Source organism: Crocodylus siamensis, chromosome 1, assembly GCF_052110815.1.
Source record: "Crocodylus siamensis isolate JL-2025a chromosome 1, ASM5211081v1, whole genome shotgun sequence".
Taxonomy (NCBI): Eukaryota; Metazoa; Chordata; order Crocodylia; family Crocodylidae; genus Crocodylus; species Crocodylus siamensis.
The window spans coordinates 224603496-224675584 of record NC_143395.1 but is presented as its reverse complement, the minus strand read 5'-3'; the positions used below and the strand labels follow the sequence as shown (position 1 = coordinate 224675584).

Here is a 72089-nt window from a genome sequence, read left to right as displayed (position 1 = left end):
TGAATGAGTGGAACTTCTATTTTCCTCAGCATTTCTGAAAATCTGTGTTAAAAACTCCCACCTGCTGTGATGGATTTCAGAGTCCATCAGCAGGGAGGCCGAAATGCCATTTGCCATCCACTATATGCTACCTGCGGCAGCCCGTTCTGCGTATAAGGAATGCTACTGCATCCAGTTCTGGGCTCCACAATTTAAAAAGGATGTGGAAAAGCTTGAGAGAGTCCAGAGGAGAGCCACGCATATGATCGGAGGGCAGGAGAACAGGCCTTATGATGAGAGGCTGAGAGGCAGGGGACTCTTTAGCCTGGAAAAGCGCAGGCTCAGGCGCCACCTGGTGGCTGCCAGTAAGTATATCGGGGTGTACATCAGGATCTGGGGGAATGCCTGTTTAACAGGGCACCTCAAGGGATGACAAGATCAAACTATCACAAACTCCTTCAAGACCGGTTTAGGCTGGACATAAGGAAAAACTTCTTTAATGTCTGAGCCCGCAAGGCCTGGACTAGACTGCCTCCAGAGGTAGTGCAAGCACCTACTCTGGACTCTTTTAAGAAACATTTGAACATCTATCTTGCTGGGATCCTTTGAACCCAGCTGACTTCCTGCCCTTTGGGCAGGGGGCTGGGCTCAATGATCTTCTGAGATCCCTTCCAGCCCTGATGTCTATGAAATCTATGAAATGTAGAATATCCCAAATTTTGCAAGTAAGTAGACATGGCGTTCTTCAACAGTATATTCACTAACTTCATCTTCTTGGCAACAATGAAAGCTATTCCAATGGCTGCTACTAGCTACAAACCAGCCTACTTGGCAATGACAGCAAGTTGTTTTTCACAGTTTACTCAGCAATCGTTAGTTAACAGTTTTCAGTCACCGCCAGTGAGACTGGAGTTGAACCATTGATGTCAGGGGTGTAATTTTTATCGGAAGTCATGCATCAGAAAAAAGGGTTTACACTAAAAGGTTTCCCCAGTCATCTCTAGGGTATCACTAACATGTCTCCAATAGCACTTGCATAACAAGTTCTCAGCAGTGGCTCAGGTTTACAGTCCTGCCTCACCACCAAAAACAGATCTGAAAGAAATACATTTGAATTGTTAACTCTGTGCCTCAGATAAGCAACTCTCTGTCACAGGTAGGTGTTGTTCATGTGCCTTTGTGGACATTTTTCCCGTCTCTCTTTACACTGCATTTTCCCCTGTCCCTTCTGTCATGGTTCCCCTCTTTTCCTCTTTTGAAACATTACTTCTGACATGGTCAGGAACCTGCATGTAGAGTTTGGTTTGGTACTTCCAGGATGAACTAGCATGTCCAAATCCACCTTGCCCTGACACCTGGAAAAGCAAATGTTCCTTGAATGTGACCGTAAACCATGAATTAAACAATTCCATTTGTAGCTAAGCGGCTTTCACAAGAAAGTTCACCTTTGCTTTTATATTTCTGATTTCAGAGAACATCAGTTTCAGTTCAAACCATAAAACCCAAATGAGTTTTTAAATAGACAACAAAAAAGACACTCAGCTCTGTAACTTGAAAACTATATTTTTTATGTGTACCTGATTAAATCCTGAAGCTTGTTGGCTCTGGGTATTTGTTGTGTGCTGAACACTTCCCTTGAGCTAGGAATAATTTTACTTGCCTATTAAAAAATAAAAAGAGGTTCATATCATGCTGATTTTTCATGGTGAAGTTATTTAACAAAATGTCTTGCTTTAGCTTAAAAGCAGGGTGAAAGTTTTGTCCAAGATTGGTCATAAAATGAAATGCTGCCCAGATCATTAGAGATATGGTAAGGTTGGTTTTTGATAAAAGACAATGAGCTCCTGTTGCTTAGCAGACTTCAAAGATCTGCAACCAGGTCAAAATGTCAACTTTGAACTAAAAGCTTAAATATCAACATTTAAAAGAAAGAAACTCACAAAAATGACTGTCATGAAGAAACTGAAAAGAACTATTATCCACTAAGTGGATAATCATCATTCACTAAGATGATGATTAAGATGATTTTTGCACCACTGAATTAAATATAAAAGAAGTGAAAGGGAAACTTTCAAGGTAATCCAATGACCAGATTTTGTCTCTTGTGTTATATAGATTCTGCTTTGCAGTTGTCAACCTGCCATCTTGTGGAAGGATCTGGAGGCACAGCATCCTGCATCCTAGCACAGACCCACGCTCTTCAGTGAGATTCCAAACTGACAGGAAGTCCCTCCTAGGAGAATTATTTTGCGGAGTTAGGACGCCAATTAGAAAATAATAGACACTTACCTGAGTGCTGTGGTTTTATCTTAAATTTTGCAATATGTAATGTTTTCTTTAGATCTGTAGTTCCTATAGTTCTCTTAGGTGTAGAGGGTCATTTTTTTTAATTGACTTTCGAGCCCACAGGGTTGCAGAAAAAACTTTGAAAATTTCCTATACACTGAAAAGCCAGGAGGCAAATTTAAAAAAAAAGGAACAAACAGAAAACCAAAATCGCACCCCATCCCCCTGGCTTTTTCAAGCTACCTCACAATTTTTAAGCTAGCTTAGTTCAAGGGACACAGGCAAGAGACTGATAGATATTCAGCCATAAGTCAGATCAAGTTCTTTTCCACATTTATGCAGCTTTTTACGTTTTATTCCGTTGACTTAAAAAAAAAGGACTGTGTTAAAAGGTGAGAAACAGATGTGCTGATAAGACTGATCTCACTTTCCTAATCTGATCACATGGAACTAGTTCGAGTCACAAAATGCTGCCCCGTTATGTGTCAGTCAGTGGGTGTGTCTACATGTGCAATTAGTGCTATATGGGTTTACTCTGCAGTAATTTACTGTGGAGTAAAGCTGTCCTGGGCAGGCATCTACACATGTGGCCATTTGGGAGCAGATTTTGCTCCTCATGGCACTAGCTTGCTCCTGGCCTCCTTGGCCCTGCACCACCCCCCTACAACAGACAGGGGAAGTTGGAGGCTCTGATCATGGCTGTCTACAGCTCTTTAAAGGTACCCTGCCACCGCAATGCTGCTGCCCAGCCCCTGTGCTGTCACCTGGACTGTGCCAGAGGTGTCAATGACATGTACGTGGATGCCACCACTGGTGCCATCTATGAGCTCCTGGGGCTGCAGCCCCGCTACCTGTGGGCCCACTGGACCAGCCAGGACTGCAGATAATCCAGAGCATGTAGGACAACGAGCAGTGGCTGAAGCCATTCTGCATGACCTGGGCCACCTTTGAGGAGCTCCTTGATCAGCTCTGCCTGCACCTGGAATGAGGCCACCACCATATGGCTGCCCCTCCCTGTGGTCACCCAGCTGGCCATTGCCCTGCCTCAAGATGGCCCCACCTGCCAGTCTGTGCTACATCAGGCCACCACTTTGGTGTGGGCAAGGCAACTGCTGGGGAGGCCATCCCAGAGGTGTGCAGCACCCCCCAAGACATGCTGGGGCACACCGTGCTCTGGGTCCATGACCCCTTACAAGTGGTGGTGGGGTCTTGCACCCCTGGTCTTCCCCCAGTGCATCGGGGCACTGGATGGGATCCACATCCCCATCACCTGCCCACCCCATAGCAACTGCCCCTACTACAGCTGGTGGGGCTTTCACTCTGTTGTGCCACAGGCCATCATCACCCATAGGCAGCGCCCACAATGCCTGTGTCTTCTACCACTCCACCCTGCCAGCTGTGGTGGAGAACAGGTGCTTCGTGTCAGGACTGCCAGGCCTCCAGCTGGATGAGGTGATGGTCCTGCTCCTCCTCATCAGAGACCCTTCCTACCTGCTCCTCCCCTGTCCATGCAGCCCTACACTGGCCAGCTGGACCCCTGCCATATTTCAACAGGTGCCTGGGTCAGACCCGCATGCTTGTGAAATATGCCTTCAGCTGCCTGAAGGGATGCTGACACACCCTTCTCACCTCAAGGTCACGGAGACCAACATCACCCAGGTCATTGTCATAGCCTGTGTGCTGCATAACATCTGTGAGGCCTGGGAGGAGCTCTTCCGTGAGGCCTGGATGGAGGATCACAGTAGGCAGAGGACACCTGGCACTAGCAGTGGCAGCTGTGGCAGCAGCATCTGCAAAGGGGCTCCCCCCCACACCGAGGCCCGAGGCGAGTGATACACCTAGTAGTGGAGGCCAGGACATTCAGTATGAGAGGTGCTGGTAGACGACCTCTTCCTGAACTCTACACTGTAGGCCACCTGAACAGATGGCCTCAGACCCCAGCCCCACTGTGCACCCCCAGCACCACGCTCATTGTGGACAGTTTTCTGAAAAGCACCTTATTCCTTTCCACAATCACAGATCCCTGTCCCCCCTCCCACCCTACAACAGCCCCTGCCCCCCTTCCTCCCCAACAACAGACACCTCCCTCTTCCCTCTACCCACCCACCACCAGTAAGGCACCCTCTTCTCCTTGAAGACTTTGTACAGGGCTCTTTGTACTCCTGGGGTGGGAGGCAGTAGGGTGGGAACACCTGAGGGGGCAGAGCCCAGGGACAGGCACCCAGCACCCCAGCCTTTGGCCACACCACTGCAAGTTGAGTTAACTGGAGTAGGCACCACCCCACTCACACATGCCTAGCCCAGGTCCTCCTGAGCAGCAGCAGGGGGCAAGCTGGGCTGGACATCTCCTCATGCCTGGGGTAGGGATCAGCTGTGGAGGGTTGGGGGGAAAACGCTGCTGCAAGCACAGGCTGCTTGTGTGTGTGTGTGTGCGCGCGCGCACACGTATGTGCACGTGTACGTGTTTGGCGCTTCCCTGACCATGGTGCCCTGGGTGGTTGGCCATGTCGCCCACCCCTAAGGCTAACTCTCCTTACAATTGTATATGCCGAAGCAGACTGTTGTGTTCCTGTATGGTTCAGAAGTTGTTATACTAAGGAGCTTGACACTGTACTTAACAGTGCGCAGAGACTCATAACAGGCTGCACAGTTTATACAGATATATTCCCTGCCCTCTTGGGTATTAGAACAAGTGCTATAAGAAGACTGACCCTACCATCATTACTGACAATAGAGGCAAGAGTCAGCTGCTCTATCAACTGTTAACTGAAGACCCAAATAGAGGGAGGCTTAAGAGGCTTAAAAGCTGTAAATCATTTATACATGAAACCCAGAAGCTCCTGGAAGAGAATGCATGTGCAAAACCAAACCTTTGGGCAGCAATGAAGTGGGCCAATCACTGGGAAAGGTCAGATCTATTCCTGCATTGTTTTATATGAACACCAAATGAGTCCCACATTGGCATGCCCTTGACAGAGAAGCATGTGTGAAGCTGAACAGACAGAAATCTGGATATGGATCCTTCAAACCAATACTTAACAAGATGACCATCTTGGACGGCTCCCTGTGTGAATGCAGTGTTCAGCAAACAGCAGAGCACTTAATAAAAAGCTACAATATTTACAAATGCTCAGATGTGGCATATGGAGTCCACATATTGAGTGATACTACCAGACAGTGGGCATGTCTATACAGTTTATTGCTACAGTGCCATAGCATTGTCAGACACAAACTGTGACAGTGACACTACTGCACAGTAGGGGTGTGCAAAACAGCACCGTTTCACTTGGACTTCTGTTTTGATGGAACAGTTTTTCATTTCGAGTTTAGTTTCATTTCGAAAGCACTGCTCCATTTTGTTTAATCAAAAAACTGTTTCGAAGCTGTTTTGAGTTTTGCCCACACCCTTGGAGGAGTCCGGCAGAGCCCTCTTGGTGTGGGTGCAGGGAAATCAAATGCAACTCCTGCACCAGCAGATTCTACTACTTGTCTTACTAAAGCAGGGGAAAAATAATGCAGAGGTATCAGAGGTGAGTCCATGACTGGCTTATTCATTGGGGCAGCAGTCCCTACTAGGGTTGTGCAAAGCTTCGGCTCATGATTCAGATTCAGAGATGATTTGGAGGCCAAATCTATTAATCTGAATTGAATCGTGGGAAGCTTTAGGCTTTCTGAATTGATTCTGAGTTTCTGAATCAATTCGGAAAAGATTTGGAGATTCGGCCATAGGTATAATGGGGAATAAATTAAATATCTATAACTTTGTTGTCGTTTGGCTGATTCAGCTGACATTTGCAGGGATGGTAGCCTCTGCTGAGAGCATGATGTGTGCCAAGTTTCAAGGAGATAGGACCATGGGTTTGGGGGACACTGCACCCCAAATTCTTGAAAGCAAAACTCATGTGTATTTGTTAAGCCACAGTGGGGTCAAAACTGGAGGGATGCTAGGGTTCTGGGCTCTGGGGCCCTGCACTTCTGGCTGCTGACAGGCAAAACTCATGTCATGGGTGCTTGTGCAACTGTGTCTGTCTTGGGGCACATGGGGGGGTGCAGTTTCCCCCAAACCCCTGCACCTGTCGCCTTGAAACTTGGCAGGCTTCATGCTCTCAGCAGAGGATATCACCCTTGCAAGTGTCATCTGAATTGGACAAAATAACAAAGTTATAGATAGTTCATTGATTTCCCCATTATACCCCATGGCCGAATCTCCAAATCGAACTGGGAAACCAATTCGGAGCTCCAAATCAAATTGCTGGCATCTGAATCAGCTGAATCCGAAACCAAATTGAATAGTTCCCTATTTGCACAGGCCTAGTCCCTACGTTCCTCAGCTGGGAGAGAAGCAGACACTCCCCTCCCCAGGTCGGGATAGGGGTAATGGTTCAGAGACATGGGACAACTCAGGAGCATGGGGAGGAGGAAGTGGAAATTGATGTGACTAATACAGCTCGGGGACTTGGGGAGCTCATATGGAGAAAAGTGACAAAACTGATGGAAACCTCAGCTGCTTTGCCTCCCCCTGGAAAAAGAGACCCTGTGACACCTTTCCCTCTCCTCTAATACATCTTGAATGGGATCAGTGTGAGGATTATGCCAACTCCTGCCAACTCATGGCTTTCCTTAAAGTCCTACAACATCTGATGTTTTCAGCAGCTGCCAGAAATGGTTGTCAGAATCTCAGCTTCCTATTTATAACAGTTTTAACCTTCCTAATTGCAGAGGAAAGCTGAAAAGCATGATCCAAATGCACTCTAAAGACTAAGACATTGGGCAGAGAGCACCTTATTTTTTTTAAATCTTACAGATTTTAAACCACCCGATTTACTTTGTTGTTTTGAATTTGTCAGTACAGGGCACCTGCAGCTCTGAATAATTCACAGAAAAAAGCAAGAGGAGTTCCTGGATAAAAGAAATGGGCTGGGATAGACAGAATTATCCTTGGGTTCTGACCGTATGGCTGAAATCACATACAGGCATACCTCGTTTTATTGCGCTTCGCTTTATTGCGCTTCGCAGATACTGCGTTTTTTACAAATTGAAGGTTTGTGGCAACCCTGCATCGAGCAAGTCTGTTGGCGCCATTTTTCCAACAGCATTTGCTCACTTCACATTTTTTATCAATAAAGTATTTTTTAATTAAGGTATGTACATTGTTTTTTTTAGACATAATGCTATTGCACACTTAATAGACTACAGTATAGTGAAAACATAACTTTTATATGCACTGGGAAACCAAAAAATTAATGTGACTTGCTTTATTGCGATATTCGCTTTATTGCGGTGGTCTGGAACCGAACCCGCAATATCTCCGAGGTATGCCTGTAGTCCAGTGGTTTCCAAACTTCCTAAGTTAACCCTTTAAAGTTTGGAACCCTTCTTTATTAAACCCTTTAATATAATGTCTTCTGTTGCAGATCCCATACTCCTGGTTCCACAGGCCATGTGAGCTGATGCAGAGCCAGACAACTCAGCCCACCAATGGTGGTGCACTGCCTCCTAGCCTGCTCTGTCCTTACTCCCATTCTCTTTGTGGAAGTCCTCAAGACCTACCATGGAACTCCAGAGTTCTGCAGAACACAGAACTAGTCCAATGCTGGAAATTAATATTTCTCCTTTTATCTCAAGACTGACTGTGGCAGTGAGAAGTGAGCAATTGCCGGCATACCAGCAGTGCCGGCAGAGCCCCAATCCTGGGATGAACTGGCAGGCCCACCAGCTGATTAGCTGGGGGAAACCCCAAAACAGCTGCTGCCATGCTTTATTAGCACATGCCGGCTCAGGCTACAGGGGTGGGCACCAAGGGATACTGTAAAGACATGCCCAACACCAGCGAGAGAGGAAATTGGAAGAGGAAGCTGAGAAGGGGGAAAGCTGGCTTTCAGAATGATGTGCTCTGGCAAGGGCAAGTGGAAGGAACTGGCTACAGTTCCTTCATGGGAAGACTCAGAGGAGTCTTCAAGCCTACCTGTGGAGCAACGGCAAGGGGTCCTGAAGCTGTTGATGAATCAGAGGAGCAGTAGAGAGCACTTGCCAATCTGTAGAAGAAAAGAAGATGTCTAACTGTGAGTAGACTGGAGGAGTGAAGAGAAGTTTCTCCCTCCTCAGTCTAAAAATTCCTGTAGGAGTAGGATGGTTATTTATGGATGGTCTAGGGAAACCCCAACCTGGGAAATAGGACTGGGCACAGAGACTGCCAGATTGCCTCTGGATTGAGATTAATTGAGGCTTCTGGCTTCCACATAGTACACACCTAATATTATAGATTTCATAGACATTAGGGCCAGAAGGGGCCTCAGAAGATCACTGAATCCAGCCCCCTGCCCAAGAGGCAGGAAGTCAGTTGGGGTCATAGGATCCCAGCTGACTTACATCCGAATTTCTCTTGAAGGCATTCAGTGTAGGTGCATGAACCACCTCCAGTGGCAGGGTATTCCAGACTTTGGGGGCTCGAACAGTAAAAAAATTCTTCCTTATGTCCAGCCTGAAACGGTCTTGTAGGGGTTTATAACCGTTCAACCTTGTCATCCCTTGGGGCACTCTGGTGAACATTTGTTCCCCCAGATCTTGGTGAATACCCCTAATAAACTTATAGGTGGCCATCAGGTCACCCCTGAGCCTGCGCTTTTCCAGGCTAAAGAACTCCATGACTCTCAGCCTGTCATCGTAAGGTCTGTTTTCCTGAACTCTGATCATGCGCGTGGCTCTTCTATGGACTCTCTCAAGCTTCTCCACATCCTTTCTGAATTGTGGAGCCCAAAACTGGACGCAGTACTCCAGCTGCGGCCTCACCAAGGCCAAGTATAACAGGAGAATGCCATCCTGGGATTTGTTTGAGAAGCATCTATGGATGCACGCCAGCATTTTGCTTGTTTTACTAGCTGCAGCATCACATTGAAGGCTCATGTTCATCTTGCGGTCAATCCTGACCCGCAAGTCCCTTTCATCCATAGTGCTAGCCAGCGTAGCACTGCTAAGCCTTATAAGGATGCTGCAGGTTTTTCCTCTCAAGATTGGGGAAACTTGCATTTTTCCGTGTTAAACACCATCAGGTTCTCATCTGCCTATTTGCTGAGCCTGTCCAGGTCAGCCTAGATTGCCCTCCTGTCCTCAGGTGTGGATGCTTTGACCCAGAGTTTGGTGCCGTCAGCGAACTTGGCCAGTCCGCTTCTGACACCAATGTGCATATCATTAATGAAGATATTGAACAATATGGGTCCAAGGACAGAGCCTTGGGGGACCCCACTAGTCACAGGGCACCATGATGATTGACTTCCGTCAATTACCACCTCCTCGGTCTGATCACAGAGCCAATTTCCCAGCCAGCGGATCGTGGTGGACCCAAGGCCACAATTGGCCAGTTTCACCAAGAGGTGATCATGGGATACCAGATGGAAGGCTTTCTTGAAGTCAAGATATATGACATCAATCATATATCACCCTTGTTCAGGTGATAGGTCACCTGGCAATAAAAGGAAATAAGATTTGTCAAGCAAGACCTACCCGCAACAAACCCGTGCTGGCTATCCCTCAGGATGTTGGCATTGGCCAGTCCATTAAGGATGGCCTCTTTAATAAACTTTTCTAAGATCTTCCCTGAGATAGAAGTCAGGCTGATGGACCTATAGTTAGCCGGATCCACTTTCCTCCCTTTCTTGAAGATAGGTACCACATTGGCCTTCTTCCAGTCTTCAGGCACTACACCAGAGCGCCAGGAATTCTCGAAGATCCGTACCAGGGACTAAGCTATGATGCTCGCCAGCTCCTTGAGTACCCTGGGGTGTAAGCTGTCAGGGCCAGCTGACTTGAAGGTGTCCAGCCTTTCAAGGTGTTCCTTCATGAGGTCAGCATTGATGGAGGACAGGGAATCTCCCTCACCTGGGCCTCTCTGTCCCGTAATGGGCTGGGGCATCCCATCAGACTGATGAAAGACCAACACAAAGTACCCATTTAATAGGTTGGCTTTTTCCTGGGTGTCAGTTGTCAGTTGTCCCATCTGGTTTAGCAGGGGTCCAATATTGCCCTTGCTTTTCCTTTGGCTCCCCACATACCTAAAAAAGGACATTTTATTGTCCTTGATACGCGAAGTTAGTTGGAGTTCTGTCACAGCCTTGGCTTTTCTGGTTTGCCCCCTGCAGGACTGAACCAGTGTGGAATATTCCTCCTTGGAGGTGGATCCCATCCTCCATCCTTTGTAGGTCTTTCTTTTTAGCCACAGGAAGTCCGCTAGGTCCCTGGAGAGCCAAGGGGGCTGCTGTGCCCTTTTTCTGTCTTTCCTCAAAGATGTAATAGCTTTAGCTTGTGCACTGATGATCGCTCCCTTGAAGAGCAGCCACTCTTCCTGAACTCCCCTCCCCTTGGGGTTGTGGTCCCTTAGGGCCTCACTGACAAGCCACCTGAGCTTGTCAAAGTCAGCTTTCCTGAAGTCAAGGACTTCTGTATTACTGACTGACTTGCCAGCTTTACGGCGGATGGTGAAGGTGATCAGCTCATGGTTGCTGTCACCCAGCTTCCCATCGATCATTGGGTCACTGATTAGGTTGTCCCCGGTTGCCAGTACCAGGTCGAGCAGCGCTTTACCTCTCGTTGGCCTGTAGACTTCTTGTGTCAGATAGAGGTCATTCACACATGAGAGGAAGCTTTGTGACTGCTCGGATTTAGCCAAACACTCTTTCCATGAGATGTCTCATGTGTTGAAGTCTCCCATGATGACCATGGACCTGGAGCATGTGGCCTCAGCCAATTCCCTGGTGAACTCCTGGTCCAGCTCCTGACTATGGGTGGGAGATTTGTAGTAGACTCCCACCATTGTGTCCCCTGTGCCATGTTCCCCATGCATTTTAACCCAGAGGGTCTCCAGCCATCCACTCTGGTCACCAATGTCAGCTTGCAGGGTAGCGTAGCTCTCTTTGATAGAGAGCTACGCCCTCGCCCCTTTCGTCTACTTGATCTCTCCTGTACAGGGTATAGCTCTTTACACTCGTGGTCCAGTCATGGGTGGAGTCCCACAAGGTCTCCGTTATCCCTATGACATCATAATTATTTGTGTTAAGCAGGAGGACAAGTTCTCCCTGTTTATTCCCCAAGCTCCTGGCAATTTGGCCCACTGGGCACCCTTTGTTCTCGCCAGCCACATCTTGAAGGATTTATAGTATTGGGAGGCTGCCTTTAAGTCCTCTTGGACATGGTTTGATGGACTCTCTGAACTCTGTGGGTCCTGCTTCAAAGTAGATGTCACAGGACACCCCAGCCTTATGGGCTATATGTGTGGCTCCAACCACCCCTTTACCATGCCCCAAGCCTCACAGATGGCATTGACATTGTCCAGTCTGGGCCTTGCTATGAATTGGCCCCCTGGTTATCTCTGGGCTCTCTGCAGCCCTATCTCTGTGCCTTACTTGTGCCTGGTTCTGTGCACCCCAAATTCCGCACCTTCTCTGGCGCTGAGGTCAGTCCACCCAAATGCCACACCCTCTCTGGCACTGGGGTTCCCACACTGCAGTGGGCCCCCAATGAGGCCTTCTCCTTCCCCAAATAGCCTCACCCAAACCACCGGTATTATAAACAGAAATCAACATGCAATCCCCAAGGCTATAACATAACTCAAGCCACCTGGCTATAACATAATTCGGGCCATTCAGGGCGTGCTCTGTCCCTCAATAGTACTGTAAGCTACACTTGCAGTTAGGCCTCTCCCCTTTGATTCCTCTGGGAGAGCTCCTTCCCCCTTGGCTACTGGGAAAGAACTGCCTTCCTGGCCTCAGCCCTGAGGTTTATATATGAGCCAGGCCCAGCTCCCTCCGGTCAGCTGACCACAGGTAGGTGTGGGGCAACTAACTCATTCTGGCTTTCCTGGTAACCACCAGCTGGGGCTCCCAACTCACTGCTAGGGCTCTCTCCCTAGCAATTTCAGCCCTTTAAAGGAGCAGGGCACCTAAGTGCTCTGCGATAAGCTGCCAGTGATGGAGTCCAGGCTGCTCCCAGCAGGGCTTGCAGTGTCCCAGCTGCCTGCTGGGAGCAGCCCAGGCTCTGTGGCTTGCAGCAGCTCCCCAGAGCTGGGGCCAGATGCAGCTGGGAGGCTCCAAACACCTGCACCGGGCTCTGGAGCCCAGGCATGAGCTCTGTACCGGCACATGCACCCATGCCTTGGAGCAGGCAGTGGAGGAGAGGCCTGAGACAGCACAACCCTGGTCTTTCCCCCCTGCTCCCAGCACAGAGCTGGTGACTAGGCTCTGGAACCCAGTGCAGCTGTTTGTAGCCAGCCTGGGCCCTGGGCAGCTAAAAACAGCTGCGCTGGGCTCCACAGCTCCGGCATCAGCTCTGGCATCAGCTCTATGCTGGAGGCAATTGTGTGTGCACCCTGGGGTGGGCTGTGCTGTCCTGCTGTCTGCCCTGAGGTGTGCAGGCACTTGCTGCCAGCATGGAGCTGATGCCAGGGCTGTGGAGCCCAGCACAGCTGTGTGGCTCCTCCCGGCTGAAGCCAGGCCCAGCTCTGGGTAGCTGTTGCCAGCCACAGAGCCCAGACTGGGGGCACAGAACAGCAGGGCTGGGGGGCACAGGGCAGCAGGGCTGACGGGCATAGGGCAGCAGGGCTGGGGGTGGGGAGCACAGGGCAGCAGGGCTGGGGAGCAAGGGGCACATGCAGGGCATCCTGCCATGTACCCCCTGCCATCATTTTTTTTTTTCTGGCATGCTGGCACGCCGACACCTTTCAAGGTAGGCATTGTGGGGGTTTTCAGCACTCTGATCAAAAAATGTTGCCTACCCCGGTCTAGTCATACAGGTAAGCACACAGAATACTCCACCTCAAGATGTAAATGTCCAGCTAAGTCAACACATGGACGTTTACACTGACTCTACATTTAGAACTTTTTATGATAACAACAGGATGATTTAAAACACATTTTCAGAACATAAAACTTACTAGAAAGGCATGAAAAAGCCCCACACGCAATAGATAACTTTTAGTGAGTAAAACAAAATGCTGCAGGGGTAAACACGTATCAGCTATAACAAATCCAAAGTTGGCCACAATTGCAAGTGAAGTGCCTTCTAAGAATGCAGTATAATATTTAAATCACCATAATTAATTAAATATATGACCATCTTATATGGTTCTTTAATTTCCTTATTCCTCTTTATGTCCTTGCACTACTTCCTTTTTTATCACTTAAAAACCAGTTGAAAATGGTGAAGGGCCAGTATCCAAGCATGGAAAATTAAAAATGCCATTCACTTGATGAATGTCTCTATTCTGAAGTCAAAGACACTTCACAATATAGAAAAGGACCCACATCACCTTGAAGCTTTTATGTTTTGTATGAGAGTCAAAATCGGTTCAACTTCTTAGTACAGTCTCTAGGTGGCACTGTGACTCTGCTGCAGGAGCTAATGTAGAGGGAGCAACACAGTTAAAAATTAGGATTTGCACAGCCAAGTGAATAGGAATTCACAGCTGCCAAGTTATACGCTTCCAGTTCTTTACATATTAGGCAAGTGTAATAATAGTTTATTTATAGTGGCTAATTAGTTCTTGGGTCACAATGCTCCACAAGTCATTTCTCTGAGGTCTCTCTGAGACAGAAGCATAGCTAATATATAAGCACAGCAAAGTGTACAGTTACTTCCTGTGCAAAGTGATTTGACAGACCTTAATGCAATTAATTAGGAGCCCAACACTTAATTGACATTCCACTGCTGTGTCCACAGGATGAAATGATTCCTTTTTTATAGCTGTTTTTTGTAACTTGTGTAACACTAATTGAAGGGTTAATCAGCCGTTTGGTGTGATCGAGGTAGTACTTGTTTTTTAACACTGGTTGAAAGCATTGCCATGCATTATCTTGCTGAAGCAGGAGAGGTGTCCTGAAACAGTACAAATATTTTGTCTCCTTTGCAAATTCTCAAATTCACTTTCTAATTTGCTTCCATAATCCTAATTACTATTTGTGCAAACACTGATGTGAAGGCAGTATTATTAGGAGGTTATGCACAAGGAGATGGAAAATAATAAGAAGGGTCAAGATGATAAGGTCTTGCCAAATTCGACCCCACCCAAAATATTACACTGATCACTAGGCTTCAGACACTAACTGACAGGGGTTGCCAAAAATGACAACAATTTTATTCTTTACTGGGAAATAGAGGGACAGTTTTAGTTCAGATGAAGGACTAGACTTGGTAGACAGCAGGCTACCTGCTTGACTGTGCAAGTAACAACTAGAAATCAGATGTAAAAATAATGACATTAAGATGAAGGAACTCTAGCTTTCTGTAAAAAGGCTGTCTTGTGATACATAACTCTTACAGAGGGCAGTTATGGCAAGCTAGATCATCTTTGGGTTAATGCCATTGTGCTGAACAGATAAAAAATCTGTAGACATTACTCAGAAAAGAGTGCTATGTAAAAATACATGGCTGTGAACCTGTTTACCACTGTGCAATATTCCGAAAACAGCTATGGCTAGGATTTTCAAGAGCACATGCATTGTCTGACTGCTTCTATTTAAATGAATGGAAGCATTTAAGAGTTCAAGCATGGTTCTACAACTTGGGTCTCCTAAATGTTATTCTTGTTTCCACAGTGAATTGCTAGGCCGGATTGTACATTGACGTGTAAATCAAAAGTAACAGCTCAGGAAGACTGCTGAAGATGGTTGTCAAAAAGACTGTTATTCCCACTGTATCCTAATAGTTCAGGGCTGAAAGGGCTAGCATTATTTAGTCTGGAGAAGAAAATACTGAGGGGAGGATTTGAAAGCAGTCTTTAAGGACCTGAAGGGTGATTATAATATAAAAAGGATGGAGATGGACTTTTCTCTGTGGCTGTAGGGGACAGAACTAGGAGCAACGGACCCACAGCTGAAGCAGAGTAAATTTTGGTTGGAGATTAAGAAGAGCTCGCTATGACGACAGTCAAGCACTGAAACAGGCTACCTAGAGACATTGTGGAATCTTCATCCCTGGACATTTTCAAGGGCAGGCTGGACAAGCACTTGGTTGTGATGATTTACTTGAGGATTATCCTGCCTTGAGTAGGGGACTGGACTAGATGACCCCATATTTAGGTCCCTTTCACTCCTACTTTCTTATGATCCTAAAACAAACTGATTCCACTGCTATAAAACTGCTGAGAAAAATGAAGATCAGATCCACTGTGCTACCTTAGGCAAACAACACAACACACTGATTCTCACTTTCCCATCTGCTCATTGAGGCTCAATGTATGCGATTTTATAGTGGCTTTATCCATGGACCCAAGTACTAAGTTGGGTGCAGAAGTATTGATATTTGTGCCAGAATGCTTGTGGCATCAGCAGAGAACTCTTACCTTCTTAAGAGACTTAAAATTTCCTGGCTGCTGCTCCTGCTACCTGGTCAGAAAGAGAGGTACTGTCGCACCGCTGTATCCCTTTGGATCAGCCAGTAAAACAGAGGAAAAAGGAAGTGGATCTTATATATGTGTGCTAGAGGCTACTGTTCTCCTCCTTTTTCATTGTTTTCTCTGCACAACAGCTGCTACAGCTGCTCCTTTACCAGCATGGGCTGGGCTGCTGCCACTGAGGGACAGGCAGTGGTACAGGCTCCCCAGAGGCTGCTCCTGGTGCCCTGTTCTTCCCTGCCTCTGAGGGCAGGGCTGAGCCACTGATAGTAAAGCTCCCCAGAGAGAAGGGACATAATTCCTTCTCCATTCACAGTAGATATACTGCTGGGCATAGTATCTGGCTCCCTATGGCTAGGTTGTGTAGGGCTATGGAAAGACTTTTGGTGGGAAGGGGCCATATTGACATCCCCTAACTATGTCAACACCTGGTGCTGGTGCTTTGATTGCTCAGCCCTAGTTATGCTACTGGCATTCCCTCTCTAACTCCAATTTAGAAAGAACATTTTCAGCCATGAGAGAGATTTCTGGCCAACAAGCAGGTCACAACCTTGACACCACCTTTCTATAAAGAAAAAATATTAAGGAATACCAGGAATTTGGAAAAGACTTTTGGAGAAAAACCTTATTTCCACTATTTCTTCTATAGAAATAAGTGTGAAAAGACTATTCTGAAAACTCAGGAAGCACTTTCAGGAGCACTTTACAACTTGCAGCACTTGAGATTTTCTGTGTATTTTTGGATCGGAAAACTTGGCTCTTTCGTTCTTGATGGCCTTGATTGTGGAATAGGGAGATTACTATTACTACTTTCTGTTATATATAACTCTTGCTAAAAAGTTAATTTCTTCAAATTGTTTCTGCATGTCAGTCATACTACTTGACATTAAGTAATCCTAAGAAAAAGGATGAAAATAGACAAATCTACAGAGGAGGTAATAAGTGAAGCCAGTTAGCATTTGCGAATCCTGAAGGCAGGTTTGTATTAGCTCTGGGAAGAGTTAAAGCAGTTGAAGGGCTGCTCTAACTCAGGCAACTGATGTAAGGTTTCTGGCAGATCTCTTGTGTTAAAAATCAGGTGTAGGTAGAGCTCACCTTCCTCCCTCAATGTGCCTCCTACAGAAGGGGTGGTGAAGCAGCTTTATACAGTGTGTGTTTCCTTGTATCCATGGATTCCCAGTTAGCTCTTTTATCCCGATTTATACTTGTGTGTGCTGTCCAACAGATAGGTTGGATTTCCTGGCTTTGCATGGACCTGGAAGACCTGGCTTTGTACAGACAGATTTCAAAGTGGAAGTATTTTATTTTTTCTACTCATTATAATCATTAGTGCGGCATCTGGTGAGGAGAGATTGTATGGATTACAGCATTACTTGAGTCGTGACTCACCTAATAAAAGACAAAGTCAGATCCCAACTTCTAAGAAACTGCCTACAATAGTTATTTCAAGTACTTTGAAGTGTAACATATCTGAGAATGTTACATCTCCTGCATTAATTAAAATGGAAAAAAATATGCTGATACTTGAAATGATCAGAATAACCCTAAATAAACTCCGTGATTATACAGGAAAAAATATATGACACTTCTAGGAAAAGTTCCAGCACTTGCTTTAGCAGCAGTAGCAAGAGAGCAGCTCAAAATATTACCTTAACAGATTCAGGGACACAGATTTATGCTTTATGTTGTAGTTGCATTCTCCCAAAGGGGCGAGATCCTTGTACGTAATATAAAAGTCACACAAATGACAGGATTCCATTGCAAATAAGAATATTTAATACAAACCTAAGTATACTGCAGGAATGTAACTTACATTCAGTGAGAATCGTGCTAACTTCTTGATCTAAGTTGGTAGAAGATGCCAGTCTAGACACTGGAAAATAAAACTGATGAAACAGACATACACCAGACATGTGCATTTGGACAAGTTTAAAGCAACTAATGTCAGGTCTGTATCGCATTCAAAAACATGGTAGAAAGGTCTGTCCTGAGACATTTCCATGAAACTTAGTTTAGGCTGGGGTCAGTTAGATTTTGGATAGAATAAGAGACACTGGCTGCCAAGAGAAAGGACTTGACTTCTCAAAATGCATTAATTATTTATTCCCTTTACTTCAGTAACCCTACCTGTTAAAATAGTTTGATGGGCACAAGCAAGCATTGTTTGTGCAAGCAAGATTTTACCACAGAAAGATAGATAGGGGTTAAATTTAATTTTAAAACATGGTTTCTAGAAACAGTTTATTTACTTACGGTTGTCACAATGCCAAGCATACCCAACCTGCATTATCCTTGTTGTGCTACTGGAAGACTCTCCAGGACTCCCCAGCAGGCATTTCACTCCAAGCTGAGATGCTGCGCTCTGCTTGAGCCAAAACTCTTTAAATTAAATGGATGATTCTCTGTGACTTTGGTGGGATTTGGCTGGGGACCGTTGTGATCTAAATGACATTGGCTTGGGGTGGGGGGTGCTGGAGGCAGGGGTAGTGCTGGAATGGGAACAGAGGAGGGGAAGGCACATGCCTCTGAGCACAGATGTGAAGGGGGCAAATGCTTAACTTTAGGACTCCCTCAGCTGCTGGCTCTCCCTGCTGTCACTCCAGAGCAGGAGAATTGTGAGTCCACATGGGGGGACATGGGAGTGATGACTCCTGGGATGCTGGAGGGCCACTCCCAATTTGCATTGGCCCATTGGAGCACTCTAATGTGACTACAACATGAGCTTCCCAAGACAAGCTAGAGATCATCCTTGCCAGTAAAGCATTATCTATGAGACTTTCAGAGGGAAATTAGCTTGTCTTTTCCTGGCTTAATATGCAGACACTCCCATCTTAAGAGCCATTAACACATGGGAAAGGTAACATGTAAATACACTCTAAGTCAGAGGTGGGTAACTGTTTCAGCTGGAGGGCCGCTTAATGAGGTTTTGGTGAACTTTCAAGGCCTGCATGGGTAGTCCCTCTCCTTTACAGTTGCCCTGCCCCTGGTTGCCATCTTGGGACTGGAAGTCCCACCCCTAACCACTGAACTTTACCACAGGAAGTCCCTCCCTTTGCCTTTCCCTAGAAACACTCCTTTGGGGGGGGGGGGGGCGGGCTTGCCATCTTAGACCCAGAAAAAAACCAAATCACATACTAAAAGTCAAATGCCTACTATAACGTATTTTATTACAAAAAATATTTTTGTCATGATTTGGGTTTCCATAGTGTATATAGGGGTGATTGCATAATGGCTCTGTGGGGATGTGTGCATGTGGGGTGGTGTGTGTGTGTGTGTGTATGTGTGTGTGTGTGTGTGTGTGTGGTGGGGTGGGGGAACTGTGAGGAGGTGTGGCTGTGTGCGTGTGGGGGCAATAGGGTTACGTTGGGAGGTGTATATGTGGGAGGGCTGTGGGGGCAGGGTGTGGGTGTGTGGTATTTGTGGGGTGTGAGGAAGGGTGGTTTTTGTGGGGACCCCCTCCAGACTCTTCCCATGATGCACAGCCCCTGCAGGTGGCAGCAGCAGCAGGTGAAGGCGCTCAGGGTGCTTGTGCCTGGCACAGGTGCTGCCACCTGGCAGTGCACAGCTCCAGCCAGTGCTTCACATTGCAGTGCGGAGTGCAGCTCAGCTGGATCACCTCTATCACCAGGGCTCTCCACCGTGCATGTGCAGCTCCTGCACTTGCACACCACTGGAGGGAAGCTCCATGCACCAGAGCCGGCTGCCTTCCCTGCCCCCTGCCATGCAGGTCCAGGGACTCTGCTGGAAGTGGAGGGGAGCCCTGGCCCTTCCTTCCTTGCGCAGCAGGGAGTGGGGAAGGTAGTCAGCTCCAGCACATGGAGCTTCCCTCCAGTGTTGTGTGAGTGCTGGCGGCTGCATGTGAATGGCGGAGAACCCTGGCAATAGAAGCGGCTTTGCCAGGCTGCACTCCTCACCTCCATGTGGAGTGCTGGCCAGAACCAGGCACCACTGGGCACCAGCACCTGTACCAGGCATAGGCACCCTGAGCACCCCTGCCTGCTACTGCCATAGCCTGAGTAAGCCTGGCCCACACCTCCCCACCCTCCATCACATGCACACTCTACCCACCCAAGCTCCATGCTGCTGCTGCCACTGCCCCCTTGGGCATGAGATCAATGCTGTTGCCAGCTCCATGCTCCCACCCAGCTGCAGCTCCTCACCACCCCTGCCCCTGCCCCCACCACTTCCCTACCAGCTGCCTGGAGCCAGCGGGATGCCAGGGAGGCTGACCAAGCCCCCCAGTGGCTGCAGCAATCACAGTAGCAGCTCTGCCCAGAAATTGTGTGCTGGCTAGGCCAGGCCCTTCTGCCTACAAGAGTAGGAGCAAGGGGCAATAGGGTATGTTGGGGGGGAGGTGCGCATACGCAGAGTGCATTGCTCCCATCCTTGTGGGTGGAAGGGCTGGGCAGGTCACAATTTGTTGGTGGGTGCCTCTGGCCAGATCAAAGTACCTGGTGGGCCAGATTCGGCCTGCAGGTTGTATTTTACCTGCTCCTGATCTAAGTAGATTCTTTAGTGAGACTGCCCTGTTCATAAAACAGAAAGGAAAGACACCATTACCCACTCACTAAGAGAGACTGCTGGTTCACAGTCTGATGCAGCCTGAAAGCCACTACCATCTGATAACCTGTGTACCATCTGTGAGCCTCGGACACGAGACAGCTGCTAAGCTTCCATATCACAAAAGGCAGCATTATTTCTATTGCATTGTCTCATTTTTGGCAACCTCTGAACAGAATAAAACAAAACCAGATCACAAACCCTACATTTTCTCCTCATGCCTGAGGGCATTACTTGCCATGAACTAGGGTTACAGTGGTTGACGCAGCAGGGAAATAAGTGGTATTGGCATCTGTGGAGAGAGAATGTTTGCCTCAAATGTGAACTCCAGCTCATATTTATCTTTAGGTGAAAGAAAGCCTTTCAAACATCCAGAATATTTCTTGCCAGAACTGATGTAGAGGCTATGTGCATTTTTAAGACAAAATTTAGAACAAAAATACTCAATAGCTCATAGACTGTTTTGCCAAGTGACAGACCTTCTTTCAAAGTCTACCTTGAAATAAAGTTTTGAACTGCCTTTGAGGGTCATGACTGCTTTGTCAGGACTAAATTTAGTTCTATGCTTTATAGTGACTTCCAGCTGCTCAGTGGATATTTCTGTTCTATATCTATAATACTTTTGGACTCCCTCAATGCTTTATTTTAAAAAAGATAACCCTGTCTTTTTAAAATTACTTAGTGCTGATTTAAATTATACTAACACCTGCATAAAACATGACTTATTCAGTTTTGATGTTTGTAAATCACTAATACATGGTTTGAGGCACGAGAGAAAAGCTGTAAACAATTAACCACAGAAGCTAAAGCTGATGCAAACCCACAAGACTGATTATTCAGTGCAACTCACATCAACTCTGCAAGCTCAGAGACCCACTCTTATAATACACAGCACAAGAAAAAAATATAATGCGTCTCCTGGAAAGTTTGTATACATTCTTTGTATACAATTTGCTGCTGTGTTTTGTGTGTGTCAGGGGAAGTGGGGGGATTTGGTAACCAGGATATATAGCATGACTTTCTCAAAAGATCCTGTTTTATTAGCTCTGGTTAGAGCTATATTCTCCACTTGAGGTTATGACCCTTTTCGCAGATGCCAACAAGGACAGCTAAACCAGGCTATAATTAAGTACTTACAAGTTGAAGAGTTAGGAAAATGCAGGACTAAGGCAACTCTCTAGGCTCCAACATGCAACAGTATTACGTATTTATGCCACACAACAGGGTTTGAACAGAAAATGGAAGACAGAGCTCCCTCCTGAAGAGCTTACAGTCGAAGTCAGATGAAGTGAAGCATAAACAACCTGGAAGAAAAGGATACAGAAGAACAAGGTTTTAAACGATGTGGTATTAAAGTATCATGCCATCCTTGGTTCCTTTGTGTATTTTAGTTACTGAAGGCAAATTTATTTCTATTGCAGCTAGTGACTTCAAATCACATTGCTGCTTCTTTTGTTCTGGTCAGTTTAGATTTAGCACATGGAGGCTCTGAAAGGTCTGCTTAATGGGTGTGTTTTTAAGGAAAAAGACCTAAATCAAGACTTTTTTTGTCAATATTTTCTATTTTCAGGGGCTGGAGTGGTCTTCAGTATCACATGGGGCACATCTACATGTGACGCTCTACTGCACAGCAGACTAGAATCATAGAATCAAAGGACCGGAAGGGGCCTGTAAGATCATCAAGTCCAGCCCCCTGCTATGGGCAGGAGTTTATTGGGCTCAAACGAGCTCAACGTGGTGCTTGTCTGGCTTCCTCAAAATCAAAATAACTCAGACTCCCCATCTCCTGATTCAGTCCTCAGATCTCTGGATTGTCCCAGCTAGTAAATGGAAGAAAAGTGGTGGGGGGGGTGGGGGCGAGAAAAGGGGTGGGGGAGAGGGGACAATTGAGGCCCCTGTGGTGAGGGAGGGAGTGGGGCCCCGGGAGTTCAGCCACATGAGGCCATTGCTACCCACTGGGTGGGCAGGGGACACAAGGCATGCAGCTGAGCTCCTGGGGCAAGGCAGCAGGGCACAGATCCCCAGTCTACAGTGGGCAGCCGGCCCCTGCCCCATGCAGGGCACATGCCCCCATGCTTCCCTTGGGGATGTGTGCTGCTGCAGGGAGCCACATCCCTGCCCCTGCATCTCCAGACAACCCATCCCAGCCCCAGGGCCCCATTCAGTTCAACCCCTGCTTCTGCCCCACTCCCTCCCTCACTGTAGGAGTCTCCATCTCCCCCCCTCCCATCTCTTCCCTTTCTTCTCAGCGCATTTCTCTCCACTTACCAGCTGGGTCCTGTCTGTGCATCTGTCAGTGTCTCTGTGTAGCTGTCTCTCTCTGTCTGCTCCTCACTCCCAAGCCATGGCTCACCCAGCCCTTCTCACTCCTGACCCACAATACCCTGCATCCTACCAGGGTCTGTGGGGACCCCCCTCCTCAGGCTCCAAACCCCACATATACCCACAGCCCCCCACACCTTCACAAATAGTGCCCCCCCCCACACTTCAAAAATAGCATCTCATGATTTATGTGTCAAACTCTCGATTTTTAAAGAGTTTGTCTTAAGTTTTTTGGCACAGTGGGGATGGCAATACTGAGGCATTGATGTCCGAATTAGTCTGCTTCAGGATTACTTTAACCATGAGGTTTTGTGCTCCCCAACAACTGCTGATCTTTGATGAATTTCACTGTGAGGAGTGGTTCAAAATGTGTTTATATCACTGTCTCTGTATCTTCCTTGAAATACAGCTACTAAGTAAGCAACTTCATGTACCACTTTGAGACAGATCAATGGCTATTAATGAGAACTCTTTGAGTTTGAAATATTCAGATACTCTCATTCACTCCTTCAGTCCTTAGCTCAACACCAACTAAGTGGCATGACAACTATACAACTTTCACTAGCTCATGAGACAGACAATTCTCAAAAATCTGTCAAAAGATGCTATTAATATAGTGCTCATTAATCCAGAATAGGGGTTCAGGGATTAAATACCCTCAGAGCCAATAACACACTGGACAGGTCTTCCCCAGATCATGATTTAAGACCAAACTCAGCAACAAAATGTTTGCCATCACCCTGACTCAATCTGAATGTGACATTCAAATAATAATAATAATGATAATAATAATAATAGTCTTGAAAAGTTAGGTTCAGGTTATGTACTTTGTTCCTCATTTTGTTTTCAGTTTCTTAGACATGTTTTCCCCATTTTAAACAATATTTTTTAATGTTAAGCCTGCTAATGCAGTTCCAATTGCCTACATTTTAATGAGGGAATTGCTTGAAAAAAATAAAGCAGGTACCTAAAATGAACTTTGGTCATTTAAATCCTGACTATAAAACCATCCTCATCGTAATTCAAGTTAGTTCATCAATGTTATTTTTTGGGACATCCTGTTGTCTTTATTGCAGTCATTTAAACAGCTCCATTAAGTAAATTTTCTAGGCTGTGTCTTAAAAGAAAAAGAAAAAAAGGACTGGACTTGATGAAGCTGAATTTGGACAAAACAGAGTACTTGGAAATATACTTTACAGCACAATCTTGGTTTGACACGACAGATGGACAAATTTACCCATTAGTCTTTACCAGCTCTGAAGAATTCATGAATCAAATGAAAACTACCAAACTGAAGCTGCCATGCCATGTTGGTTTCAGACGCCTTTCATTCACATCTTTATTTACCAGTTAGCTGTTCCATTAAGCGTTACTGACAGCCTAGCATTTTTAAAGACACATTTTGAACATTGATTCTCAGTGCCCACCATCAATTATGAATTAAAATTCAATAAATTACACTATTTGGAGGCCTGATTTGCCTGTGCAGTAAGTTAGATCAGTCACAAAGCTGCAAACTACTTTTACAGCTTCTATATCATTGTAACAATCAATCTAGGATTGCTTTCTCATGAATATTTTTGTAGGCTTTTATTACATACCTTTTCTTCAACAAGAGAAAAGTCTTGTATGACATTTCCTGGTTTGTGGTTAACAACTGCAGAGACCAATGATTACAGATCTTAAGTTTTTACCTACTGTATTTCTAGCAGAATCAGAAAAAACGAATCACAGACACCCCATTTTACAACGGAGTCTTTCATTTGTTTAAATTGTGAGATTGGAAACTACAGGAAAAAAACCCATGCATTCTCGTGTCCTGCTTGTCTTTCTTTTAAGCAGGGTTTGGAAGTGCTTAAACCTGCAGCATGAAGGTATGGTCACAGTGCGTATGTTTGCTTTGACTCCTGGTTCTGTTCTCTTTTTAAAATTTCATTTGATCATTACTAGATTTATTTTATATCCAAGGGTGAAATACTGGATCATTTCAGTAAGCACCTCAGGTGTTTTTCTCCCATAGAAAAGCATCACCATAAAGCTAAAGCAGTTTTTTCAGGGTCTTTAGTCTTTGTAATTTTCTACACAAAAACATCATTCTGTTGGAATTGTTACAGTAGCTTGAATATGCCTGTGAGAAGAAACAAAGTTAAATATTACTATTATATTGTGCCTTGCTATTATAGATGCAAGCTACACTTCTGGATTATAGACTTCACCTGAATGTCAAAATAAGGTGTGGGATAAACATCATTATTTAGAAGTGAGCACAGCATATATTTACTTATGATGTTTAAAGTTAATTACTTTGTAATGAAGGCGCTTGAGGAACATGTACAAAGTTGGCATCATGCCTCTTTTTCATGGGCTGGGGAAACCTCTGAGCAGATGGCGAACAATTTGTTCAAAAATTGCATATCAAGTCAGTAGCAGAGGATGAAATAAAATCCTGATCTCCTGATTCACAGACTTCTGTTTTAGCCTCAGGCTCATTCTTCTTTTTACTAAGGAGACCTAAAGAAAAAGTTTATTTTGCAATAAGTCTCCACAGATGAAGTGAGTAGAGCAGATTTAATGTTGGTGAGTTCACAGTAGCATAGCCACCAGGAGTATTGGGGAGATCTTCAATTAACCTTTTTCAAGAGAATGGCAATTGAAATATTTGAAATTGTCCTAGCATGAGCCTTATTTAGAATGTTTCTTCCATGTTTTGCCACTTAAAACCAATTAAGCCTACAATAGTAGGTAGGCTTTGAAGAAATGTGTCTCTTTAGGCTACAATCTATCTTTTTTATGGTAACATCTAAGGCACTAAAACCTAACTTAAGTTGGCATTGTTTTAATCTGTACATATACCTTTTTGTTCCATTAAAATTAAAAGATGTATGCAAGGTTACTATGAATGGCAGTGCTTGGTATGGCTTGATAAATTGATATATATAGCTTCTATATAACATGTCGAAAAGTAATAGGCATGCCATCTTCCAAGTATTTTTTGAGTAGTGCAAGAGTGCTTAGTTTGTAAATACTCATAGTCAGCTGAATGCTGAAAGGTATTGAGTGCTCTGACTTCTGCCAAGCAAAGCACTTCTTAAACTTTAAGCATGGGTTGTCTTGTTGAGTGCTACTTGTGTGTTGTAAGCAAAATGCATATGCTTAAGTTCTTTGTTGGATCAGGGCCAGACTGCTTGGCACCTTGCATGACTGAGTCAGTCTTTTCTATTAATTAATACAGGGTCTCATTCTCTAGCTCTTAGTTATTTTTACATGTCATTTCCATAAACATCGCTGTTCAGAGCATTACAATCATAACTCTGTGGGATACCACAGTTCTCTTAGTGGACTACAGTTAAAACAATTAGGAATAATATGTTCTAAAAGTAGTTGCTTACACCTAAGTTTAGAGGAGTTTCTTAATATTATAATTATTTACAGAATTTTAGGACAAGAATCCCAAACAGAAAATAGTTCTCACCATTAGCTGAAATAGTTCTTTTCATTTTTATTTTTACATGTTCTGCTGATACTTGAAGAGCTAGCATAGTCCTGTACTGGACAGATTAACTGAACAATAACAATTTTGTTTGAGAAGAGCACGCATGTGGCAGATGAAGGTTATAAAACACACTTACTAAGCCTCCATTGCTCCAGCTTTTGGGTGCCATTTATATGGTTTAAAGTGGGACATAATCAATCCAAAGAAAAAAAATACACCATCCTACCCTGTAGCTTGATGACTGAGAAGGCCCTGGCTGGACAGCTACTGCCCTGCTTTTACAATATTTCAGTGCCACTAAAAGCCCAAGGTTTCAGACTTCAATCATTTGAAAAAGCTTGAGGCAAAAGCTAGACCACAATACTCTAGATGTGCCCAGGCTTGTCCGTCAATGTTTCTTCAGCAGAAGCAAATCCCAGAGCCATGGGGCCACTACCAATGGAGGATACTTCATTTCCAGTCCCTCCTATGCATAGTGAGTTCTAGGGCTTCATTCAAGGGCACCCAGTTTTGGTCTAGGATGAGCCTGTCTTTGTGTCCCACAGTCCAAGTTTTTGCACCAGCCAAAAGGCATAAGTATTCCCTTCTCTCATAAATGTGTTCTAAAGTGCAATGACTAACTTGGCAGCTTCCCTCTGACTTCATTGCCACATTATACCATGGGAAATGGGCTTGGCACAGGACTGGATAAGCATATGTCTTTCCTGTCTCTGGCTTCTGTATTACTGTGACTCAGTCCTGTAGCTTCTGTCTAACAGTGAACACTAGCCAGACATTTCATAGGCAGGTACAAGTCAATAAGGTAGATAGTAAGAAGGCAATAAGCCAGTTCTTGAGCATCCTCAGTTTTACTTCAGGAGAGTGCCACTGACTGGATTCACCACATACAGAATTGGGCCCACCATCTCCAGATGTTAGGAACCTATGGGCATTTATGCACTTGCTCCAGAAGGCATGGGAGGGCACTTTAATTAGCGCAGCTCTGAGAGCCATGCTAATTAAAAGCACCCAGGGCATTGCATGCATCAGTGTCCCCATAGTGAAAAATGGCTGTGGGGTGCTTTGAACTAAAGCTTGTCAAATGAGGGGGATGCTGATACATGTGATGCTGGAGGCTGCTGGAGCACATTCATTTCCACCCTCCAGCAGACTTGATTAATTGAGTCTACTCCAATGCACTGGAATTGCAGCATGTCACAGCAGGCTTCCTGCACATGTATAGGAGCCTGTTACTTAGTCTCATTTTGCACACAGCTATGTACATGAAAGACTTGAATGTATGATACATGTGAACCAAAAATTATCCATGCATAAATAACCGCAGAATTAGGCCCACTGCAAACTCCATGGAGGCTGGTATGATGCCTTCCACATTCCAACAGGACCCAGCATGCTGGTGGCTACAATATTAAAGGAAGTAGCAAGGAATTCCTTTAATATTGCATTCTGCTTTTACTATAGCTGCATTTCCCCCTACATGCAATATCTCGAGTAAGTGATTTTCTATTTAATTCAGGAACCGGTAGATAGCACAAACCCTTCCTTTTCTCTTGTCCCTTCCCCACCCGTCTCTCCCCTTTGCACCACACACTACTGCAGAGATTACCCTGGAAAAATACATCCTGAGCTACCTCTCTTTCCATTACTTCCAATAGCAGTAGTTATCTAACTGAGCTGCATTGTTAGCCAGCCCCATGGAAGTCATGTGAGCAGTACAGAAAAAACAAAGTTGCTGTGCCAATTGGTCAGGCCTTCCACACAGATGTGAACTGATCCTTTTCCATTCAAATCTCACCCTTCCACAGGTTAGCATGAGACAAAACCCAATGAGCTTTGCCAGAGGAACCTATACTGGACTTTTTTCTGTGTGTGACTTCATTTTTTGTTATTCCCTACCCCTATTCCCACAGACCCAGAAAGGGATGGTCTTGGCTTTGCTTAAGCACTTTCAGTAATCAGGTACTGAAACAGAGTGAATTTTCCTTTACATAGGAACTGTCACCTTTCTTCTTGTCATTTGCCAAGATGCAATTGGGTTTCTCTGTTTCAAACACTTCTCTTGAATGTTTAATTTCAAAAGTAATGTAACTATTTCAAATGGAGTTTTCCCAAGGTTTCATGCAGGATAGCTCTGCTTCTCATTTTGTTCTCAGTTGGTGAAGCTTTCCCACCCACGTTAATGTCAAAACACTCAAACCGATACTCTTGGCTTTTCATTTCAGCCTTCACATTTTTTTCACATTTCCTAAACATTAAAAAAAGGTGAGAAGTGAGAATTAAAAAGAAGAAACCTCATTCTGTGAACAAGCTGAAGTATCTCAAGAAGGGCTATGTGGTGGGGAAGCATTTTCAGTTCAGAGAAGCATAAGCCACTGTAAGTCACCACAGGATGTAAATAGCTTAGTTGTAATATATTTTTTTATCCACCCAAGATGTTCATAGTAACCAAGAAATGGGAGTCTTTTAAGGGTTCTGTGGCTGAAAGATGTTTACAGAGGAACAGATTTTTTGGGAGGATTCATAGCAATCAGTCTTGATTCCTAGTGCGGTGGTCTACTCATTTACATCCAAGTTCTGAGTTGCGTTACTTTCCATCATAATGGGTATCAGTCAATCACCTCTGGAGAAATAATTGGAATACACTTTACCTGTTCATTGACTATTTCTTTGTGTAACTCTACACAATTACTATGGTGTCAGGTCAATTCTAGTTATTTTCTTTCCAGATGAATTTTATAGAAAGAAAATGTGGGCCAGAGACTGGCAGTGGTATTTTCATGTTCTGAAAGACTCGTACAAGATGAAATTTCTGTAACTGTGATTTAATTTCAAGAAGAGGTAGATAGTAGGAATCTGATTGAAAGGCACCATATTTAAGACTGGTAAGAAACAAATTTTACATTTGTAAAAATCCATCTAAGTCACCATTGTAGGTACTTGTGTTGTCTTCTTACCAGAGAATCAGAGCAGTTCTTGAAAGGCGTTTACCCTCACAATGTTCCTTTCCATCAGGCTGGATGAGTGGTGTGGGATGGGTCCATGAAGCCGAGTTATCTAGCCTGTGGGGTTAGAATTTGGCAGTAGCCGTGTTAACTATTGTGGTCTTCGGAGCTGTGGCAGCTGCGGCTCCTCCCATCACTAAACTTCCTGCCCCACAAGTCAGATGACACAGGTCCACACTCAGGGTCCAGCCCAGAGGGCTTTTTATGGGTCCACAAATTTTGTGGCAGGAGAAGCAACAGCAGCATTAATTGCCACAGGTCATGGGGCTGTGGCAATTAATGCTGCCACCACTCATCTTGCTACCAAATTTCTGGACCTGCGAGGAGCCCCCCCAAGCCAGATGACATGACTCCATGGGCTGGATCCAGCCCATGGGCCATATCTTGGTCACCCTGGTCTATTGCAGATACCTAAGTTTATGCTAGCAAGGTTCTTGCAGCACAAAGTTCCACTTCTTATACCCAGAATCACTGTCAGCTTGGCAGGACTGAGCAGCTTGCTATTTCTCTCTCTTACCTGAACCCCAGTGTGATCCTCAGTTGGGCACCTTATCTTAAGTCTCCCAGAGAGATATGATACTGTAGGTGTGCTCTGAGCACACCCATTAGCCACAGCTTTTTGTTCCACACAGCAGCTTCAATTGCTGGGTCTACTGGAGTCCTTTGAATACTCAGCTTGAAAGTGGGTCCAATGTTCTCCTCTCCAGTGTTCAAACTGACATCTAAATTTGTAGGAGAGTGCCCTCCCAGCAAGACTATGCGTTGCACAGGGCACTGAGACAACTGGTTGTTTTCTGGATGTTTTGGGTTCTACTGAAGTTTCTTTCAGGTTCTGTAGGTTAACTGGTGTATCCATCTGAGCCTCTTCTACTGATCCAGTGTCTAAAACTGAAATGAAGCAGCCAAGTAGAATTTGAACATTTCAATTATGAATTCATGGGTAAGAATCTCATGAAAGGCCAAAACATCTTTTAAAAAATCCTGAAATCCCTAGTTCTGGATAGAAGAGGACCCCTTGGTGCAGGACCTGTGACTGAAAGGTGCCTACTGGGGATTACTGCAGAAGCCCTGGATATGTAGCATTTCAATACTGAGGAGATTCTGAGCAACAAGTAGCCAAATCCCTAGGATAGTCATATTTTAGACAGCTTCCAGGTCTGCTTAGTTATGCCTGGGCTCTTTCTAGTCCCTGGAGAAGCCCACAATTGACTTCAAGGTATCTGGGCTCTCCTTTACTTGGGCAGTAAGTTTTGTGCCACTCCTATGAGAGCTGCTGGGTAGAACATCATTCCAGGTACAGCCCGTATACAGCCTATACAGATTTCCCTTCCTTCCCTTTCTTTTTGCCAGGTAGCTAACTAGAAAATTGGATCCACCTTTCCTACTCATGCATTTACTTGCATCTTGTGCTACTGAGATTATTTGTCAGCATGCAAAAAGTCATTAACCATTTGTCTCTGCAGTGTTGCCAGCGCCTAAGGTTAAGCTTTGTCAGTTTAAATGACCACCGTTTCATCTAATATGTTACCACTGGAAACAAAAAAGCAGATCAATCCCCAGAACACTCTTCTTGGCCTCCTTTCCAATAATTCCCCAGCACTTCAGGCAAGCATGCTAATCTAACTGACCAATTCCAGCTAACACCAACTGCCTGTTATAAAAGAAGACTTTAATTGGGCATTTCTGTGATCCCAGCTGGAACAGGGACCCATGAGGGTAGCCAAGTCCTTCTATGTTTACCATCTATTCCAATCCTTTACCACTGTACAGCTCCTTCTGGAATGCAAGCTCAGCTGTAAGGGGTAAATGACTTACCTGTAACTTAGTAATTTAGACCCAAGTAGCATCCAGCAACTTTCTATATGCAGGGACATACACATGCCTTTTCTTCCAAACTGCTTTCAGTCATGCTTCAGGAATTAACTGGAAGGGAAAGCTTAACATTCAAAATGGCTTACACCTGCTGGTTGGGAAAAAGAATGATGCTGAGTGCATCTACATATGCACTTTACTGCAGAGTTGACTAATTAGTTCCACCGTAAAGCATCACACCCATATCAGGGAGCTGAAAATTAATCAACTCCATTACTGGATAGTACTGTTGGGGAAAGTACTATCCTACAGTGGAGTCATTATGTGCATTCAAACGCACATGTAGACTGTGGCAGGGGCTGGCTGGGTAAGGAGGGTGCTACAATGTGGGGACTGCCTGCTGGTTAACCCTTCACTTAGCACCCTGATGCTCCAACCAGCCCCTCTGCTGCTGTCTGCGACCACCTGGGGTTGACCCTCCCTATCCTGGGACTTGTCAGCGTGAGGCAGTTTTTTCCAGTGCAAACAGTGCCAGACTTTATTGCTCCAATTAATTGCTTGTGTAGATGCATGCACAGAATATCAGTTTGGAACCAATTCTTTCCAGCTAATACACAAACTAAATGTGCTCCTTTTGTTAATACCATAGCTCCTCTTTCTGCTTGCCATGTATCTCACTGCAAATCATTATTATAAAAGCCTATGGACAGATATGGAACTTGAACTTCAGGGAGGTTCTGAAATGCTTCAGATTTTTGCTGGGAATTTGTACCTTCCGAATTTCGAGTTTTGAATTATCTACAAGTCGAGAGAGTGAGAGAGACAGAGAGAGAGAGAAAGGGGCCAATACTGCCAACTTTTTCCTGATCTTGGATCAAAGTCATGCAAAACTCACAGAATTTCACACTAGTGCTGCTTGGCAACTAAACTTGTTCCAGCTTTACCTGAACAGCTTTGGAACCTGACTAACTCTTCAAATGTCTAATAAAATCATAAATGAGGTCCTTCTCTTCTAACTTAAGGTAGAAGAGTGCAAGAGTTTGGTACAGCCGTGTCCTGCACTCACTTTTCCCCAACCTGACTGCTTGGTCTGCCTGATCCTAAAGGACAGTTGGCTACAAACTGGTTTGTGAATAAGAGTGCCAAGTTCAGTGTGCTGTTGTTTGTGAACCATATTTGCCCTTAATTTTAAGTTTCTGGATCATAAACAAGTATATCAGAAAATGCTTGTGAGTCCCAAAGGATTCAGTTAAATTGAGTACATCATTAAGAATTTTGGACAACTGTGCATTATAACTGGTCAGTCACTATTCCTTTATTCAAAGACTTTACTATCCAATCAGGGATAAATACTATGAGATTGAGGTGACTAACCAAATACTGGGAATAGTTAAAGTGATTGGCTCACAAACTAATTATAGGATGAATGTTATGGCTTCTCACATCTAAATGAATAAATGTGAGTAGCTTACAGACAGGTTTGCGGAAGGCTGGATCTACTTGTAAAGGATTTTTGGACATTATAAAAACTTATGCTGTATTCACTATTAGGGCTGTGAAAAATGTTTCCAGCTGTTTCATTTTGAGGCTATTTCGACTCTTTTCAAGCTTGAAATAGCAACATCGAAATGAAATGAAAAGCTTCAAAACTGCCTTGAAATGGAATGAGGGCAGTTGAAACATTTCAAAAGTTTTGAAGCGTTACGAGTTTCGAAGCTGGGCTTGCCTGCAGGGAAACACAAAGTAAGGAGGGGGAAAGGGCTGCTCTGTTATTGACTGTGTAACTGGCCAGTGACTGTGATCCTTCCCTGAGGTCCCTTCCAATCCCAGTGCTCTGGGGGAGGGACAGAAAAACAGCGTTAAAAGCAGCATTGTTTGAACTGAGCTGCTTTCTGCTTTGGGGTCAATTACTGAGCTGTCTTTCAGCAGCGTCAGATAACAAAGGCTATCATTCATTTCCTACTTGCTAGCCTAGCCAGCAGGATTCATCAATACCTTTTGCTTTCTATACCTTTTTATTTTATTATTATATTCATCCATTCCTTTCAATGTATTCCTCTGAAAAAATCCTCTTTTTGTTTTTGTTAGTCTATTTGAATTATTTTCCCGCAGAAAAGAAATCTGTGCTTTCTCTCATAGTGTGCATTCCATTTACTGTGTACAGCACATATTGCATAATATAATATAGAATTTATACAGGAAGACATACACACATGTATATATTTTTAATTTATATATCACATAAATACATACATACTTTACATAAATACACATACATATACAATTATTTACATATATTACATAAATCAGATTACATTACAGAAGAACACACAGATTTCCCAGCACACCAAGGCAAAGACATTATGAAGCACACCATGAAGTGTGCTGGAAAGTCAGCTGGCAAGCCTTCAGGGAGGGGTGGAAGAGAGGGGAGAGGAAGACCTGTAAGTTCCCTCCTTCTCAAACTGAGACGCAGCCTCTTTCCTACAACAAGCAGGCATGGGGCTTCCATTAGTTCTACAGGCAGCAAGGAGAGGGGAGCAGTGCCAGTGCCACTGCCTTTGCCTGAGTCTGTGGCACCAGCCAGAACCCACCCATCCCTATGGCATAATTAACCCCCCCACCCATAACCCATATACCCCCATGGCACCAGCCATAACCCACCCACCCCCACCACCATGATAACAAGCAGCAGCACCAGCACAACAGTCTCCTCTACTCCCATGTCACTTCCTCTGGCACTGGAAGGCTCAGCATGGGAAGAGCTGGATCTGGATCCGAGTGCCACAGCAAGGGAAATTCTGGGGGAAGAGGGGAATCAGCTGAGTCTGTGCTCCACACCCCTCAAGTTTCCCCTAGAGTTAGGTCTCCTTCCCCAGAAGGCACTTCATAGGAGGCTGAGGTAGAGGTTGCAGAGGCAAGTGTCTTAGCTGAGTCCACTCCTCCTGTTGTTGTGCCTCTGCCTGCTGAGGAGAGGGAAAAGGCAGCATCGGCACATGCACCTGCATCTGTGCCCTAGAAGTGAGTGGGTAGTGTGGTTTTGGATCATTCTGAGTTGGCAGATGATTCCACATATGCTATCTGCCTGCACTGCTGAGCCAAAACCATCCTGGGCAAGGGAACAAAATACATGAGCACTATGGGGATGCTGATGCATCTCTAGAGGCACCACTGCCTTGCCTTTGCTTCTCCTCAGCCTGGCACCAGTGGGAGTGTGCCCAAAGGGAAGTCCCCCTCTCGCTTCCAAGCCCCCGTCCCCACGAAGCAGAGGCAGGCCACCCTGGAACAGTGGGGGAAAGGTGGACAGGAAGCAGGGCACATTGCAAAGGCAAGCAAGATCACCCAGACCACTGGGGAGATGCTTGCTGTCGATGGCCAGCCCTTCTCCTTAGTTGAGTGGCCAGAGTTCAGGCAGCTCATGGTGCTTGTGGCCCCATCATACCAAGTGCCTGCACACACCACCTGCAGGAGGACAGTGGTATCCTCCTTGTATGAGGCATGCAGGGAGTACTTGAGGAAGGAGCTGTGCAAGGCAGGTCCACAGGTGGGCTTACACTTCACCTCAGACATCTGAAGCAGCCAGGGTGGAGATCATACCTACTTCTCCCTCACAGGGCACAGGTGCAACCAGTCAGGCCACCAGTGGGCTCTCCTTCAAGCCGAGGTGATGGATGAGTCCCACACAGCAACTGAGATCATGGCAGGCCACAACTGCTTGGTGTAGGGGTGGCTCATTGGGTAGGGTGAGCTCACCCGCAGGTTTATGGTCACCGACAATGGGGGCAATCTGTGATGCCAACTTTGTTGGCATCTGCTGTATGACACACAAGTTCCACCTCACTGTCAGGGATTTCTTAGAGGGGAACAGGGCTGCCAGTGATGGCATCAACACCACCAGCAAACTCATTTCTTTGCAGGAAGGTTCCAGGCTACTTCTGCTGGAACAAGGGGGCAAGATGCTGTGAGACAAACAGGCAGAGCTGAACATCCTGCACCACAAAATCATTCAGGATGTAGAGACTCAGAGGAACTCCACATACCTGATGCTTGAGAGGCTGGTGGAGCAACAGAAGGTCATCCGTAAGATGGCCTTGCTCAGGGAGATTGGGATCAGTGCACCCCCTTAACAGAGCTGAGTGGGATACCATCTCCCAGATCTTGGTGGTCCTCAAACCCTTCATTGAGGCCAGCATTGGCAATGCCCTCCTTAGCCAGGTGATCCCTGTAATAAGGGAACTTCAGAACCAAATGGAGAAGCTCCAGGAGATCAGCGTTCCTGGCTAGGCCAAGTTACTGTCACCAGATGTGCAAGCACTGGTGAGGCAGCTGAAGGAGGGCATCAGGAAACAGTTTGATCCCTTGTGGTCCACATGCTGGCCACCATTTGCGACCTGAGGGTGAAGGGAAGTGTATACAGCAGCCAAAGCCTGGGTCAGTGGATGGAGGTGCTGGTGAAGAGAGTCAAGGAGGCAGAAGGGTGGAGGCAGGGGGATCTGGAAGAGGGAGATCCATTGTCCCCTGCTAGCATGTCATCCACTAGCCTCTGGCTTCTTTACTATTCCTTCTATTCAGGAAGATCATACACACCAACTGCAGGTGCTTCCTCAGCCTGACAAAATGTTTTTCAACCTGAAAGCTTGCTAAGATATAAATCTCCAAATATTCAGTTGGTCTACTAAAAGATATCAGATTGGCCCAAAGAACCATACCATGTCTGCTAGTGCCATATCATTAGACCAACACTCCTGGTACCTGTCCCCAGTCAGTTGACCGGAAGGATGCAGGGCCCTGGGCACATCTAGGCCCCAGGGCTCGGGCTGGTAGGGAGACGTCTCTGGCAGCTGCTGGAGAAGCAGCTCCTGAAGGAAAGGAAAGAAAGGCTCTGTGACAATTTGACTGCCTGAGATGCTAGTGCTACTTTGCTGCTTACCTGCTGTTATTTAAAGTGGTGGACCGAACTGAGGCTGTAGGGGAGCAGGAGTACTCACTGGGGCACACTACCATGTTGTGCAGAGGCACAAGCACCAGTGAGGGTGTCTTAACACACAGTGTCACCCATGTCATGAGCTTTGCTTGTCAGCAGCCTGAGATGTTGTTTCCCAGAAACCCCTACACCTATCTTCTTGAAATTTGGCAGGCTTTGTGGCCTCAGCAGGGGCTACCATGCCTGCTGTTTTCATTTGAATCAGGCAAGACATGACAAAGTTATAGGCAGTTTCATGATTCCCCATTATAGCCTATGGGCAAAACTTAAAAACAGCATTGAAAAAGAGACACAATTTCAACAAAATGAAATGGAACTGTGCTTCAAAATGAAATGAAACTCAAAATGAAACACTGTCTCTTCAAAATGGCAAAACAAAAGTCAAAATGAAATGGTGCTGTTTTGCACAGCCCTATTCACTATGTATTTTTACCAGAACAGCCAGTAAGTATTGGCCTCTCGCTTCAGACCAATCAAATGTTAGATAGCGTGAGAAGGATAAATTAAGGAGCTATCCATGTGAGTCCACTTTGCTCTACCAGCCACACCATGCCCCTATGCATTCTGTGGGCTGGGAGCAGACTGTAGAGTTAGGATGAATCACACAGTATACCTGTCTTGGAACTATTGTTTTAGGCAAGTACTATTTATGCTCAGTTCCAGCTTTTCTTTGCTTTTTTTTGTTTTTTGTTTTAAATAAGGATGACAATAGCTAATTGCATCTCATCATGTGCTTCCTGGAGCTGTGTCTTGAGGCACAGCCCTGACAGTTTATAGAATCTACAAACATTCCTAATGAAACCTTAATTTCTAGGACTGAAACTGTTCCATTAGAGCAGCAAGGCAAGAGTCACAGGCTGTTCTTCTGCTTTCACACACTTGAGATTTTAATTCATGCCTGACGTTTTATTCTATTTCACTGGCTTATTTTGGGGAAAGAAAATAGAAGCTGGAATCTTCTTCAGTACTTCACTTTAGTCATCCATTACAAAGTAATTTACAGACTTTCTACAAGAAGGGAGAGTGCCAACCAGTAACAAGTAACTGTCATATAAATCAGAAGGCATTGAAGCCTTCTTCAAAACTTTATAAATAAGTGGAAGTCAGTGAAAGAGTGAACAGTTTGATTTGTAATTAAATACATTAAGAGAAGCTCTTGTTTATGACCAGGGATCTGGGTTTTCTGTTTCCCATGGAAAAACAGAAAAAGCATGGATTTTCCCCTTTAATTGAGACAAATGTGGATTTTTCATTTTAATGAAAAAACATGTACATTTTTCACTTTTACAAAGAGCTCTCTAGAGGCTGGCAGAATGCCAGCTTGCAAGGGGTTGGGGGGAGCAGGAGGAGGGCAGCGATGCAGGGGGTGCTGTGTATATGCACATGGCTGCCAGGCAGCCTGGAGAGCAGCTTCTACAGGTAAGTCTGGCAGGGGGAGGGGGGATTGCGGCCCCATAGGGAGCGGGGAAGGGAGCTGGGCAGTGCTAGGTCTGGGCCTGTGGCTGCTGCTCAGCTGTGTGGGTCTTGGGGTCCAGGGCTGGAATCCATGGCAGTAGGTCCTGGGAGAGGAGTGGGATGGGGCTGCAGGTGGCTCTTCTAGTGGGGTAGCAGGGGGGCTGGCTCCCCACCACTGTGTACACTCCTGGGGGGCAGAGGGGGCATGTGCCCGCCTGATCTGTGCACAGGACAGGGGCAGATGTGAACTGCCTGCTGAGGACTTGGGCTCCCTGCCTTGCTGCGCTCCCCCTGGGGTGTCCATGGCCTAGCAGGCGGGACCCAGAAGGGCCAGTCAGTGTGGGGCTGGGTGGGGAAGCTCCTTGCCACTGTATGCCATGTGCCACCCTGGCAAGGTGCCCCCTGCTTGCCTGGCAGCAACAGGGATGGCAACAGATGTACACCTCACTGCTGTCAGGTGAGCAGGGGGCACCTTGTTATGACAGCACAGAGCTCCCAGCAGCAGCACCGAGCTTCCATGCCCAGCACCATTCTACCCTGCTGTGCCAGGTCCCTCCTGCTGGGCACCCACCCTCTCCACAGGCTGTGCTCCAGCCATGCCACTCGTGGGGGAGGGGGAGCCAGGCTCCATGATCCACTCCCTGCTCGGGCTGCAGCAGCCATTGCCTCCCACAGGTGGAAGACAGGGCTCAGGTACTGCTGTGGGGGCCAGGGGGTTGTGGACCCAGGTCCCTGGCTCCATAGCTCTGGCAGCTGGGGGCCTCCTCCAGCAGGGCTGGAGGGTGGGGGGTGTGGGTCACCAGCAGGGCCAGGGGGTTGTAGGTGGGGAGTTAGGGGCACCAGCAGAGCTGGGAGGATGTGGCTTGGGAGTGAGGGGCCTGGACCTGTGTCCTGGTGAGCAAAGGGGGGAGGAGAGACTCTAATTTTCTAGGATAAAAAACCCAAAATCAAACACCAAAATGTATAGGTATTCAGAATGTATTTTGTTATAGTAGCTGAGGCACTGGTAGGCTTCCAAACTGCTTTAAAATTGTAAATATATCTACACAGTATAACCTCATAAATCCAGATATCAAAAATTCGTAATTCTCAAAAGTCCAGCACTTTTTAAACTTCCCCCACCACTCCTTGAGATGCAGAGGGGAAAGTTTGCATGCAGTGGCTGCTGCCGCCATCCACCACCTGGCTCCAGATGCAGCAGCTACTGCTCCGGGTCCGGCTGGTGCTCCAGTTTCAAAAAGTGGAATTTTCACATTTCCGGCAGGTGCTTGGTCTGGTCCCAAGCATGTTGGATTTATGAGGTTATACTGTAATATATTGTGTTCCACTGATGCCTATATAGATATATATTAGTGGTGTTTCATTTTAATTGTGGATTTGGGGGCTTTTAAATCAGAGAAGGTGAAACTTTTTAGCAGAGAATTTGTAATTTTTTTTTTATCAGAAAAAAACAGGATTGCTGTTAGTAAAGCTTTCTGATAAACATTAATGGTTGTATATAATTCTAGCACAAATGAAGTGACTGCAGAAGATTTGGGACTAAGATTGCTTTCTCTTTCTCATTTGTTATTTCCTTTTCAGAATACATCCTTCCTCTTCTGTCCCCACCTTCTTCTTTACAAACCAAAATTTACTTTTCAGGCTTAGACAGTAGGTAAATTGGCTAAAATTTGACTCCTGCTCTTTCTTGATTGGTGGGTCCTGATGCTTATCAGATGCACAAACAGAATTACTTTTACTGTAGGCCCATTTTTCACATGTAGGCAAAGGGAGTTATTATTTTCCCTTAGGAGGACTTGCAAGCTCTTAGGGTCCATATTGTTCAAGCTGTTTTCTGCATGTAAGAAAACGGATATTTTCTTTTTGCCCATTCCCTGTTGGTGAGACTCAAAACTAAAGTCATATTTTATTCTTGCAACTATTGTTCCATTAGGTTCCATTCTGACTTGCTCCTACCTCCACCCTCTGACACCTCTTGCATATACATTTAAATTGCATCAGCACTGATTCTGGGAATAAAAGGCTTACTTTATGACCAGTCTTGGCCCCGACAGATAGGTAAATAGATAGATAGATAGATAAAAGTTATCAGCACATTTTCACCTGATTTTTACTGAAAAGGGGGTAGGGGATGGTATTGGTGAAAAGGAATTCTTCAATTTCGAGGGTTAATGTCCGTAGAAGAAGGGGCATTTGCATACTATAACTGAATCTGAACACAACCTCTTCAAAAGCTACCTTTGCGACTGTAACACAAGACTTCCATTCCCTTTCTGTGGGACTTGTCCTTAACAGATTTAGACATTTTTGAAATCCTAGTCATAGTACTTAGTGTAACACAGGTCCCATTCAGCTTTAGAAAGCTAAGAACTTTGTTAAATAACAGAAAATTCTACTTTACAAAAATATTTCTACATTTTAATGCAAGGCATGAAGTTAATTCAGCTTAACTTAGGCTCCCGACTTTCTTTGAATCAGTTTCCCAGCATTTAGGGGAAAATATTATCTACTAAAAGGCATTCTTCTTGCTTGGCTATCCAGCTTGATTTAGTATTTTAACTGTCTAATTAGGAAATATCTAATAGCATTTAACAATTTCTTTTGCCGCTGCAGGGTGAGCTGCATACATCCTCCAAATTACCTCTCTGCTTGTTTATTCACAGTGAGTAGAACTTACATGAGCAGCCACAGAGACATCACTAGGACTATTTGTGCATGCAAATATGACTCCATTTCAGGAGTGCAGAGAGAAGTAGTTAGCCATGCTACTCTGAAGTCAGGTGGTAGCAGGGCAGGGTGATACCTTGGAGACTAACTGGTTCAGAGAGGCATAGGATTTCCCAGGAGACAGGCTACTTTGTCAGATGCTATCATAATACATCATAGATGCATAGCCTCTGACATGCATCTATGCCTACTGGGTAAGTACAGAGAGTCAAAAAGCCTGAGGCTGAATCAGTTAGGTTGTTCTAAGCAGGTTAGTATAAGCTGTAGAGATTGAATCAATTTGCAAGTGAACAGATATTCACTTTTGATTCAGGAAATGCAGGTGTATGCCTTCAGTGGCTCAACCCAGATGCCAGGAGATGCTAGAGCACACCTCCCAGCCTGCCAGCTCTGTGGCTTTTCCCCTTTCCCTGCTCCAGTGCAGGGGACATGGTCAAGTCCCAGCCCAGAGACAGCTGGAGGATCTGCCTGGGTAGATGGGTGGGAGTGCCTGCCAGGCTGGAGTGGGTGGCTGGGGGAAAATGTAGTGGCACTGAATTCATAAAAGCCTGAACAAGATTAGCCTCTGAAGTGAGCATGTACTGACCAGAAGGGAACAAGCCTGCAAAGTCCTGCTGACTGTAATCATGGACTACAAATCCTAGAGGCACCTAGAAGCAGGAAGAGGAAGTGATAAACAACCCTGCAGAGTCCTGCTGCTGGCCTGCAAATCTGAGACCTCAGGGGCAGCAGGAAGAAGTGAACACAGAGCCTATGCTGGGATGCTAGGGGACCCTGATTTAACTTGAATCAGGAAGGGGTCTGGGACAGAAGTTTCATAAACTGGTTTGACTTGTCTGATACTACATTCAACCAGGTTTATCTGAAACTAGTTTCAGCCATTTTGAAACTGGCTTATGTGCACTGAATTTCTGTTCTGTTACAGGTTTAAACCAGTTTCTGAAGACTTAACCATTTTATGTGTAACTTCTGTTGCTATCCCAAAAGCTTATGCCTCTCTGAACCACTTAGTCTCCAAGGTGCCACCCCGTCCTGGTTTCTTTAGGGCTTCAGAAAGTGCAAGCTCCAGTATTGCCTACTGCACCGTGCCAAAAATCATGAGACAAACTCTTAAAAAAAAATCAAGAGATTGGCACGTAAATCATGAGATGCTATTTTTGGTGTGTGTGTGTGTGTGTGTGTGTGTATGCGCGCGCGAGCGAGAGGGGTTATTTGTGAAGGTGTGTGTGGAAGGGTGTGTGGGGGGGGGTGTGGGCCTTGGAGCCTATGGAAGGAGGGTCCCCACACACTCTGGCAGGATGTGGGGTACTGTGGGGTCAGGATTGAGAAGCACCATCAGGGCTAGGCAGGCTGTGGATTGGGAGTGAGAAGCAGACAGAGAGGAAAGGGGTGGGGGGGAGATCAAGTCCCCTGTGTTGAGGGAGTAAGTGGGGCAGAAGCAGGGGCAGGGGTGAATGTGACCCCAGGGCAGGGGAGGGGGGTCACCCAGAGGTGTGGGTGGAGGGGTGCAGCTCCCTACCGCAGCACCCACCACCAGGGGAGGCATGTCATGTGTCCTCTGCAGGCCAGAGGTAGGCTGCCTACTGGGCTGGGGCTCTCCACCCTGCTGCCTTGCCCCAGGAATTCAGCCGTGCAAGCCCAGTGCGTCTCCTGCCACTGGGCAAGCAAGGGATGTGCCATGTGGCCAACATGCCCTGTATCCCGTGCCCGACCAGCAGGTGGCAATGGCATCATGAGGCTGAGCTCCTGGAGCAAAGCAGCGGGGCACAGAGCCCCAGCCTGCAGTGGGAAGCCCTCCTCTGCCCCACGGGGGACACATGCCCCCATGCCTCCCTGGGGGGGGGGGCACACTGCTGCAGGGAGACATGCCTCTTTCCCTGCAACTCTGGAAGATCCACCCTGGCCCCGGGGCCCCATTCACCCTAGTCCCTGCCCCTCACTGCGGGGGCCCTGATCTCCCCGCCTCTTCCCTCTCCTACGCTCCTTTTGCTCCACTTCCCAGCTGGGAAAATCCAAAGATCTGAGGGTTGGATCGGGAGGTCAGGAGTCGGAATTATTTTGACTTCAAAATCCCAAGTCTCGTGATGGTTTCACAGCAGTTGGCATTACTGAATCTCTTGTGGATGGGTAGTATGAAATAAAGGAGTGGTTTACATCTGTGTGTGTGTGTGTATGTGTGTGCATGTGCGCACACACGCACATACATAGTAGAATTTATTTTGGCTCATCACCAAAATGTTCCTCTTAAAAAAAGTTTGGAGTGATTTGAGATTTAAAAGTGTGTATCTCACTCCACTCTTAAGTATCTACCTTCTCCATCCTCCTGGTTTGATAAAGGCAAGCAAATGCCCCTGATAAAACAGTGCTCTGGCTACAATATTAGAGGAAAGATGCTGCAACAGCCTGATGCGAGCATACTCAGTCTTTTAATTAAGGCTATTTTTAAGCAATCAAACAGCCAAATTAGTATCCAATTACACTTGGATTCAGATGAATGTTAAAGCAAGTGTGAAAATGTAGGACTAATTTGGAAGCAGTAGCTGAGGACCTAGAAGATAAAAAAAGAGTCTGAGCTGAGGTGGTTCAAATGGATGATGTGTGTACCTTTATTTTACAGACTATATCACAATAAGGCAATATCCTGACACAGCATACATCAAATATGGTACATCTGCATTCCTTGCTTGTATGTTTGACTTCCGGTTTCTCTCTTATGCTGAAATTGAAGTCTACTGGAATCTGAAGCTGTTTCAATTAAATGATACCCTGAAGAAAATACCCATATATTCAAGTATGTTACCTTTAAACTCAACTGACATATTCTTAGAAAAGCCTGGTAAATACAGGTCTGCAGGCAACATTCAGAAGGGCATAGTCTTCTTGGAGGTGATGAACCTTCAGCCTCAAGACACTGGAGCATACACCTGCAAAGTGGCTCGCCTAATGCCGCCTCCATATCTGGAAGGAATCAGCAATGAAACTTACCTGTGGGGTAGGATTTTGCAAAGCTTTATTTTGAAAACTTTTCCCCGATCTAAAACTTAAAAATGCCAGACCCGTAAGGATACAATACAGCACTGGGAGTGCAATTGAAGCATCTGAGTTTGCCAAAATACACCACACAATTCTGTTCCACAGGGAAAAATTAAAGAACATTTCATACCATTAAGATACCTTTTGCCAAAACACATCAGCTAGCTAACACAATGCATATGTATTTGATACACCTAATCTTTCCTTAGATTCTGGACTTTCCCTAAGTCAGGAAAATACTTAATTGTAAACATAATCCAAAATTTTATATCAAGTTCCACAAGGATGGAAGCTCCATATTTATATCACAGAACTGCTACCATCATGAGCTTTCCACCTGGCCAAATCTTGGGGCTATTTTAGCGTAACACTGCCCTCTGGTGACTGGTTTATAATCAAATTTTACTGATGCCTTATACTGATTTGGTTAATTACCTAGTACTCAACTTTCAGTAATGTTACATTTAAAAAGGGATTTTCACTTACCTTGAGCAGGACAGATTTGCATTTTGGAAGCAAAAATCCCACACCCATGTGCTGTAATAGATAAGAGATGGTCATTTATATGAAGCCATGGCTTTATAATATCCTCTTAAAGTCACTGTGTGATTAATAACAACCCATAGTCAGGAGAAGATCCAGCAGGAGGTGCACTGGTGCACTTGCACTGCTACTCCCCTTTGATTCCTGGTTAACCCAAAGTTTAAAACCAACTGTGTGGCAGTGGCAGTAGCTTTTCTAGTCAGGCAATATTAAGGGAATAACTTGACTTTGTGGCTCATTATAATCTACCTGATCCCTTCTAAACTCCACAGGTGTTTATGATCCTTTTCTTCACGTTCTACCAATCAAGCTAGCCTTTGTTCTGCAATTCCGCTGTCTGTTAGCTGCTCCTAGTAACAAAGCTACTATTTCACACCCCTGCAGATTGTTTTTAGCTCATCCCAATGAAGTGATATTTGTTTGTGCTTCAATCTTAAATGGAATAACAAAGCCCTAGGCCCAAAGAGTATTAGTAATGCTTCTAGTTTATTGTTAACTGGAGAAAAATATTGCTAACACCATCTTAGTTATGTGCCTCACTATCTGCACCCCCATTTCCAAAATTCTAGTTCCATCCATGCTGAAAGTTATTTATTCTAGTAATAATTTAGATTTTTTGTTGTAATATAAACAAAATGCTTTTAAAGACAAAATAGAAAACAAGGTATGATCTAGTGGTTTTCTATATGATCTAGTGGTTTTCTATAGGTGAACAAAAAATGAAAGGTTCCTTTGAAGACTACACTTTTTCACCTGCTTCCTAATTTGAAAGCCCCATTTGAGATAATGACACCTTTTCCCACCATGCTAATATCCAAGGTGGTCCTTGAATTTTGATTGCCTTGTTTACACACACACACACACACACACACACACACACACACACACAGGGCTGTCCATAGCGTACAGCAAATTGGGGCAACTGCCTCAGCCCCTGCTCTTCAGGAGCCCCCGTGGAGCCAGGACAAGAGGCCAAGGCCCCTCCCATGGGGCCTGCCTGGTTCTGGCAGCTCCGCCTTGCGCCATGGAAGAAGTGCAGAGACCCCCCCGCCCAGGTGCGGGGGAGACCCCAGCCCATGACCTGCCTTTGCGGGGGGACTCACGGGCCCTGTGCAGTGTTAAGGGGGCCTTGCACGGGTTGATTTGCTGGGCCGCACACCCCCATAGGGTCGACCCATATATAATATAAGCATACATATGAATGAATAGCTCAAAGAAACTTGAGGGCAGCTGCTTCATATCAGAACCGGGATTCATTTTCAACCATAATTCTTTATGCTTAGGAATTGAAGATAAGCTGGAAGCTTCTTTTAAGCCACTGGAAAGTCACTTTGTCATCTATATAGGAGTGCTGGCAGTTTCTATGATTGTGTGCACCATAATTTGTATATGGGTAAGAACTCCATTTCAATTAACATATTTTCCAGAACAACATAGCAGCCTTTTGTTTTCAAGCAGGGTTCTGTTTCTATTCATTTTTTCCCCTGTGTGTACAGAACTACAAACACCAAGGTGATGAACTGACATACCCAAAAAAGTCATGTCTTTGGAGTCATGTCTAATGCATTCATTCTGATAAGCAGTTAATTGGAGGGAAGAGGAGAATAGGCAGATCTTCATCCCAAATTGACCCGTTCATGATTTGTAAGAATTTTATTAACTCTCAAAAAATTAATTTTGGAAAACCTGCATTTATGTTGTTTAACGTGTTTACATCAAGCCCCTGAACTTGGGTAGGCTCCTAGGAAGCAGAGCCAAAATAGTTTCATTTCAAGCAACCATGCAGCACAAAATGTTTTTTCATCATTTGAGCCTAAAGGCAAGTGGAAAAATCAGGTATTTGGGACAATTTCCACTTGAATTTGGGGTGCAGTACCACTTTGAAAGTCACCAAGAAAGAACAATGGGAGCAAGAACTACATTTCAGCAGCCAACCAACTAGGAAATGACTACTCCTATAAAAGCTTAAGTAACTTGCCTGAGGTCATATAGGAAGTTCACAGGGACTTGAAACAAACATTTGGAATGCCTAGTTTAATTAACTTAATTTCGTTGCATCAGTTAATAATGGAAGCATGGTTATTTCCTTCCGAGTATAATGAATTACATGTCACTCTGATAAACAGCGAGTGTCTACTCAAAATGCCATCCTTCCTCAGAGCCAAAATGCAATTGCAGGGTATTGCATAGCTGTGCTTTTCACTTAGTGAGTTTAGCAAACAGCAGAAACAACAAAATCTTTTCAGAAAAGCTGCTCCTCAGTGGTGCATCCAAGGCATGGGAGCAAGTCAGATTAGAAAACCCATAAGAAAATAATTCCACGTGAAATCTCTACTAGATTTCTTGAGATCAGGATAAACTTCCAAAGTTTGGGTTGGCTAATTTGAACAGAAACTTTCAAATGCTTTACATTATAAATTGAAAACCAGGATCTCATCGCTCCAGGTCCATTTTTTTCTCCTTCAAGTCAGGGAGCTGCTGTCTTTCACATTTAATTCCTTTCTTAATCGCATTGTTTATATCCAAACAGTTCAAGAGATTATTCGTCTTTGGGGTTTATTATTCTGCCACTTGCTACTCCCAAAGGTACTGAATAGGTGCCCTTGTGACACTTTAGGAGATTAAATATTTGAGTTAGTAACTTTTTAAAACCATTAATCATTTTACTCCTGATTAAAAAAAGAAGTCATTTGTTTTTTCTTCCTTGCATCTAATGAATTGCAAGTTGCACTGAAAAGCACAACACAAAAAAGCATCTGAATAAAGAAAGTGGAAGAGGCTGCAGATCTGACTGATAGCTTTGATGTTCAACCCAGAAATCAAACTGTAGGTCTGAGCAGCAGGGGCTGACAAGAATCTGGGCTCCAAACTGATGATATACAGCAGTCACACACTTTTTAAAACTCTTGCTATAAATGATTCCCCACCTTCCACAAGATAATAGCAATCCCTTAGTTAGTTCTACTGTCCTTCTTCTTGTAAGAAAAACTAAATTTACTATCATATCTGTAAGGCAGTTTTAAAAGCCTCTGAACTTTTTATCTATGTTTATAAAGCACCTAGTACATTATAGGTGCTTCTGCAAGTTAAATAATTATTAGCTTTTTAGATGGGGTAAATTTAATACTGTATCAAGGATAATTTGATGGCTAATATGTTAAAGGAATATCTTCTAGAGCAGGGGTTCCCAAACTGTGGTCTGTGTACCCTTGGGGGTACACAAGACATCTCTGGCGGGTACGAGGGAGAAATTGTGTAACGGTGGATTTAATTTTCATCATCATAATAATAATGGGCATTTAAGGGTTTAAAATATAAAACATATGCTGGAAGGGGTATGAAGGCAACTGCTAAATCTGAAAGGGTGTATACAATAAGAAAACGTTTGGGAACCTCCAAGCATATCAGTTGATAAGGGTATAGATAGCTACAAGCATCCTAGCAGTTAGACTTATAAAAATGAGTGAAAAAAATTACTACTGCTTTATTAACCCTTTGTATTAACTGCATAAGTATGCCTTTAATATGTGGCATGATCTAAATGACAAGAGGTCCAAGAAACTATTCTCAATAAGAGCTCTCTGACCTCACCTGTAATGTTACTGCACCCTGTGGTACAGAGTGCTTGAGTGTTTACTAAGCATCGCACTGAATTTGTTGGCTCCTAAAAGGGTCTCTCAAGACACCAAGAAAAATACACAATATGCTTTTCTCCGTCTCTTTTTGTTAGTGCCTTGAATTGCACCTTGACGTGCATCTTCCCTGCTCAGTAAATCTCTGCTATTCTTCCTCCCCCAATTGGCTCTATGCTAGTGTTGTCTTTTTCCCTCTTTACTTTGGATCCATACCTAAAGGAAATGCAAAAGAAGATGATGATTAGGAACATCAGCTCATGACAATGAAAAATCCAAATTTTTCAAAGGTTGCCAATTTAAATTGAGAGGCTGAATTATGTCAGTGGAATACTGGCTAGCTGAGAAACTTCAGGATTCTTTTACATCAAGTTTCTTTCCTTTTTTTAAAAAGAAAGGACACCTATAAATGTGCAGTGAGGCTGCTCCAATGCGGTGTAATTACCACACTCCAGCAGACTTCAGTATCATGTGTATCAGCATCTCCAAGCTGAAAAATGGCAGCAGGGGCACTTTAACTAGAGCTCATTTGATTTCTGAAAAGAAGTCCACAGATCGGGTTTGGACCAAAACTTCAGATCCAACCCCTGCCATAACCTTTTCAGGATATTTGAATCATTAGTTTGGACCTCTCTCTCAACCCCTCTATTTTATATCACTATAGGGTGTAAGATGTGTGATTGAAGCTTACAGGACTTCATTTACATCCAGTGCAAAACAGAACTACAGACAATGTTGATATATGGAGTCCCAAGTTCCACTTGAAACATTATTACATTATATATCAGTTTTATGTCAGAGGGACTGATGTTTTTACAGCCTCTCCATTCAGAGTAATGGGTCTCTACTCACAGGGGCTTCATAATTTGAATGGAGGGCATCTTTTAGATTGACAAAGTGATTTATAAATGTTGGATCATGAATTGAGAATAGTTATGTAAATCAGAAATGTTTCTTGAAGTGAAAATAGCTGTTGTTTTTCTTTGTTGAATGAGATCCGTGTGTTCTTTGGGGGAATGATTTAAATTCATAATCCCCAACACACTTTCATGGGAATAGCGTTATGCTAATGAAGCCTATTATCGATTCGTAATCCTACCTAATTAAATTTGAGCAATGGTTCTTTGCGTAAAGACATATGTAGTTTAATTTCCTTTGTGACTCACTGCCATGCTGTGGCCTACAGAGGGTCTCACTCTTTCCCATTCACACACACACACACACACAGAGGAAAAATTTAAATAACAAAAATGCCCACCTGCCAGGTGCCCCTTCCCTTACTTATAATGAGCACTTAACATTAACACTTGTTCAATTGCAGTGTAATTTGCAATGTTTGTATCTTACATGGCCAGCGAAGTCTCATTATATCATAGTCAGATAAGCTTGGACATGAGTGTTTTCATCATGGCAACAATGTAAATGTTATAGAAATAGCCATTATGTATAAGCTAGTTTACTAGACTATTTCATCAGTGGATTATGTGAAGGGGAAGAACAGAATATTTCAGTCTCTTATGTAGCCTATTTTACCCTTTGAGAGGATGAGCACTCTGATGTGGTAAAAGACCACCCTTCCTACATGTCCCATCAGAAAAGAGCCATGACCTAGAGGAAAAAATATGTCCAACAGTCCATGTTATTATTTTGTTTCTGATACTTCACACAGGGTAGTGGGCAGATACCAGCCAATGATCATACACCCCCTTGTTATAAGATATGAAAAATCTAATAGGAAACAAACAAGTAGGACAGGAGAAGGAAGCTTGCATATTTTGGTTAATAATATAATAATAAAACAGTTTGTGGAAACCACCAAATCACTCTTCGGGGGGTGGGGGGACACTGATAGTTGTATTGTGAGAAAATACACATTTCTTAATAGTGCACAGTGATTATTATTATTTTAATGTGAGCAGTATTATATTGATGAGCTCCTCAACTTTGTTTCCCCGTTTCTGTGAGCTTGAAATTTTTGCTGGTTGTCATTCAGCAACATTATCTGGTTTTCAAAATAACCTCCCCCCTCCCCCCACTCCTCCCAGGTATATCATTTTCTGGGATATTTAAAAGTCAGCAAGACTGATAATGCAACACTCAAATGTGGTTCACTTATTCATACGCTTCTGACAGCTTATGCAATTAAGTCTTATGTAACATTTTCTTTCCAGGCTCGAAGAAAGTCTTCCCCACAAAGATCTCAATCAATGACAGAATCCATGGTCTATATGGATATGAATTTTGCAAAGCGAAAAACCAACAGTGAAGGGTGAAGGTCTATCAAGCTACAGAAGGATATAAATGTTTTCTCCTCTGTTCATTACACAAATTAATGAATTTGATATCAATGATACTGAGGGAGTAGCATTATGGATTCAAGACTAAAATTAGTGATCTTTGTGTCATTTTAGAACTAGAATTGGTTACTATGTATTGCAATTCAGGCCCCAAGTCAGCAAAATATTTAAGCATTTATTTGAAATTAAGCAAGTACTTAGGAAAAGTGTGAATAATGTATTTATTACATTTTTCTACAACTTCTTATCTATTTTGTTGTATTTTAGTCTTGATAAGAAGCTTAGCTTTATGTCTGTACCCAGATGGTGAGTACAACACCTTCTAAGTATTTCTTTGAGTTTGTTTCTTTTTTCTTTACTGTTTTTTTTGAACTTGTGAAGAAGCCTTTGGTAATGAAAGATCTTAATTAACTAGTGATCTGATAAAGGGTCCCATCTATCTTTTGAATGAATGATGGTCTGACAGACCCATGGGACACTTTTCAGAGCACTGGGTGCATCTACACCTTTGTTAATGTGCTTTTGCTAATGTGCATTAAATTTAGTACCTCTGGGCATTCTTACACATGCAAGCACCGCAGCACCCGGTGCTGTGATGCTTGCAGTTGTATAAGTGGCAAAACGCATGCCAGAACTGAGAAAATGGCAGCGGCCCACTTTTGAACTAAAACACATAGAAAGTACTTTTGCCATTTTCTGTGTGCTGATGCGCATTTGGCTGCTTATACAACTGCATGCAATACAACACAGTGCACATCAGCTAGCATGCAGAACAGACTGGATTAATCGAGTCTTCTCTGAAGCAGTAGACCTCTAGCACATTGCGGGACCAAAATATATGTATATTATAAAGGCCCTTTGTTGTGAGGTACTAGAGCAGGGGTGGGCCAAATACCACCTGTGGGCTGGATCTGGCCTACAGCAGGTCTTTGTCTGGCCTCTGGTGGGTTTCTCAGTCCCCTGGCCCAGGCACGGTCGAGCCGTGATGCATCCTATTGCCCCCTGGGCATACAGTGGGGCTGGGACAGTTCTGAAGCTGGACTGCCTTTCTAGGCAGCCCAGGTAGCAGGTGGCTCCTTCTGGTTGCCACCACTGCTAGCCCCAGCCCTGGCCGTACTTCTGGGGGCAAAGGTAAGGGGCTAGGGAGCAGGGCTTCTAGTCCCAAGATGGCGACCATGGGGTGGGGTACCTGTTAAGGAGTGGGGCTACCCTTGCGGCCCTGGACAGCTCACCAAAACTCATTAAGCGGTCCTCCACCCAAAATAATTGCCCGCCCCTGTACTAGGAAAAGGTGCCTTAGCCTATTTTAATGTGCATTCGCAAAAGCGCAGTTTTTTGTGATGCTTTAATATGCATTAAAACAGGTTAATACACATTAAAACACACATATAGATGTGCCCACTGAGACTTTTAAATATGGTGTTCAAGTTTTACCTGGAGCATTTGCTTTTAATATCTTTACATTTCCTTGTTCTGTTCATTAGATACTGCGTTTCTGTTTACCCCTTGTCTTTAACTTTATTCAGTGCTGCTGTGAACCATGAAACATATTATCCCTGAAGTAGTATAGGTTGTGGATACACATACATTTGGAGCCATTTCAAAACAGCAGTAGCTATTATATTCTAAACTGGCTCTAAATGCATCTGTGTCTATACCTTGAACTTTCACCTCCTCAAACTATAAAAGTTATAGCTCTAAAATGTGAGGGTACAAGCAGACATAATGAAATGTATTGATCTATTGATCTTAAAGGATACTGATATAAGCAGTTATGGTGCAACTGTTATATTTACATGTTCCTGTAGCTATAAGTGTAGCAAAAACTACTGCAACTTGAACTCCATTTCATTCAGGTCAAAGTTGGATCAATTTAGCTCACTTGTATCACTATGGTATCCTTATAGATGGTGGATGCTCCCAAGAGGCTTCTCCCCCCTCCTTTTATAAAGGGGTTGAAAGGTACATTTGTTCATAGCCTGAGGGTTATTAGAAGATCATGAAGTGCTGCACTTTTCCCCCAATCTCATTAGGAGAATACATAGGATTTGACACCATCCAAAATGACAACTAGTTCTATAATCCCTATTATAGTCATATAAAAAATAGCATTAGCAAATGTAACCAGGAATTAGCATGGTTATTTGAATGAAGTAAATCCGTTCAATTTTGCATTTAATTTCTATGCTACTTATTTTGTCTGTGTAGTTTTAGTTCTACTCCTCTTTTGCATACATTTGCATTCCTAAGTGTCAGCAAAGAGAAAAAGAACATACACTAAAAATGTTTTAAAAAAATCAACTTTAAAAAGTCTCCAATGTAATCATTTGGTGTCCATGGGCCATATTTTGCCCACCCCCGGTTAGCTGAATGCAAACATCACTACAGTAACCTCCACAGGTGACACGTTGCTTTCTGTGCTTGAGAGTCACAGACAAATTTGTTCTTTGTGCCCATCTTTATGGAACCAAACTACAGCAGTTATCCAAACACTACCAACGAGAATAGCGATACAATCATGGACCTAACCAATTGCAACACAATACTGACATATTTTTAAGATCACTTGGTCCCTGAGTTACCTGTATATCAACTGCACTCGGGAGCACTATTTGTTCTTAGGTTTGTTTGAATCAGAAAAGGATACTTGACCAAGGGAAACAATTTTAGTCTATATCCATTTCACATAGGAACCAGTACTTTGTCAGATGGTAAGGAATTCATTAGCTCTCATCCTATGTTCAAACCAACCAGGTGAAAAGCTATTACCCAGGGTCCTGCTGGGGCTGCACAAGCAGTGATCCTGCTGGGAGGATCTTGGCTGGCAGCTGCAGCGTGGCTCTGGGTGGCCCAGATCTGCTTTTCAGTGGCAAGCGCTGCCCATGTGTGCGCTGCTCAATTTTTTTTCCCTACAGGTTTTTTTGGCCCCTGAATATCCAGCACAGAGAACACCTGACTGTGTGATATGTGGCACTGCAGGTGTGTTTGCGGTGCCACATACTGCACAGTTGTGCTCATCTGGATGTGTCCATAGAATCATAGAAAATGGGGGTTGGAAGGGACCTCAGGAGGTTATCTAGTCCAAACCCCTGCTGAAAGCAGGACCATCCCCAACTAGATCATCCCAGCCAAGGGTTTGTCTAGCCGGGTATTAAAAACCTCCAACGATGGAAATTCCACCACCTGTCTGGGTAGCCTGTTCCACTGCTTACCACCCTTCTAATAAAAAACTTTTCCCCTAACATCTAACCTAAACTTCCCTTGCTGCAATTTAAGACCATTGTGCCTTGTTCCATCATCTGCCGCCATTGAGAATAGTTCAGGCTCCATCCTCTTTCGAACCCCTCTTCAGGTAGTTGAAGGCTGTTATTAAATCCCCTCTCAGCCTGCCCTTCTCTAGACTAAATAAGACCAGTTCCCTCAGAAGACATTTCCTGCAGCCCCTGAACCATTTTTCTTGCCCTCTGCTGGACTCTCTTCAATTTGTCTATATCTTTTCTGTAGTGGACATTACTGAAACTGTCCACTGCACAATTGTAGTGCCTAAAACTGAACCCAGTACTCCAGATGTCACCTCACCAGTGCTGGATAGAGGGGAATAATCACTTCCCTTGACCTGCTGGCAACACACCTACCAATGCAGCCTAGTTTGCCATTAGTCTTTTTTGCAACAAGGGCACACTGTTGGCTCTTATTCAGCCTATTGTCCACTGTAACCCCCAGGTCCTTTTCTGCAGAGCTGCTGCCCAGCCAGTCAGCCCCCAGCCTGTACTGGTGCATGGGTTTGTTCTGTCCTAAATGTAGGACTTTGCACTTGTTCTTGTTAAACTTCATGAGATTCCTTTTGGCCCAGTGCTCCAATTTGTCTAGATCACTCTGAATCCTAGCTTTACCCTCCAGCATATCTACAACTCCCCCCAGCTAGGTGTTATCTGCAGACTTGCTAAGGGTGGGCTCTATGCCATCTTCCAGGTCACTGATAAAGACATTGAACAAAAACAGCCCTAGGACTGATCCCTGGGGCACTCCACTTGATACCAGCTGCCAACTAGATGTGACAGGCTAGCTGGCAGTGACCTGGCCCAGGGGTTTTGAAAGGGCAAAAGATGATTGGAGGACTTGGGATTCCCTTTCCTTACCAATCTGGTAATGATTTGGTTCAGGAGGTTTATTGGCCCCTTGGGTTACCTGGAGGAGGATAAAAGGGGCAGCGTGGGCTGACTCAGGGGAGAGACTAGCGAGGGACAACAAGGAAGGAGCTTCACAGAGCGGGTAAGAGCTGAGCCAGCGGGGCAGAGGCAGTGCCCCAGAAGACCCTGAAGGAGTGGGACCTGCAGGCAGCAGTGGGACTCTCAGCAGCACGGTGTGCAGCCGGCAGGAGAGACTCCCCACTGGGCTCCAGGATCCCCTGGGAGAGGCTGCAACCGGCAGGAGAGGCTTCCTTGCTCCAGCAAGGATCTGAGCAGCAACCTGACAGGTTTCCCGCTCTGCTTCCATTTCCTCTAATCAGAGGCCAGGCAGCTTGACATGAGGCCAGGCTCCAGGAGGATCAAGACCCCTGGCAGGCTGGAGCAGTGCCACCAGTGGTGACTGTGTGGCAGCATTCCTGCTAACCTGTGAGACATCTGGGTTCAAGTCCCAGCTGGCGTGAGTGAGTTAACAGGAAGCAAATCTTCTTGCAGTGAAAAGGGGCCATTGTGTTTTTCCCCCTCCAGGTACCTAGGCCCTATATTTCCTTGTCATTTGACATTTTACATTTTGTGCCTTTTTATATTTCACCAACCCGTATTGTTTGTTCTGCCGTTTGTGTTTTATATTTTGCTAACCCTGTTTTTTGTCAGTGATTGCTAACCTTTGTTGAATCCTGCCCCCTTGGGGCATTGTAGTGTCCACTATACCCTCTGATTTATGCCTGTTATGTTCCCAGTATTGAAAGGTATATAGTTAAGTCCCCATTGGTGGTCTGGCTCTGCTCTATAGGGGGAGGAGAGTCTCTATACCTCCCATAGTGCTTGTGCACCTGCTTTGATCCCTTCAATTGGAGAGGGGGTACCTCTTGCAGTACTGCCCGGGTTACATAGACACTGAGCCATTGACTACTACTTTCTAAGCCTGCTGCTCCAGCCAGTTTTCTATCCACCTTACAGTCCATTCATCCAGCCTCTACTTCCTTAGCTTGCCTGAGAGAATGTTGTAGGAGATTCAAAAGCCTTGCTAAAATCAAGGTACACATCCACTGGTATCCCTGAATCCACAGAGTTTTATTCAGAAGTGTTGCTATTATCTTCCAGCTTTTTGCAGGTTGACTGGGGTTTTGGTCTCTTCTCAGGACTAATTCACTTAGAGCATGTTATCCTCTTTTCTTAAGAAAAAAACGGTGGGGGAAAGGAGAGGGGGGATAAAACTAAAGTGCTACAGACACTGCTGAGTTTCTGCAGAAGTATTAAGTTGGATTCCATCCCCGTGGAGACTGTGCTGTCAAGACACCCAAAAGGAGACAAATTACCAGAGCAATACATCCCCAGCTGTAGGCTGCTCTTAGTTTCAAAAGGATAGTTCAAGGATTGTTACATGCAGCCTAGACAAAATGGCTAGCTGGTTTTTAAGCTGTGCAGGCAAATTTGAAATAAGGACATCAACCTCATTTATTTCTAAGAGGTCCAAAACAGATTACAAAACAGGGGGACTGAATTAAGATTTGGAGATATTACCATAAAGCATATCAATCAGGAGAATAGTGAAGCTTTAAATTGGCTGAACAGCTGGTCAGGCAGCTGAGGTTAAGAAATTAGGTCATCTAGCATGCTGCAACGCTGCTAACAAGGGACTGGTATCATTGAGGGTGAATAACCTTTACTTATACCCTTTGCATTTATCTGCTTAACTATTATCTTAATCCTCTAAGTTGCCTCACCATGTTCAGCATGTGGCTCAAAGTTTAGCATTACAAATCCCTTCTCAGTTTCTGCAATATCATTTTCACCAAAACAGAAAACACCAGGAGTGGTACTTCAGCATACACACTAGTACATTCCTCAGTGCTCCAGTACAAGCGTCTGCCATTTTCACGCTCTCCATTAGCAAAAAAACATTAATTACAAACAATGGCAGACTACAATCTAAGTGGCAGAGAGGGAGCAATTCAGGATTTTATTGTTTGGAGCAACATCATTGAAATAGAGCCACTAATTTACTGTGATCCTGGGTAAAGAATTGACCACGCCTGGAAAAATGATGTAAAGATATAGATGAAGTACTAGCAAAATTAATAGGGTGTTGCAACCCTGTTGTGCCAGATATCCTTGCAGGCTGTTAAAAGAAAGCAGCTTCTACAGCTGCTTATTTCCTGCTTCCACTTTCCTTTCTGTTTGCTCACTCTGTGCCTCCTTTTCCTTTTCCTTTATCTCTACATGTATTTTCAACATGCTTTTATGTCTGTGTTTTCCTCCCACTTTTCACACTGTTTTCTCAGATTCTCATTTCTTATTCTGCTTGGGTTTGATATTTTCAGACTGTTGGATTACAGAATATTGATTATAGATTGTTGCCATCTACTGTGTCCTTTCCTACCTGTTTTTACCTTCAGTCTTCACTTACAGATTTTATTTTATGCATCCATTTCCACCTCGTTGTTCTTTTAGCATGTATACTTTTTCTTGAGGCCCTTGTCCATAAAGTATATATCTCTTTTAAAACAGTGGGGAGGGCATTTTTCTTCTACCCAGGGCCTTTTTCTTCAAAGGTGCTACTCTTATACAAATCACCACCACCAATAATTTGAGAGGTCCCTTTTGACAGAAAGGTTATGAAGACTGCTAGGTACAGACACACTGTAACCAACTTACTTTTTTGTGAAAATAAAATTTAAAACTTAAAAAAATATAGTGTCCCATCTGGTACAAAAGGTAGTATCCCATTTTTTTTTAATTAAAATTTTAAAAATAGTTTAGTGTAATTTACTTTTATATTAAGACTTGATATGAACTGAAAACATGTTTCAAAATGGAACCCCCCACAAACAAGCACACAATTTAGATGCAAAATCACTGACATGGGACATTTGTTTCCTGACAGTTTCATCAAAATCATATTGATCCCCTTCTCCTCAAGTAGGTTTGGACTAAACTGACATTGACTGATTGAGAACTGTTCCAAAAACATTTTGATCAGTTCTAGTTGTAAGATCTTTAGGGCAGGGACTGTCTCATTATTAAAATGCACAAAATTGGAAAAAGGAGGAGTTATGTGCTGGTGGAAAACTAAAATATAGAACGATCAAGTAAACTCCTCCATACCATACAGGTAACTCATGCCAGTGTCTTAGCCAGAAGATCGTCAACTCAAATGCATTAAAAATTTGTCACTCAACAAACGCAGCATACTAAGGATGATCCGTTTTTGAACTTTATGGTGTCTGGTTGTTTTAGCTTTCTGCCTAGTCCGTAAGGGCCCAAGCCCAAAGAAAAATAGGTTTTATTGTGAACTTACTGAGTAACTGGCACCAGATTAAGTAAATTGTTTAAGAGAAATAAATGGTCTCCTTTCTTTCTTTCTTTCCTTCCTTCCTCCCTCTCTTTTTTTCAGCCTGTTTTTGTGATACCCCTGGCCTCAAGATTGGTAAACAAGCACATCAGAGTTAACAGTGTGCTAATGTTACTGGTAAAATTAATCCAGCATTTTTCAGCAGAGAGGGATTATAGAGACATGCAGTTAAAAGCAACAAAAAATCATTTGTATTCAACATGTAACAGCAAAGCAACATGCTGCTTCTGCTACTGCACTCCACCTTCCAGGTGCTAGGGAACCAGCAAAATAAATTGAGGGGGGCCACATTGTACTAGCTACTTATCTTTTTTCAGAGTGTAAATTTGTCTGTCACAACTTCAGGAAGCAGACTGATGTAGAAAGCCACACAGCGGGTAGCTCCCAATTGGATGGTTTGAGACGAGACTGACTTGTCTAGCAGACGTCAGAATTGTGTTCTCACTGGAGTCATTGGCACTCCATACCGTCTAGCTCAGGCAACAGAGTTACAATATTTCTGTCCCTCCAGCTTTCCCTCAAATGCCCATATGTACAGTAAAAATAAATAAATAAAAAGGATTGGAGACTTTTGGATTCTTTATGGACTGCACAGGATAACTAAGGTATGAATCCTAATGTTGGACTGGGGGACCCTTTGCATTTCCTTGAGATCCCATAGATTCAGATTTGCATTGGCAAAAAAGTAATTCTAGTGAAAGTCTAATTGCAGTATCAAGTATTTAAAAATGGTTAAAGGAAACATCAGTGAACTACTGAGTGTAGTAGAGGCAACCAAGTAATTACATGATAAAGGGTGGTTTTCTTTTAGTGGTGGTAGTGAGGAAACATCAGTGAATGAAGGGGAAGGGAAGACACTAACTGGAGGTGAAGGGCAGAAAATCTCCACAATCAAGAGATCATATAGCATAGCATCCAAAAGCTCCCATGAAGGCCCGTTCCCTTAGTTGCTCCCATGAGCCTTTTCAAAGAAATCCAAAAGTTCCTAATTTTCAAAAACAGAATAATAAATTAGGTGTCCAGATACAGCCATTTATCACAGTTACAACTCATCAGTTACATAAAAACTAAGTGGAATCCTTGTTTTGTAAAGTGACAGCCAACATGTAGCCAAGGTGAAACTCTCAAAAGTTAAATTCTTTCCTGAAGGTAAACCTCCCTCACCCATTACACACATTGCCTCACCAGTACACAAATATGGACATTTACATCATATGTACATTCACAGTCATTTAAATTATAGCATGTGTCAGCTGGCAAAGACATGAGTCCTCAGGAGTATGAATCAGAAAAGCAACAACAGGAAAAACGCTTTTGTTTTTGTTTTGATCAATCACCATTTTTTTAAACTAAAAGCCTCATTTGCCACTTCCTGACCATTGGGGTAAAAAATCCTGAACAACAGAAGGTTTCAGGGAGTATAACATGCATTAAAATACTGCTGAAAGTTAGAGAAGGAATTTATTTTCACTCATGAAAAATAGAGCGTAGCTTAGTTTACTTACCTACAGGATTTCTTGCTAATTCTGCCATTGGTTTCTCTTCACACATACCATTATTCCACTTTAGAAAACAAAACCTGCCATAACCATGTTAATTAGCAAAGAAATACCATTATACAAGACAATGGGGATGGGGATTTTACAGAAACATATATTATAGTTCAGTAACTAACTAAAATGTGAAGTGCTCTGTTTAAATTAAATGGAAACCCAACCTATTTCTCAAAACAGAATAGGCTTACTAAGTTGCTCCAGGTTACCCTACTTTTTGGGGAAGTTGTCTATTAGCTTTCTTTATACTTCTGTACCATGTGCCTGAAAGCTTGTGTAAGTTCTCTTTCAGCTATGCAGCTGATCCAATAAAATATATCACCCCCCCACACCAAAATCTTTGCCTCTCTTACATTCTTGGGCCATCAAGGCTACAACATTACTCCAACACCACATATTAACTGGTCAGAAAGTTATCTGAGGCAGAATTATGGGCCTTATCCTTCCATATTCCTGAGCCCACTTAGCCTTAAGGAAGAAGCACAGTGGCAAGACTAAGGAGACTGTTAGATAAATGGGTAGTTTGTTCTATAGTAAGAGGTTGGGCAGAGGCATAAAGCAGCCAGCTGCACAGGGCAGTGGCATGCATGGTGCAGCAGTGACTTTCAGCAGCTACCATGCCACTGGTGCAATTGTGTGACTGCAGCAACAGCTGATATTTTTTAATCCCTGTGAAGTTGGCACTTGGGGTGGCTTTCCTGTTCACCCCACCCTAGATACACTACGGACTTTGTATATCCATCAAAAACCTTTCCTTTTGCATTGGGATAAGAGGCAGTGCTTTAATTAACTCGCTAACATTAGAACTGACATAAACACTTTCACCATAAGCCATCCCCTATAAAATATATATGCTTGCCACATTGTGTCCCTTCCTACCTTTGCATACATATAGTTCTGACTTCAGTGGGAGAGGCTTAGTCTATTAGAAGATCTGAAAGCCATCCCTACCATTGAAAAGGAGACTGAAATGAGTTGGGTTCCTCGAGATTACCGGATCAGGACCTTCATTTGTGACTGGCAGCCAACATACGATTATACAAACAAATTCCCACCTGTAATACACAGATATGTGCCATCTGCATATTTTTAATTGTTTCTACTACAGTAGCAAGGTACCAAGTGCAATGAGTTAAAAAGACACAGCCACTTCCTGATGATAAAGGACCCTTTTTCTTTCTTGGACAGTTTGTAATGCAATGGATTATAATGTTAGGACCAAAAAACCACCTGATACTTCATAGCCTCTTGCATTAAAAGAACATGCATTAAAATGGTGTATTGGGTTGTTCAGGAAGTAAGACACAAACCCAGCTAGATTTCCAGTGGGAAGGAGTTGTATAGTCACAGTCCTTCTAATAAAAAAGTCCCATCTTGACTCCCAAGATTATACACTGGTCTACATCAGCTGTCATTTTGGGTCACTGGATTTATGGCAGGGTGTGGAAGGACATCTGCTCCCTGATATATACAAGTTCTCAACCAACCTGGATTTTGAAGATAAAGGCCAGGCCTACATACCAATCATCCAGACATTTACTGCCTTTGCACTCAAACAACTTTGCGTTCCCTGTGAGCAGGGGAACTAGTACTGAAAAGATCCATCTGTACTTTGTACCTCAGTGTTGCCCCCAGATTTTCCTTTCCTTTCTGCTAAACCAAGTAAACAAGCACTATCTGTTCATCACGTGGTCAAAAGTAGCAGGCAAGCACCTGCAGAAGAGAGGAAATGACAACTGTCTGTGGAACATCTTGATATTGTATCTCAAATGTCATCTTTCAACATTCAAGGCAAGCTAATTCTCAACTGATGTTTTCTGACAAAGCAATACACCTTTGGAATGGGGGAAGGTGAAAAAGTAGAGGGTACACCCTCAGGAAACAGACTGTAATCCATCGTCTCCAGAAGTAAACTTTACATCTCCGTTACATTTCTCCTGACACAAAAAAGGCAAAAGAGTTGTGTCTGGAACACAGAATCCAGATAATATATCAATTTGTGTGAAAAAACTGTAACATGCTAAAAAGGCTGGGGTTTGGGGTTTTTTAAAGACAGAAAACATTTGACTGGAGAAACAAGAACAAACAAATGAAAAAGAGAGCATATCACGTCTCTCTGCAACTGTCTGCATTGAACCAAACCAAAACAAAGACAGACTATTTCTGTATGCAGGAGAGTTCACAGAGATGTAGAGGTGCAGCACAGACACAGAATCCTTAAGCACATAATTAACGTATTAACCCAAATCTATAGTGCTTGCAATTTATTTATCTGACGGCTGCTGAGATGTCCATGTGAACCAAGCCTCCATTCAGTTTCCAGTGAATCAAGGGCACTTGACAAACAAGCTGCTCCAGCTGACATTCCTGCTGTTAGTTGCAAAGAGTGAAAGGAATGAATGAATGCAGAAAAGGAAATGTTCACCCTTGCCTTGGGGCGATAGTTCTCAACCTTTTTGGACACAAAGCACTCCTCTATAAGTCTGTGAACTGAGTGGCACCCAATTTCAAAAACTGATTTATATTATATCACTTACCTCCTTACTGAGGGACTGGGCAGTAGAGGTGGGGATTGTCGAGGCAGGGACAAGCTTGAGCTTGGTTTATCTGCTTAGTTTATCAGTTTCTCTCTTCACACTTCATTTATATCCTCATACTTTGTACGGCACCCTTCAAAGGATCTGGCAGCACCCCAGGATGCCCTGGCAGCCTAGTTGAGAATCACTGCCTTAGGGGATTCCCACCATGTCAGCTGGCTGCACATACTTAGTTTCATCTTGAAATTCAATATCATCTTGTTTTAAGATTATTCTTCATCAGTAGCCTCTGGTGAATCTCAGCACTGAGTGGTGCTGGTGTATAGAGGAAGAAAGCAAGCTTTGTTGAGCTGCAAAATAGGAAGCAGGTGAAATTATGCTTTTCATTCATAAAGGTCAAATGCTGATAGACAAGACAAATGACAATTTACACTGGATTCTGGGATTGTTAAATTGCCTACTACTGAGAGGCAGTACAAAATCTGTATCCTGCTTAAGTGGCTTCTCTGAATGAGTGATTTTGAGATCTGACAAGTTAGAGACTATTTAAAAAAACCAAACATTTAAAATATGGAAGCCTTCCTAGAGGGCTGTTACCATAATCCACCTGTACAGAAGTCCAGGGAAATGAATTCTGAACAAATGTGTGGTTCTTGGATTACATTCAATGGATCTTGGCATGAGGAGAAAAATACCAGTGGTAGCAAGTCAGTTACAGAAGAAGGAGGGCTAATGTTGAATCCCACATTTCTCTGTGATTGAGGAGGAGGGCAGCACAATACTGAACGGAGAGTTGGCATCCCAAAAGGATTTCACATCCAAAAGCAGTATGGCATCTAGGACTGATGGTGGCAGTAGGCTGCCTAGAAATTGATAACAGATCTCTGGTCCCTACTACCCACTTTCCAGTCTGATGAACCATATAAATATTAATCCTCTAAAGTTTGCAAAGTATTTTTGACACATTGCAAATAAAGTTGTCATAATCCACTAAGCTTTTGACAAGGATGCTGCAAGAAACTGACAAGGAAAGGATGATGGTGACACTCTGTGAAGGATGATGGCATTTCCAGTCTGTTCTCAAAGGAAATGGCCCCAGAAGCAAATACTCAGGGATGACTAATATTTTAAATAAAACAATACAAAACACATACTAACCACCTTCCTCACCACCAGAAAAAGAAGCAAAAACCAGAAGAGCCCAGAAAATAACTGGGAATGATATAGTACAACTAGATCCTATGCAAGTAGGAGCATCATGTAAGACCAAAGAGGATGCACGCTGCCAGATTCTCTACTGGACACTTGAGTGGAGTCAACAAGAAACCATTCTGTCCAGGAGTACTTGCCAGTCTAGTACCATAATAAGAACTACAGAAAGAGAGTAGACCTGTGCAAAGTGGCTACTATGTGCTTTGGATTTGGCTGATTCAGGGGACAGTGATTCGATTCTGTGATTCAATTCACTGTCCCGATTCGAGTCAGTTGAATCTGATTCAGAGATCTGGCTGCTGCCAAACTGCAAAAATCAGCCAGGCCAGGCCCATCCCTCACCCCTTTCCCAGCCCGGCAATGGCTGCCCCAGCTTCTGGCACTTGTTTAAAAAAAAGCCCTGACTCAGTGGGTGCTGCTGGGTGGGAGACAATCCCCGCCACCCCCACTGCCCCACGCTGCATGGGGGGGGCTCTGCACGAGCCCCCTGACCCTGCCCTTGCTCTCCCAGACCCCCCATGGGTGCCCAGCCCAGGCCAGCTCCACCCCTTTAAGAAAAAAGATGAAACCCCCTGCAGACTCACTGTTCCTGCTGGCGGGGGGGCGATCCTCACTGCTCCACACCAGGAGCAGTGAGTCCTGGGGCTTTTCTTGGGGTTCTTTTTCTTAAAGGGCCAGAGCTGGCCTGGGCAGGGCACCTGTGGGGGGTGGGGACTGGGGAAGTGTGGGGGGTCAGGGGGCTCGTGCAGAGCCCCCACATGCAGTGTGGGGCAGCAGGGATTGTCCTGCCCACCTGCCAGCACCTGGTGAGTACTGTTTTGTTTTTGTTTTTTAAAGTATCGGGAGCTGGGGTGGGCGGGGAGCAGCCATGGGGGTGCTGGGGGAGCAGTGAGTCAGGGAGGCTGGCAGGGTCTCCCCATGGTCCCCTCCCCCTTTCCCCAGCCCCCCACTCCTGCCCCTAGTACTTACCAGCTGGGAGTCGGCTGCAGCTCTCTGCTGCAGCCACTGGGAACTCCCCAAATCATCAAAGCTTTCTGAATCTTTTCCAAATATTCAGAGATCTTTGAATTGATTCGGACCTTTAAAATTGGTCCCCTGATTCAATTTGGAGACTCAGCACCAAATAGGACCAAATCTCCTCCGAATCAAATCACCACCCGTAGCTTTGCACAACTCTAACAGAGAGCCATTAAAGTAACTTTATCAAGCCTAAATACAAATGTGACTACCTGGCACTAGATGGTGCTCTTGATATCAACAATCTACAGAAATGTATCTTTTGTTATAGTTCTATATAACAATGCTTGTGTTCCTCATAATTAGGTAGCTGCTGGCTTCAATAACAGTGTGTACCAAAACTGTAAAGGTTTCTTGAGTAAGCCAATAGTTCATATCTCTTTCAAATGTCTTTTTTTTTTCCCTTGGGTGGCTGAAAATAAATTGGATGGTAGCCATTATATTATCCAAATCCATTAAGATGTGTGTGACCTTTAATACAAGCACACTAATGTAAAATGCACAGAAAAACTACACCCTAATGCTCCTGTAGACACCTGGAACTTCAGGGAGACATACTTGAAAAAGTTTATTCCCCTTTTTTCTTTCAGAAAGTTCCTCATTCCAGAAGCTCTTTAAAACACTGCTCCCTATTGATGCAGAAGTCAAAGTAGTAAAAGAACCCATTAAAAATATGCAGTCATTTAAACCAAAAGGTTTGGGGCAAAAATCAGTTCTGGGAGCAATGGTAGCTTCCTTGGGAAGAAAAACCTGCAGCATCCTTATAGGCTTGGCAGTGCTACGCTGACTAGCACTATGGAAGAAAGAAACTTGGGGGTCATCATTGACCATAAGATGAACATGAGCCTGCAATGCGATGCTGCAGCCAGTAAAGCGACCAAAACACCGGCTTGCATCCATAGATGCTTCTCAAGTGAATCTCGGGACGTCATTCTCCCCTTGTACTCGGCCTTGGTGAGGCCGCAGCTGGAGTACTGCGTCCAGTTTTGGGCTCCACAATTCAAAAAGGATGTGGAGAAGCTTGGGAGAGTCCAGAAGAGAGCCATGCACATGATCAGCGGTCAGGAAAACAGACCTTATGACAACAGGCTGAGAGCCATGGGGCTCTTTAGCCTGGAAAAGCGCAGGCTCAGGGGTGACCTGATGGCCACCTACAAGTTTATCAGGGGTGACCACCAGGATCTGGGGGAACATCTGTTCACCAGAGCGCCCCAAGGGATGATGAGGTTGAACAGTCATAAACTCCTGCGAGACCGTTTCAGGCTGGACATAAGGAAGAATTTCTTTATTGTCCGAGCCCCCAAGGTCTGAAACAGCCTGCCATTGGAGGTGGTTCAAGCACCTACATTGAACACCTTCAAGAGAAAATTGGATGCTTATCTTGCTGGGATCCTATGACCCCAGCTGACTTCCTGCCCTTTGGGCAGGGGGCTGGACTTGATCTTCTGAGGTCCCTTCCAGCCCTCACGTCTATGAAATCCATGACATTTCTAGGCCGTGGAAGTAACCCCCTTCAACTATTTGCTTACTGGCCTTTGTGGGAGTAGCCTCCTTGGAATCCATTTTCTTAACCTTGGATTCTGCACAGGCTGGCAGGATCCACAGGTCCCACCTTTCCTTCCCTTCTAGAAGTGGATCATTTGAGCTTCTGTTACACTATATTAATAGGAATTGAACATGATGGATGATGAAATGCAGTGCTATCTGTAAATAAACCTCAGAGGTATGACAAACATATGAGTGCATTCTGGGCTAAGGTGAGAAAAAATATCCAAATATAGACACAAATATAAATCAAAGAAGGTGGCAGGCATGCTTATATAACACATGCTATAAATGCACCTGTTTTATTCAGGAGTCCAGCAATAACACAGAGTCCCTGTCCTTTCCTAGCTCACTTTTTTTTTTGTTCACCCAGTATCTCCTGCCACTAGGTGATATTCACTCCTCCCACCTTCAGTTGAGGTCTTCCACTTCAGCCTGGTGCCAGGAGCTGACCTGCATCTCTCAGGATCTAACCTAGAGGTCAGCAACCCCCAGCATTTGTGCCAGAGCATGGGATGCAAGGCCACTTTGCTTGGCACACCACAGCTGGCCCAGGTTCTGGGCAGCTGCAGCAGGTGGCAGTCAGACTGCAAACAGTGCACTGGGGTCCAGAGCTCTGACACCTAAGCCTGCCAGATCTTTACCTGACACTGCATCCCACTCTGCAAATTGGCCTTCTCTGCAGCATTTTCCCCTCAAGTCCAAGTCCCTGAAATAGGCTGCATTCCTGCTATAAGGAAATAGCCAATGTTGACACTCTGGCTATTTCCTTATAGCAGGAATGCAGCCCATACCAGGGTCAATAATTTGAGGAAATTAACTCTTCAAAGTCCTCCTCCCCAGGTGTCTTAACACTCAGGAAGTTAGCACTTGTGTTTGCAGAGTTTGTCATCAGTTCACAGCAGCAAAGCTATTTTGCGACCAAGTGGGCTAGAAACTTACCCTCTTTAAAAGTGAAAGTGCAGATGCCATACAACTTGACTATGGCATAAAGACCACAGGCCTCTGCAAGCAGGAGGGTTAGACACCTTCTTATTTCCTTTGAAAAAAAAAGAAAAAGAAAAGCTCCGGTTACAGATACTCTAAATACAGAATAAAGATCACAAACCTTTGCCATATTTTCTACTGCCTTGATTCTTTTAACAGTCCCACAGAACTCACCTTCCAAGCAATCCTAGCTTCCTGCAGTCCACTCCAAAGCTTAAGTCACATATATGAATGGAGTGGGAAAAGCAGCAATGGCCATGGCGCTGCCCTGTAATAACCTGCATACTGAATGTTACTCATATTATTGGGATTTATTTATTTATGCAATTTATATGTTGCCCTTCCCAACAAAGGCTCAGGGCAGTTTACAGCAAGAGAAACAGAACAACATAAAAGGGTAATTAGAATAAATAAAACACAATAAAACAGAGATCCACTAAACGGTACCTTGGCCTAGTCTTGTTTGCTAAATGCCTGCCCAAATAGAAAAGGTTTTTTTTGTGCTTCTGAAAGATGTCCAGGCAAGGGCTCTGGCATACCTGACACGGGAGGAAGTGCTACAGCTGAGGAGCGACTGCTGAGAAAGACCTCTCACACATATTTGCCAAGCAGACTTGGCGTACTGATGGCACTTACAGGAGATGTTTATGGTATAACTTAACTATATGCTATTAGCATATCAGCCATCCTGCAAATACTTGCCGATGTGACAGAACAATGAGAAAAACAACTAGCTAAGCCTATAGGACTGATTTCAATTTTGCACAAAGGCAAAAGGCCAGACAAAAACCAAAAGGTCTCTCTCCTACAAGGGAGGCAGTTTTTGGGGAGCCTTTTAAACTGAGCATGCTCACCTATGGGAAGACATCAGAAGAAGCTAACCTACTTCATCACCAAGGGAGAACAAGCCTTCAAGTAAGCCAGATGGGCATTAGGGATGTGCAAAATGGCACCGTTCTGCTTCAACTTGCATTTCGACAGAACAACGTTCCATTTCCAATTTCATTTCAATTTAAAACCGCTATTCCGTTTCGTTTTGTTGAAACAGTGACGCTGTTTCAATGTTTCGCCCATAGGTTATAATGGGGAAGCTCAAAACAGCCTATATCTTCATCATTTCTGGCCTGATTTGGTTGGAATTTGCAGGAATGGTAGCTCCTTCTGAGGGCATGGAGTCTGCTAAGTTTCAGGGAAATAGGTGCTGGGGCTTGGGGAAACTGCACCCCAAATTCTTGAAAGCAAAACTCATGTCACATGTACGTGTTAAGCCACAGCAGGGTCAAATTGCAGGGATGCTAGCTCTTGCTGAGGCCACAAAGCCTGCCAAGTTTCAAGGAGATAGGTGCAGGGGTTTGCGGGAAACTGTACCTCAAACTGCGGACAAGCGAAACTCGTGACATGGGTGGCACTGTGTGTGTTAAGGTGCAGCAGGGTGAAAACTGCAGGCCTGCTAGGCCCCGCTGCAGCCACGAAGCCTGCCAGCTGTCAAGGAGAGTCTGGGGTCTGGGGCCCTGCACCTCTAGCTGCTGACAGGCAAAACCTGTGACATGGGTGGGTGACACTGTGTGTGTGTTAAGGTGCACCCTCACTCTACTGACACCAAGGCAAAAAGCAGGGCAGTTCAAACAATGCTGCCTTTTATGCAGTTTTTCCATCCCTCCCCCAGAGCACTAGGATGGGAAGGGACCTCAGGGAAGCATCACAGTCACTGGCCAGCTACACAGTCAATATGAGGGCAGTCCTTCTCCCCTCTTTCCCCTCCCTCTCCTTACTTTAGTTTCTGTTTCCATGTAGGCAAGCCCAGCTTGAGCTTTGAAACTTGAAACATTTTGAAAATTTCAAAGAGCTTCAACTTGCCTCCTTTCGTTTCGATGCTGGTTCGAAGCTCTCCATTTCATTTCAATTTTGCTGTTTCAAGCTCAAAACAAGTCGAGACAGCATTGAAACGAAACTGCCAGTGAAATTTCGGACAGCCCTAATGTGCACAGACCGCTTTACATCACCTATATTTTCTTCAGCTGTTTTGCTCTTACTGTTAAAGTTAAACATACTTTGGATCAGAAAAAATCTGACCTGGTCACACTCCTGAAGCATGGCAGCACAGTCAGTTAGACTAGCTGGGGAAGCATGCTTGGTACACAGGACATTGTAGCACACAGACCGGCAATATAGAGACCTGGCACCTGGGCCAGATCCCTAGTATAGGCAGTATAGGCAGAAATACCTTTTGGCCACCCTCCCATGAAATGACTCCAATTCTAACCTGATTTAAAAACAGAGTTAAGGAAACGAAGCAGGGGGGAAGGGTGTGTGTGAAGGGAGGAACAAATCCAAAACATATTGCATATACACAAAGCAAACACAAAGATGACATACACTATTTGTACTTTAAAACCTTTTCTCAAATATTTTTGGGATAAGCAGTTACCCTCTCCAGTGTATTTCACTTTCCTTGCATTACACATGCAAGCTTATTGATGGGTTGTGTTATATAGACCAATGCTCCTTCAAATGCAATTAAATTAAGACACCAACACACACACTCCTCCTCAAATTGAGACCAGTCATCTCTAGGACATAGTTGTGCATTTGGAAGTGTAAGCTTTTCAAAACTGCATTTTCTGCTTATGACAGAACAAAGCATAGTTCATAGACTCCTGAATGCAATGGATGCTTATAAACAAGAACCAAAGCTTATTATTTGCACAGGAACTCCTGATTTTAGGCCAGGTCACAGCAGATTGTCAAGAGCTTTAAGTCATTAAAGAGATCCAGGGCATGTGTGTCAGAGGACAGGTTGATGATGAGACATTCATCTAAAGCTTTGCTTAAAACGATGCCCTGCTGTTTTTGCTCTGATGTTCCAGTAATATCATGAAAAACCTTGACAGCCTATGATTCTCTTTAAATTGTATAGGTCTGACAGAGTCTGTTCACCTGATTGTATGGCAGTATCTGTATCATAGCTGGAAAAGCCGACTGCTTAGTTCTTTTCTATTCTACTTAGCAGATCATTGCTGGTCTTGTAATCAAAATTCCCTGTTCTTGGTTCACACTCCAAGTTATTTTTCTTGCAGGGAACTTACTTTGATTCCTGACTCACTGGCCAGTTTCTTAACTTCATCAGGCCCCTTGATAACCTCTTATCAGAATGATAATTCACAACGAAGAAATCAGGGCAGCATGTTATTGACCAACTCACTCAGGAAACAGTCTGCCCTCCTTCTGCCTGACTCCAGACTAACACAGTTAACTACCTCTCCTGGTTTACCAGGAGTACTTTTAAAGCTTTTAGCTGATGCAGGATTCATTCAAAATCCAGTTCAACTTCTTAAAAACATTTGACTTGCAATGTTGTCCTCATAAAGTCACCCATGCCAAAAAAAATATGTTGCACATTAACTTAGCTACAGCTTTGTGAACCAGCACCTTGGTAATGCTTCTAGTTCTGGTTCCAGTGGGGTCTCCTAGGCTTGAAACTCTGGCTACCATCCTAAAATATCAGATTTCAGAAATTGGTACAGAAATATACAGATCATATCACTTCAGCTGTCTCCTCTCATTTCGCTTAATGTTTTGGAAAGAAGGTGCATTACGCCCCAGTAAGGCAACAAGGTCAGCTACTTCAACTCGCTGCTTCAGTGCAGTCATCTATGATATCATCAAGAACAAGATTCAAAGAATGTGCACAAGACAGGCGAGGAGAAACATAAAAGAAATGCTCACACTTTGTTTGGATCCTGAATTCCCTTCTGAACCTGTTGCTTTTGCCCTTTCTATTTGACCTCTCAAGTCAAAGAGAGATTCCAGTTTCACTTAATTGTTCAAGGAGAGCTTTTGTCATCCAGCACCAGGAGAACCTGTCATGTTAAAACAAACCACCCAAAAAATCCAAACAAGATGTTTTTCATTGTAAACTCTGACTGCTCTCCCCTCACCTCCTCCTTCTACAGAAGACCCCCCCCCCCCAATCCTTGTCATCTGTCTCTTGTTAACTCATTTCCCGGGTGCAGTCAAGCATAGAAGAATATTATTTGGCACCTTTTAAGACAGAAGAAGTGATTTCTTCCTTGATCATGTTCCAAAGCATTTGAATATTTTCCCCAGATAATTATCTGGAATTTGTTTTGAGGCAATTTATCAGAGATGTTGCAAACATTACGAAAAAGAATTCATTGTGGGATGAACAGGGTTTTGTCTATTGAACTTTGTAGTGGGATACATTTTCTATTCTGTGCAGCCTAAACAATCAAATCTAAACACCTTTCCAAAACAACTGGCCAGTTTCCTAGAGAATCGATTTGATGCTGGTTTTCGCGAAAACTTGTGATCTTGCTTTGGTGTAATTTCTACATATAGCAACAGGTAATAACAGTTCACATAATCTGCCAACATGTTAGGATACTTTCTGATCTCAGGTACTATTCCTGGCTAAACCAAAATCTCTAGTGTTAAAAAATCTTGCAGCTAAGCAAACAATCATTTGAAGTAGAACAGAAAAGCCTATCTAATTTCTGAATTCATCATTGAAGACTGAGGTGGAGAGAAAAGAAGGGAGTGGGGGGGGACGTAATGAAAATTGTCTTTCATTATGTACAAAAGAAAATTCAATAATGTAATACGGTAGCTTGAAAGATCCCTGTAAAGTCACTTTAATATATGGATCATGCAACCATTTATATACATTCAGCCAATGAAATGGGAAGCACCACAGAAAGTATTAGTCACCAGGCTGACTCACAGGCATTTCTGGTCTCCCCTTAAAAAGGAGAGAAAGAAAAGAAAAGAGCTTCCTTGAAAGAACAATTTGGGCCAGAGGAACCAACTTTTATTTTTTCTGGGGGAGGGAGGGGACTAAGATGATAGACATGTAGAAAGTTTTACTCATTTCAGGTGACAGCCTTTTTTCCGAGGGGGCCCAGGGCCCTCAGGCCCCCATGTACTTGGCACTTTGATTTAGGCACTATCTGTAAGAACAGAGAAGGAGGGCGGGGGGGGAGAAAAAGTGATGGAAAGGGAAGAGAACAAGAGCATCCTGGCTGAGACTTTACACTCACCTCATCATTTGGTATATACAGAAGACTGACTGTGGTCAAACCAAACCCAGCCTTCAAAATTCAGCCCTGACAAACTTTTGTAATCCTGCTCACTTCTATTGGGTTGTAGCATATCACTTCAAGAAAGTTTCAGTAGTATTATGGAGGGCAAGACTTCTGCATCTACTAATATTCCTAAAGGCAGAACTGTGTAGAAGAAAAAAAGTCAGTAGCATAGTCTGACAAATGTTTGAACAAACTTAGCTTTGTATGGGCCATGTCTGTTAAATAAAAGGAGATGCAATCAACATGAATGGCTTCTACAGTGAAATGACCCCACGAACCATCAGGACATCTATAAATCCACATTTCAAAAAATACAACAACTTGAAAGAAAACCACAAACCAAGATGGTCAACTTTGACCACATATCTCTCTCTACCAGCTTTAACACCTGTATTTCATTTTTGCTTCAATAAAACCCTAGGTCGCTAGCATATTAGTAAAGCTTCTTATTTTAAACTGGAGAAAAATGCGTGCTACTTCATACGTGATGATGTACCTCACCATCTGCACCCCCACTTTTCAAAATTCTAGATCCACTCATGTCTGTTGACATGATTTTACAGTACACATTTCACTCCTTGCATTAAGAGATAGGTAACCAGTCCATTATCGCTAAGAGTTTCAGCTTTAGGAGAGAGGCAGAAAGCATTTTATTTAAACTGTTGAAAAGTTGATAGGCTTTGGGTACACAGATCAGAGGGTCATACAAGGCCCATTGTCTTGCTTGTTGCCTTCTGTTTCTAGTTTGACCTGTCTATGCTTTAGGCCCCAGACCAAACTTTATGCTGGGGTTGTCTAATATATGGCCCCAGTATTCTAGAAACTCGTGTAGTCCCAATTAATATCTAGCCTTGCTATTAAAAGGAGAAACAAATATAAAAGCCAACACTATTCATTTCAGGTTCTAATTACCTACATGAAGGAAAAAGCATCTTCAAACTCCCTTCTGACCCAACTAAAGAGAGTACTTTGCCAGATGCATAATTTTAGAAAAGCTGATAAAACAGCAAATAGCATTAAGGATTACACGCAAGGAGAGTGTAACGATTCTTTTTATTTTTCTGCTGCCAAACCATTTGGAGTTATTACAT

The 72089-nt window shown here is 44.1% G+C and overlaps 1 protein-coding gene and 1 long non-coding RNA gene across 3 annotated transcripts; one reads left to right on the top strand and one right to left on the bottom strand.

Moving 5' to 3' along the window:
- The first annotated feature begins 24292 nt into the window (after positions 1-24292).
- On the top strand, positions 24293-50897 carry LOC149874210 (uncharacterized). Of its 2 annotated transcripts, XM_090031605.1 has the most exons (5): positions 24385-24399; positions 39885-39933; positions 42616-42990; positions 44858-44967; positions 49378-50897. In XM_090031605.1, exons 1-5 carry the CDS (start codon positions 24394-24396, stop codon positions 49477-49479), a joined length of 642 nt encoding a protein of 213 aa, XP_089887731.1. In that variant the 5' UTR covers positions 24385-24393; the 3' UTR covers positions 49480-50897. The 2 variants fall into 2 exon arrangements, with proteins under 2 accessions (XP_089887730.1, XP_089887731.1); XM_090031604.1 differs by lacking the exon at positions 39885-39933 and having other exon boundaries at positions 24293-24399.
- LOC149874209 (uncharacterized) lies at positions 42836-58921 on the bottom strand. The gene is made up of 3 exons (XR_016443560.1): positions 58551-58921; positions 43518-43568; positions 42836-42956 (listed from the first exon to the last, which is right to left on the bottom strand). It is a non-coding gene; the product is annotated as an uncharacterized LOC149874209 (long non-coding RNA).
- Between the last annotated feature and the right edge of the window lie 13168 nt (positions 58922-72089).

What these genes read in the sequence shown, in the direction of transcription:
- LOC149874210 (XM_090031604.1), top strand. Translation starts at nt 24,330, where the DNA reads ATGCATTCTCGTGTCCTGCTTGTCTTTCTTTTAAGCAGGGTTTGGAAG. An exon ending in CTTAAACCTGCAGCATGAAG is followed by an intron (nt 24,400 to 42,615) that starts GTATGGTCACAG and finishes TTTATTTTACAG; the next exon opens with ACTATATCACAATAAGGCAA. An exon ending in CAATGAAACTTACCTGTGGG is followed by an intron (nt 42,991 to 44,857) that starts GTAGGATTTTGC and finishes CTTTATGCTTAG; the next exon opens with GAATTGAAGATAAGCTGGAA.